Below are 72,089 nucleotides of genomic sequence, written 5' to 3'. Positions count from 1 at the left end.
TAGGCTTTTACTCATATGTGGAACTTAAGAAGCAAAGCAAATGAACAAAGAAAAAAGAGAAAAACCAAAAGACAGACCTTTAACTGGAGGACAAACTGATCACCGGTGGGAGATTGGTGGGTCAGGCGGGGGGGGGGATGGGTGAAATAATTGAAGGGATTAAGGGTACACTTATCATGATGAGCACTGAGTAAAGAATGGAAATTGAATCACCATATTGCACACCTGAAACTAATATAATGCTGTAGATTGATATACTGGAATTAAAAAAAGTTTAAAAAGTTTTAATCTGTTTCTTCCTTTTGCTGGAAGAAGAATAGAGGCACAGTACTTCTATATGGACAAGTTACATGTTCATGCTGGTAACATGTGGAAATACCAAATGTACAGGGTTAATCTGTATTTTAGTGTGGGATATACTGTTTCTTTTACTGATAGCTAAATCTTGTGCTGGATTTCTTCCTCTACCTGTATAAGACCATTGCTGAGTCATTCATTCCTCCAGCTGAGCTGCTACACCAAAACAAATAAGGCCTCAAAGGAATGCTAAGAAATGTGAGAGTCCAAAAGAGTTTATGATCTAATGTAATAGGTAAGAGATGTCTATAAGTAACTATGACATAAGTCATCATGGGTCCCTGGGGCTATGGAAGCACTAAATAACACATTCTACATTTGTGCTCAAGTTCTGAAGGCTGGGCAGAATTTGGTAAGTGGGGAAAAGAAGTATAGTAATGAGTGTATGGGGAGAAGGATTAATATGAGAAAAGCCACAAAGTCACTAAAGCATGGTCCTTGCTTTGGGGACAGGACATTTATATCACCTGGAAAGTAAGGAGTAATAGGGCTTAAAAAGCAACAAAAGTAACTCAGGACAAGAAACCCACCTAAGATGTTTTATCCTTACTCAGTGAGTGATAGGATCAGATACACTGAGGTTTATGGAAGACAAGAATGATGTGGCCACAAAATTGTATGTTCTTGTCTAAAGGATGGTCAAAAACAATGGAGGTCTATGGGTAGAAAGACCATTTAGGACTCTAGTGATATTGTCTAGGGGAGGGGTGATGAGGGTCTTAGTCCTGGGTGGTGGCCACGAGAATGGAAATCCAAGAGTCTGAGAAATCATTTTAACTCTTCCCCCCAAATCTGCTGCTATCCCTTATTTTGTGTGTGTGTGTGTGTGTGTGTGTGTGTGTGTGTGTGTCCTAGATGATCCATCCAACAGGTATTTTATGAAAACACTTGGATTCCTGATATATCAAAGTGATCAAAATCTGGGACAAAAAAGTAATGCTCTATTCTTGTAATGTGTTGATCAATCATACCCCTTTCTCTTCTTTTCTCCTTCAGCTCTCCCTACCAATCATCAATAAAGAAGGAGGGGGAGAAGGAGGAGGAGGAGGAGAAGAAGAAGAAGAAGAAGAAGAAGAAGAAGAAGAAGAAGAAGAAGAAGAAGAAGAAGAAGGAGGAGGAGGAGGAGGAGGAAGAGAAGGAGGTGGAGGAGGAGGAGGAGGAGGAGGAGGAAATGGGATTTCAAGATGAAATATTATAATTGCATGATAGGCAACAGCCATAGGACTTAGACTCAAATTCTAGCTTTTTAATAAATTATATAACCTTAAATAAATGTTATATTGTTTCTGAACCTCATTAGTAAAACGAGAGGCAACCCATTTCAGCAATACCTAGAGGAGATTTTTCAAACTACAGAGCCCCAAGATTTTGATATAGTTTTCTTCCCCACCTCTACAAGCTGAGAATCCCTACAGTAAGGTAACTCCATATTTCCTTCCAGGTCTAAATTCTTATTATTCTAGAATTCTGTTTTGCTCAACTTCTCTACAGGCCATTTCCTCATTCAACACTGTTTATTTCTAGTTATCAGCACCTAGAGACAGAGACCACTTTCTGGGGCTTCTGAAGTCCATCTACCCACTGAGATGAATATAAGCCAGTTATGCTAATGCCTTAACCCATGTTATTCAATAGCCACACACTACTCTTGACTCTAAGAAGAAAACAAGGCGAGTCTAGTCAGCTCCTGTGGCTTTGGCCATCTCTCTCTCTTGGAGTTCAGTTTCTACATTAATTGCCATTGAATTTAGGAGATCAAGTCCCATACCCTTTTGGATTTCTAACCACATGGAATTCCTCTTCATTGTGGAAAAAACTGGGGCCCTGCAGGCCTAATAAAAAATAGCAAGTCAACAAATAATGGCATTTTCATCTTTCCTTTCATTCTTTGAAGATGGCTGGCAGTTTGTGATTCTGCACACAATAAAATTCTACTGTGATTCCATAATAGTCACTGAAAAAGAACATAATTATGCCTTATCATCATGCAATACAGATTTGGACATGTCCCACCAAAACCCCACATTTCTTCTAAAATTCATCTCCAGAGAACGTTAGCTCAAGGCTCATACAGAAAGTTCTAGCAAATTGTCCCTCAAGTGCCAATATCTAACATGTACTCCATGGGTATTATTCAAGGAGAGGTTGATTCCATGAGAAAATTCAATTAAGTGTACAGAGCTTTATCATAGCTACAATAATTTCTCAACCTTTCAGGATCAGTGAAAGGCAACACTCATGTTCTCAATCCTTGCTCATTACTGAAGAAGACATCTTGGGTCAGTTTTACAGCAGACAGAGAGATAGGGTGCCTTGAAGCACAACGTAGGTGGACAGCCTCTGATCCATCTGTTCTGGGAGCTGGGATTTTGTAAATGGCCTAAAATTGCATTTCCTCTGGGCCTGCTGCTGCCCACACGTGCACCATGAACAAAGGGCAATCACTTCATATGCCAGGGTGACAGCAATGAATATTAATCACAAGGGAATGGAACAAACAGTGACTGTGCTCTGTCTCTGATTAGCATACTACACACTGACATCATTCCAGAAGTTCTAGAGAGGAAACACCGCCATAACTTTCTCATCTTTGAGCGGATGCTCTTGGGGTTACTGGAGGAACCCACAGATGCAAAGGATGATGTTTCTGTTGTTCTGAAGATTTTATTGGGTTTGGCTTTTAAAATCAGGTCATTAAAACCATTTTCTTTTTATCCCAGAATAACAGTCTGCACCTTGGGCAGGAACAAGTCTAACATCCTTCTATATGCACCGATGGTGTCTACTTGTGCTGCCCAAGACTTTCCTCCATGCCAGGAGATCCTATTTTGACATTCACTGTAACTTACTTGTTTGCAGATTTGGAATATGGTTTTGTAGATTAGTGTCACTTTCTCCCAAATAGCGGTTTATTAGGAGTTTATTGCTGAACTAGACTGGGCTTCTTTGAGCATGACTGAGCATAGGAGACCGATTCCCTGTGAAGGGTCTTAGTGCTGAGACCTGTGATGGGTTCTTAAATGCATTATGGGGCATAGAGATCATGTTAATGAGCCAAATTCTAGAACTTACAAAGTGTCTTCAGGTAACTGACTTTATAGTGTCTTTAATGGGATGTCACTATAATGGATGGCATTATAATGGGAGGCCTCCTTTAATGGGAGGGCACTATCAAAATAGACCTATATGATTCCAAATGCACTTTGAGCATAAAGGTAAATTTACAGACAATTGTCCAGAGGAATATGCCCAAAATTGAGGGAGCAGAAAATTCTTTGGGAAGGGGAGAGTGAGACTGAGTGCTGGTCAAGGGAAATGGTAGTTCCACCTCTCTTGTTAGAAGATTTTAGAGTGAGAATGTATTATTCATGCATCATTGTCCAAGTTAAAAACAAACAGAATTTGTAACGGTTGCATGAATGGATTTAAAAACTGAGGTATGAGCTGGACTGCCCTCCACACCAGGGAATGACATTCTTCTTTGTGTGCTGGGAGAAGAGCCTGGGTGTCCCTCTCTCCTTCCCTCTCTCTTTGCTTCTGTTCCAGCCCTGAGAGCACTATGGGAAATCCCTGCTCACAGCCCCTACCAAATTCATTATCAAGCTCACAGCCCCTACCAAATTGTTTATGGCCCTAGCTACTCCACTGTAAGCTGGCTGACACTTGCTTCTCTGTTCAAAGAATAAATACAAGTAAATGGAACCTTAGGAGGTTCTTATCACCAACTCTGGATATTTTAAAGCATTTAAACACTTAGGGACATAAATGATAATATTCCTAAGCATTCTATTCTGACTTGGAGAGTGCTTCCCAAAGCCTAAACAAAAATCTATCCCAATAATACCTAAAAGATGTGGTTGACCAGTTGGCAGAACCACTAGACTAGATTATGCATCCTGAATCAAATACACAGTCTATAACACCTTATTATTAATTTATCTCAAACGGCCTGATGTCCATCTAAAGGCAGTGAAAGTTGAATTAAGAACTATAAAAACCACCTGAGTTTCAGCCCCAGTATTTACTTGTGTGACCCAGGGCAAGTTAATGAGCCTCAATATTCTCATGCCAAAGAAGGCATAATAATACTTACCATGCCTATGCTAAGGGGTTATTTGGAGGATCAGCTGTTTTGAGATTGCCCTGAAGGACAAATCAATTGGAAGGGGTATTTATTGTGCATTTTACATTTTCAAAGATGAATGTAACACACCCTTCTTTGAACTTGTCCTCTTAGAAAATATGTCCCCATCCAAGCTTGAATTTTTTTAGATGACCTGATGCTTTGTTTGACATCTTCCTTAATCTAATTTGAATTTTCTTGGTCCTGTCCTGAATACATAAAAGAATATCTAGCTGCATTTTCCAGAATTATCAGTTTCCAGAAAATACTTTCATATTTCTGCAACGAGAGCTCTCTTCTTTCCCTAGGATAATATTTTCCACATATGAGGACCCATATTTTATGGGGTGGTGGTTAGCAGTACAATAAGAACTATATGCTGGGGACCCTGTCACATAGTAGGGAATTCTCTGGATATGCATACAAAAGATTCCAGTGTCTACTTTGTCACTAACCAGCTATGTGACCAGACGACAAATCACCTAACCTCTTTGAACATTGTTTTCTTCACCTAAAGTGGGAAAAAACTTCATAGGCTTGCGGCAAGGGATAAATGAGATCAGATGCATACCAAACGGATTTGGTGGTTTTAAAGAGTTTACAAGTGTGAGCAGGAGCAATGAAAGAAGGAATGCGTTCTGTATGTGTGTTCTGCTTGGCTCGTTATAGCCGACATGATACCTATATACTGTAGTGTTATCCCAAACTGCCTGAAAACAGATGGTGTTTGTGGCGTAGCTTGGAATCTTTGCCCACACACATCTGTCTCCGATCAAGCACCTTCCATGGGTCCCCACTATCCAGACTCAATCTGAAGTTCGATTGCCTACGGTTGTCCGACTCCACTCTCCCCTTCCGTCCGGTGTCCATAGCTCCATTTATAAACCCTGTCCTTCAAAGTAAACTGCCCCCCACCCACCAGATACTCCCTGAAATTTCCTTCCTCACTGTTTATCAGTGAGGCTCTCTCCCGTTTTCATACGTCCTGCCTGGTCTTCAGGACTCAGGCCAAATGTCACTGTCTTCATGATCCTTCTGAATCATGCCTACTGAGGGACACTCTCTCTTCTTTAAAACTCTGCAGAGCTTTGCCATGTTACCATTCCTACCTTTTAGTGTTGTCACCTACGCACACACTTCACCCTCCCAGACTCTCCGAGCATGAGCCATCCTGTTTCAGCCTCTGCGTACCTGTACAGCCTGGCCCAGTACATCACACTTAATAGAAACTCGGCAAATGTGAATGGATGGATGAAGGAAGGCGTGAGCAAGAAAGATGGCGTTCAGTTGACACAGGTCACAGAATATCCAAAGGACACCCCACTATAACCAGGAGACTGGCGATGGATTCCAGATCAACACATGAAGTCAGCAATCTATACAATTCTGAAGGAGAGATGTCTAGCCGTCATTATGTAATTGGGTAGTTAGGGGCTTAAGGGCAAAGATATTTTGCAGGAGCTGAAATTCACTATGATTGGACAGATCTCACTGCCAGGCTCTGCCTTAAGTTCTGGGGTGTCTAACCAGAAGCTTATATAACGTGACATAGCCCTTAAGTCCCTGGATTAATTGGTTGCAAATGTCTGTCAGAGGTTGCAGTTTTTTGAGGAGGATAGGACAAACAGGGGGAGGCAGTGAGGACCGGTACCTGACCCCCTCAGCAGGGTCCCTTCCCTGTCAAAACTAATTGGCAATGTCGGGTTCAGGAAGATCTGGAGACAAGAGGACACCCTCTATGGATTCATTATAATTTTGCAATTCCAGCCCCCCTGGATATTTTCCTGGCTCTCTCAAGCTATCATTAAGGATGTGTCAAATGTGTCATTTTATTGGCTCTAAACAGACACTTCAAAGGGCAAGCATGGGGCGCCTGGGTGGCTCAGTGGGTTGAGCCGCTGCCTCCAGCTCAGGTCATGATCTCAGGGTCCTGGGATTAAGTCCCGCATCAGGCTGTCTGCTCAGCAGGGAACCTGCTTCCCTTTCTCTCTCTCTCTGCCTGCCTCGCCGTCTACTTGTGATCTCTCTCTCTGTCAAATAAATAAATAAAATCTTAAAAAATAGGGCAAGCATGGAAATGAAAGAAAAGTAAGATTGTTCTCTCTGCTTGTACACCATGAGGCATGACAGATTCTCAGTTCATGGTTTAGCTAGCATTTCAGTGGGTGATGCATGAAGTACGAGGCAAAAGGACTCAATTTCTTCTCTTTACTATTTATTTACTCCTTTACTCCTTTTCTAATTTACTACTATTTATTATGCATTTCTGACAGCGGGGAATGATGCTGACTATATGTGCCCAAGATTCCTTGCCCACTTCTAATCATCTTATACTTTAAGAACTTTCCCTTTTGTTACTGCTTCCTGCTTCATCCATGGTGGCCCAGGAATCCCAGGAGCATCTGGTCTCAGGTGAAAAGGAGCTGTGAGGTTTGTGTTCAGGAATGGTGGGAATGGATTTGGATCCCACACTTCTAGCAGAGCAGGATGTTAAGGAAAGAATCCTTATTGTGGCTTCGCAGCCAAGAAATATACTGGGATAGGAATCACATAATCACAGGGTTTCTTATATTTTTATCAATTGAAATATATTTATATTCTGCTCTCTAAAAAAGAGAAGGAATTGATATGGCTTCATTCAGCAAACGCTGTGCCAGGCTTAGATGCTCAGCGGGGGACAGAAGAGAAAAGCACACTTTCTCCAAAGCCACACCCTTTCTTGGTCTGAGGATAAGACTTTGTTTTTGAAATAGATTTGAGAGATGGGACCAGAGCAGCTTGCATTTCCTGATGTTGTGTTAAGTGTTCCTATTTCTCACTTATGAATTTGCTGTATGGGGAGTTGGTCATGCGAGTTTCATCAATTTGAAGCCAATATACTCCTCGGTTGAAACAAGAGGTCACACCAGGTGACTGGCTGGGAGCTCCTTTCTTGGAGAAATGTGTGCCTGTGCACGGATGGCAGCGGCCACCTTCTTCTCCACGAATGCATTTCCATCAGCCCAAAGGAAGCCCTCCTCTAAATTACCCTGCTTAATTGTATTCTTTCTGCACTGAATATAGTAGTGAGTGCGCATGCGCCCAGGCGCCCCTGTCCTTTTGCGTTGACTTTGCGTATGGTACCTGGTATTATTTACTGGGCATTTGCATAGACATTTCACAGGGAAAATGAACGGGTTTCCTGAGAAACCCGCATTTCCTGAGATGCAAGTGGGGTTATGAAAATCCAAATGTTGAGCAAAAGAGTCTGATTTATTCCCTCCTTCTACTTTGCTCTTCTTACCTAGTGTCAAACTTCATTGCCAGCATTGGATATTATTCTTGGATTGGCTTTCCATTAGGTAGATTCTCTACTGCCTGGCAACTCCAGTAGCCCTTCTCTACACAGGTGAGCTTCTGGAACGCTTCCTTTGATAACCCCCCGATAAGGTGGATCATTTTCTCCTCTGCACCTGGTACTTGCTTTTCTTTATTGTGCTTAATGCATTGTTTTGATAGCGATTTAATGCTTTCTTTCTCCTTACTAGATTATAAACCCTTTAAGGGCAAGGACCATGTTTTATACCTCTGTGTTCATGCTGATTAGCACAAAGATGGTTAATGCCTATTTCTTACATTTAACTTGAAAATAAAACTCTAAAGATTATTAGCTTCAAAATATTTAAAGTTTTCCTTCAGTTGCTGCAAAAGATATGTCACAGATATGGCAGGTTCCTTTTTTTTTAAGATCTTATTTATTTATTTGATAGAAGAGCAAGCTAGAGAGAGAGCATGAGAGCACGAGCTGGGGGTAAGAGGCAGAGGGAGAAGAAGTAGACCTCCCCCCAAGCAGGAAGCCCCTTGTGGGGCTTAGTGGAAGTGGGGGGGCCTTGATGCCAGGACCCTGGGATTACAACTTGAGCTGAAGGCAGACTTTTAACCCACTGAGACCCCCAGGTGCCCTGTGGTTGGTTCTTTTTTGAACAAGACTGAATACCTAAGCTTTATTCATACACACTTAGATATTCAAAAAAGCGATCTGTATATAAATGCAGAGTATATGGTATGTACAGAAAATGGCCTCAAAGAAAATACCAAAAATGGTTATCTCTGGGGAATGATGTTACAGATCATTTTTCTACATCTTGCACTATAACATGGTGAATCTGTCTTATTGTTATAATAAAGATAGTAAATATTAATATATGGCAGAAGACATATGTGAGATCTTTTCATTTGTCTCCTCCTACACGTTATGAATGCTAACAACTAAAACACAGCAGCCAGACTCAGTTCATCTGAGTTCACTGTTGTATGAAGGGAAGCTTAGGGTACCACTTCCATACAGAGCTCAGTGCTCCTGGGAAGGGAGAGAGGCAAAGTGGGCTGAATGTGATGCAGCTGGGGCAGTCTGGATCCTCTGACATTGGACACTTGTTCATTTGACACTGGACTCTCTCACACTTCTCTTCTCAACTCTCATTTCTTACAACCCGAATCACAGTGACTGACTCATGTACATCTTCATTGGTTCCTCTGAACCAGGGCCTTCTGACTTTTTTGACTGTGTCTTACAGAAGGAAAGACATTCTTTACTGTGTTCTGGTGTGCACACCTAGCCACTCTACTGCGATGCCACCATGTGGGGTAGTATTGTCACTTCATGAGAGGTACTGGGATCTCTCTATTCTATACTAGTCTAAATAAAAATACACTTCTCCATCTCCTACATTGATTTCATGTCTTGAAACTTGAAAGACATTTTTAAGAGGTTTTGTTTATTTATTTGACAGAGAGAGAGAGAGAGACAGCAGGAGGGGGAACACAAGCAGGAGAGTGGGAGAGGGAGAAGCAAGCTTCCTGCTGAGCAGGGAGCCTGATACGGGACTCGATCCCAGAACCCTGGGTTCAGGATCTGAGCCTGAGGCAGATAGTTAGTGACTGAGCCACCCCGGTACCCCGAAAACCACTGTTTGAAAGTCTAAAGACTCTGAGGTAGACAACCATGCTTTATTCATCTGTCTCTTATAATGGCTTCACACACAGAAGAAAGTCAACTGTTATTACCTATTTTTTTTCCAAGCAAAAAGAATAATCTCAAAAATCACTGCCCAAATGATGTTTTGATTCCCTGCCCCACGTTTCCTATGGTGCTGAGAACAGAGCAGGCACTGGTTCACTTAAAGACCACAGAAATCTATAAAAGATTCACATGTTTATGTCTTCGTTGAAGGAAGGAGTAAGGAAAGGAGAAAAGAGAAAAAAAGGCAGAATCAGCTATGTTTGTCCTCAAACAAAAGTTACAAGAATGAGCTGGCATGGAGACTCCCAAATGACAAGATTTGCTGAGTCTCATGTTGGCCAGCAAGAGCTCCATGTGCTTCATATTTTATCATGACCAGACAAAACATTGCTAACAGGAAAACATGCTTAAATCAAAATAGTGGTTTAAGGTAAACCAGCACTTCTCCCTTGGTCCCCAGCCCAGTCACCTAAATCCATAGCCGACTTGTCCTCTGACATCTCCAGGTATTGAAAACGAGCTAAATAGCCAGGAGCCAAAGCTTGCCCGTATCCTTATCTGCTTTTCCTCTAGCATCGACCTTAAGGATACAGCCTTGTGCATATATTAAACTTTATCCTAAACAGATTTATTTTAAAAACCTTCCCTGATGGAACTTATTCAAGCTGTACTCAACAGGTGTCATTGAGAACTTGCTGTATGTCAGGCATGATGCTAGATCATGGGAGGCAGAAAGGTAAGTGAGAGCTGAGCGGTTCTTGGTCTAGTTGACAAAGGGAGCCAAATCCATAGTAGGTTTTGCTACCATATGTCAAGTGTAACACCCTAGGTCTCATCAAAGAACCATGGATACCAAGAAATGGAGCTCACCCTTCTGCTGAGTGTGAGGGATAGAGTAGGGGGGTGGGGAGGGCTCACAGAGGAGGAGACATTTGAAGACTGGGTAGGAGTCATCAAAAGTAGAAGTTAAGGTAAGGGGCATTCAGGTGAGTGGGGACTATAAGAACTTGACTGCCAGCAGCAGGTTAATTGCAGGATACTCTGGAGATCCCTGAGTGGCTGGTGTTTTCGCTGCCTAAGTTTATGGTGTTGGTGGGGCAGGAATAAGTTGACATCAAGCTGAGAAGGAACTGGAGTACCATGGTAGGGAGTTGGGTATTCATTGAGCATTTAAACACGTACCACTTTGTCTATTCTCTAATTGTTGAGTATGTGCAAAGCCGGTCCTCTCCAGTGTTCGCGATGTGGAGTTATACAGCTGGAGGGGAGCTCAGGTTATTTTATACAAACCACTAATTTTATACATGAAGAAACAGAAGTATAAGTCATTTGGTTAAAAGGGTCTTTTCCCAGGGTTTGGAGAGAATTCAGCTTATTTGCATATAGATAGAAAGCAATCTTCCTGCTGCTGTTGTATAGACTGGCTCTTAGTCAAAAAGAAAAACAACTCACTGTTTATTTTAATTAAGCAGGAAGGAAGTGGGAGCAGGCAGTTGTAGCGATAATCTCAGTATTCAGGGCACAGAGCAATTTGGTGTAAGGGTAGCTTGGGTTTGGACACCGTCCAAGGGAACAGAGCTACAGAGGGACCAGAAGGACTTGGTAATGAGGCAATTTTTTTGCTGAAAGTAATCATAAGCGAGATCCTCTCCTGGATTCCACTAGGACATCTTTTGCCTTCAGTCATGAACAACATTCACAGGACATCTTGGGGATTTGAAATGAAATTCCCCTTAGTATACAAGAATTCCTCTGTTGGTAAAAATGAGTTTTGGGGAGGAGTCAAGATGGCGGAGAAGTAGCAGGCTGAGACTGCTTCAGCTAGCCGGAGATCAGCTAGATAGCTTATCTAAAGATTGCAAACACCTGAAAATCCATCGGCAGACCGAAGAGAAGAAGAACAGCAATTCTGGAAACAGAAAAACAACCACTTTCTGAAAGGTGTTTTCCTTTTTTTTTTTTTAAATTCTTTTCTTTTCTTTTTTCTTTTTTTTTCTTTCTTCCTTTTTGAACTTCTTTTTATCTCCTTTCTCCCCCCTCACGATTTTGGGTCTCTTCTAATTTGGTTAAAGCATTTTTTCCTGGGGTTGTTGCCACCCTTTTAGTATTTTACTTGCCCCTTCATATACTCTTATCTGGACAAAATGACAAGACGGAAAAATTCAACACAAAAAAAAAGAACAAGAGGCAGTACCGAAGGCTAGGGACCTAATCAATACAGACATTGGTAATATGTCAGATCTAGAGTTCAGAATGACAATTCTCAAGGTTCTAGCCGGGCTCGAAAAAGGCATGGAAGATATTAGAGAAACCCTCTCGAGAGATATAAAAGCCCTTTCTGGAGAAATAAAAGAACTAAAATCTAACCAAGTTGAAATAAAAAAAGCTATTAATGAAGTGCAATCAAAAATGGAGGCTCTCACTGCTAGGATAAATGAGGCAGAAGAAAGAATTAGTGATATAGAAGACCAAATGACAGAGAATAAAGAAGCTGAGCAAAAGAGGGACAAACAGCTACTGGACCACGAGGGGAGAATTCGAGAGATAAGTGACACCATAAGACGAAACAACATTAGAATAATTGGGATTCCAGAAGAAGAAGAAAGAGAGAGGGGAGCAGAAGGTATACTGGAGAGAATTATTGGGGAGAATTTCCCCAATATGGCAAAGGGAATGAGCATCAAAATTCAGGAGGTTCAGAAAACGCCCCTCAAAATCAATAGGAATAGGCCCACACCCCGTCACCTAATAGTAAAATTTACAAGTCTCAGTGACAAAGAGAAAATCCTGAAAGCAGCCCGGGAAAAGAAGTCTGTAACATACAATGGTAAAAATATTAGATTGGCAGCTGACTTATCCACAGAGACCTGGCAGGCCAGAAAGAGCTGGCATGATATTTTCAGAGCACTAAACGAGAAAAACATGCAGCCAAGAATACTATATCCAGCTAGGCTATCATTGAAAATAGGAGGAGAGATTAAAAGCTTCCAGGACAAACAAAAACTGAAAGAATTTGCAAATACCAAACCAGCTCTACAGGAAATATTGAAAGGGGTCCTCTAAGCAAAGAGAGAGCCTACAAGTGGTAGATCAGAAAGGAACAGAGACCATATACAGTAACAGTCAACTTACAGGCAATACAATGGCACTAAATTCATATCTCTCAATAGTTACCCTGAATGTTAATGGGCTAAATGCCCCTGTCAAAAGACACAGGGTATCAGAATGGATAAAAAAACAAAACCCATCTATATGTTGCCTCCAAGAAACTCATTTTAAGCCCGAAGACACCTCCAGATTTAAAGTGAGGGGGTGGAAAAGAATTTACCATGCTAATGGACATCAGAAGAAAGCAGGAGTGGCAATCCTTATATCAGATCAATTAGATTTTAAGCCAAAGACTATAATAAGAGATGAGGAAGGACACTATATCATACTCAAAGGGTCTGTCCAACAAGAAGATTTAACAATTTTAAATATCTATGCCCCCAACGTGGGAGCAGCCAACTATATAAACCAATTAATAACAAAATCAAAGAAACACATCAACAATAATACAATAATAGTAGGGGACTTTAACACTCCCCTCACTGAAATGGACAGATCATCCAAGCAAAAGATCAGCAAGGAAATAAAGGCCTTAAACGACACACTGGACCAGATGGACATCACAGATATATTCAGAATATTTCATCCCAAAGCAACAGAATACACATTCTTCTCTAGTGCACATGGAACATTCTCCAGAATAGATCACATCCTCGGTCCTAAATCAGGACTCAACCGGTATCAAAAGATTGGGATCATTCCCTGCATATTTTCAGACCACAATGCTCTAAAGCTAGAACTCAACCACAAAAGGAAGTTTGGAAAGAACCCAAATACATGGAGACTAAACAGCATCCTTCTAAAGAATGAATGGGTCAACCGGGAAATTAAAGAAGAATTGAAAAAAATCATGGAAACAAATGATAATGAAAATACAACGGTTCAAAATCTGTGGGACACAACAAAGGCAGTCCTGAGAGGAAAATATATAGCGGTACAAGCCTTTCTCAAGAAACAAGAAAGGTCTCAGGTACACAACCTAACCCTACACCTAAAGGAGCTGGAGAAAGAACAAGAAAGAAACCCTAAGCCCAGCAGGAGAAGAGAAATCATAAAGATCAGAGCAGAAATCAATGAAATAGAAACCAAAAAAACAATAGAACAAATCAACGAAACTAGGAGCTGGTTCTTTGAAAGAATTAATAAAATTGATAAACCCCTGGCCCGACTTATCAAAAAGAAAAGAGAAAGGACCCAAATAAATAAAATCATGAATGAAAGAGGAGAGATCACAACTAACACCAAAGAAATACAAACTATTATAAGAACATACTATGAGCAACTCTACGCCAATACATTTGACAATCTGGAAGAAATGGATGCATTCCTAGAAACATATAAACTACCACAACTGAACCAGGAAGAAGTAGAAAGCCTGAACAGACCCATAACCAGTAAGGAGATTGAAACAGTCATTAAAAATCTCCAAACAAACAAAAGCCCAGGGCCAGACGGCTTCCCGGGGGAATTCTACCAAACGTTTAAAGAAGAACTAATTCCTATTCTCCTGAAACTGTTCCAAAAAATAGAAATGGAAGGAAAACTTCCAAACTCATTTTATGAGGCCAGCATCACCTTGATCCTAAAACCAGACAAGGATCCCACCAAAAAAGAGAGCTATAGACCGATATCCTTGATGAACACAGATGCGAAAATACTCAACAAAATACTAGCCAATAGAATTCAACAGTACATTAAAAAGATTATTCACCACGACCAAGTGGGATTTATTCCAGGGCTCCAAGGTTGGTTCAACATCCGCAAATCAGTCAATGTGATACAACACATCAATAAAAGAAAGAACAAGAACCATATGATACTCTCAATAGATGCTGAAAAAGCATTTGACAAAGTACAGCATCCCTTCCTGATCAAAACTCTTCAAAGTGTAGGGATAGAGGGCACATACCTCAATATCATCAAAGCCATCTATGAAAAACCCACCGCAAATATCATTCTCAATGGAGAAAAACTGAAAGCTTTTCCACTAAGGTCAGGAACACGGCAGGGATGTCCATTATCACCACTGCTATTCAACATAGTACTAGAGGTCCTAGCCTCAGCAATCAGACAACAAAAGGAAATTAAAGGCATCCAAATCGGCAAAGAAGAAGTCAAATTATCACTCTTCGCAGATGGTATGATACTATATGTGGAAAACCCAAAAGACTCCACTCCAAAACTGCTAGAACTTATACAGGAATTCAGTAAAGTGTCAGGATATAAAATCAATGCACAGAAATCAGTTGCATTTCTCTACACCAACAGCAAGACAGAAGAAAGAGAAATTAAGGAGTCAATCCCATTTACAATTGCACCCAAAACCATAAGATACCTAGGAATAAACCTAACCAAAGAGACACAGAATCTATACTCAGAAAACTATAAAGTACTCATGAAAGAAATTGAGGAAGACACAAAGAAATGGAAAAATGTTCCATGCTCCTGGATTGGAAGAATAAATATTGTGAAAATGTCTATGCTACCTAAAGCAATCTACACATTTAATGCAATTCCTATCAAAGTACCATCCATCTTTTTCAAAGAAATGGAACAAATAATGCTAAAATTTATATGGAACCAGAAAAGACCTCGAATATCCAAAGGGATATTGAAAAAGAAAGCCAACGTTGGTGGCATCACAATTCCGGACTTCAAGCTCTATTACAAAGCTGTCGTCATCAAGACAGCATGGTACTGGCACAAAAACAGACACATAGATCAATGGAACAGAATAGAGAGCCCAGAAATAGACCCTCAACTCTATGGTCAACTAATCTTCGACAAAGCAGGAAAGAATGTCCAATGGCAAAAAGACAGCCTCTTCAATAAATGGTGCTGGGAAAATTGGACAGCCACATGCAGAAAAATGAAATTGGACCATTTCCTTACACCACACACAAAAATAGACTCAAAATGGATGAAGGACCTCAATGTGCGAAAGGAATCCATCAAAATCCTTGAGGAGAACACAGGCAGCAACCTCTTCGACCTCATCCGCAGCAACATCTTCCTAGGAACAATTCCAAAGGCAAGGGAAGCAAGGGCAAAAATGAACTATTGGGATTTCATCAAGATCAAAAGCTTTTGCACTGCAAAGGAAACAGTTAACAAAATCAAAAGACAACTGACAGAATGGGAGAAGATATTTGCAAACGACATATCAGATAAAGGACTAGTGTCCAGAATCTATAAAGAACTTAGCAAACTCAACACCCAAAGAACAAATAATCCAATCAAGAAATGGGCAGAGGACATGAACAGACATTTCTGCAAAGAAGACATCCAGATGGCCAACAGACACATGAAAAAGTGCTCCATATCACTCGGCATCAGGGAAATACAAATCAAAACCACAATGAGATATCACCTCACACCAGTCAGAATGGCTAAAATCAACAAGTCAGGAAATGACAGATGCTGGCGAGGATGTGGAGAAAGGGGAACCCTCCTACACTGTTGGTGGGAATGCAAGCTGGTGCAGCCACTCTGGAAAACAGCATGGAGGTTCCTCAAAATGTTGAAAATAGAACTGCCCTATGACCCAGCAATTGCACTATTGGGTATTTACCCTAAGGATACAAACGTAGTGATCCAAAGGGGCACATGCACCCGAATGTTTATAGCAGCAATGTCCACAATAGCCAAACTATGGAAAGAACCTAGATGTCCATCAACAGATGAATGGATCAAGAAGATGTGGTATATATACACAATGGAATACTATGCAGCCATCAAAAGAAATGAAATCTTGCCATTTGCAACAACATGGATGGAACTAGAGCATATCATGCTTAGCGAAATAAGTCAAGCAGAGAAAGACAACTATCATATGATCTCCCTGATATGAGGAAGTGGTGATGCAACATGGGGGCTTAAGTGGGTAGGAGAAGAATAAATGAAACAAGATGGGATTGGGAGGGAGACAAACCATAAGTGACTTTTAATCTCACAAAACAAACTGAGGGTTGCTGGGGGGAGGGGGTTTGGGAGAAGGGGGTGGGATTATGGACATTGGGGAGGGTATGTGCTTTGGTGAGTGCTGTGAAGTGTGTAAACCTGGTGATTCACAGACCTGTACCCCTGGGGATAGAGTATTATGCCTCCATCAGAAAGGATGAATACCCAACTTTTGTAGCAACATGGACGGGACTGGAAGAGATTATGCTGAGTGAAATAAGTCAAGCAGAGAGAGTCAATTATCATATGGTTTCACTTATTTGTGGAGCATAACAAATAGCATGGAGGACATGGGGACTTAGAGTGGAGAAGGGAGTTGGGGGAAATTGGAAGGGGAGGTGAACCATGAGAGACTATGGACTCTGAAAAACAATCTAAGGGTTTTGAAGGGACGGGGGGTGGGAGGTTGGGGTACCAGGTGGTGGGTATTATAGAGGGCACGGATTGCATGGAGCACGGGGTGTGGTGCAAAAATAATGAATACTGTTATGCTGGAAATAAAAAAAAATAATTAAAAAAAAATGAGTTTTGGGGTGGAGGTGGAATCCCATGTATACACCGGGTCTGAGAGTATCAGCCTCCTCCAACAGGTCCTGTTTCAATCTCCACTGGGTTGTAGTGTGAAGCGTAGTGTTTCGATCTACACTGGGATGTAGTGTGAAGATCATAGGACAATGTGACCCACGAAGAGGATCTGAAAAACCTGGAGGAATTTGAGAGACCGCTCCTCTCATCTGGCTCTTTCCTTCAAGGGCACAACCTTCTGATTTCTGTGGATGGCAAGCTCTGGGTTATAGGGCGCCATCTTTTTTTTTTTTTTTTTTAAGATTTATTTATTTGAGAAAGAGAAAGAGAGAGAGCAAGCAGAGGGAAAGAGAGACAAGCAGACTCCCCGCTAAGTGGCAAGCCCACTGAGGGGCTCGATCCCAGGACCCTGAGATCATGACCCAAGCCAAAATCAAGAGTTGGATACTTAACCAACTGAGCCACCTAGTTGCCACTCTAGGGTTCCATCTTGAGCCTAGACCATACTCATTCCAGTGACGGGAAAAGGCTCGTGTTTTTGCATGAGTGATCAAGAAGTCTATGGAGAAAGATTTCATCCTGAGGGGGGATAGAGTCTAGGTAATGAGCTAGGTCCAAGGAAAAAGCCTTGTTTCCACCAGGAGACACCTAGTCATTAACTCTGGTTCAGGAGAGATGAACCCAAAATCAAAGTCAATACAAAAGCAGAATGTTACTAAGTCTCTGGTTGGGTTGAGCTATGAACCCAGCCTCCATGTCCTCATTGTTAAGGAAGGCTGGGATGCCTTCTTAGCATGTTCAAATAAGTAATGGATGCAGTGAAAGTACCTATATTTCTAAGAATTAATACAAATGCCATGGATTCTGCAAAGACAAAAATTGATTCAAAGTTGAACAAGTAGCCACAGACATCTAGATGTCCTCATGGGCAGTACAGATCCCAACAATCACTTTTAGTCTCAGTTTGACAGGATTATAAACGAAGAGCAAGAATATGACGAAAGGTCACCGGTGGGCAGCTAACATGAGGAGAGGCACCACTTCCTCCAGAAGCCAAGAGATCGGCTTTGCGATGGAGGGACCACAAAGGTTCACACAAGCCAGTTTCTTCTCAAGTGATTTTACCGTAAAGCTTTAAGTGCTGGGTTCTATCCTAGACTGCAAGCGGGGAGGTCTAATTCTTTTCCTCATTTCCATAAAGGTCATGAACAAAAACTGCGCATGACAGCCGAGGCTTTCCGGAAATATATCAAGTATATATCTTTCCGGAAATAAATCAAGTATAAGCATTAAAGAACACAAGTGCTTCTCAATGGAAAAGAAAAAAAAAATATTTCTGCCTGCTTTCACGGTCTTACTGTTTCATTCCTGATAAGATATAAAAATATTGCCTCCAACCTATAGAACCCCTGATCTCATCCTGTGGCACTTGGTAAATTCTATACCCACGATGTACCTGCAAAGAGGACTTTCCCGCCACCTGTTGTCACTCTGGGTCAGGTCACTCCAGACCTCAGGTTTGCTGCTGGAATTTGGACTGTACTTGCAAAGAATGGATATTTGCCAAGCCTACTTTGCAATGATAAACTGTCACCTTCCCTGAGCGCTCTCAATAGGTCTGTCCGTGTCTGTAGTCCTTCTATAGCTGGAGAGGACATTGCAGATAAAGAGTTCCCATTTTTCTGCCCATGTCTGTTGAACGTGCCAGAACAATTACCATCATTCAGCCAGGAGTATAAATATATATTTTAAAGTAATATACAAAGAAAAGTAGTTCCTTCCAGTATTCTAATAGTGTATTCGTTCCCCCAAGTCAGTGGAGAGGTATTTGTAAAACACTTGGTGCCCAAAGGCTCTGTTGGAAGAGCCAGCCTTCGACACCACCTTCATGCTGCCCCCATCCTGGTCTCTCTGCCCGGGTGTGGCCACTTCTGAATTTCACTTCTCAAACAATCTGATCACAGGGGATCCAAGGATTGCAGATGAAGGGAAGACCTTAGGGCACACCTCACTGGAGATATTCCATTTAGAGACGAGAGAACAGAGAGATAGATTGGCTCCTTTCAGAGCCTCACGTGTCTCTGTTCCTGGTCATAACCCCGCTTTGGCAATGCTGCTTTTACCCCTCTGGGGGCACTTGTGGCAGAAAGCAGAGGATGCAGCATGATCCAGCAAAACCATTTAGTACACATGCCCTTAACATACAAAGTCCACATTAAAAAGAAAAATGCTAAGCACAAAGACAATTTTGAAATTCTCCTTGTGAGACGAATAAGAGGATTTTCTGCCTCCTCAGCCAACTGGTACTGAATGTTCAGAAACTGGGATGGAGAAAACAACAAACAAACATCCAGCAGTTTCAGGCATGAGAGCTGTGGAGATGACATGTGGGCAGGGTCCCCTGTGGGGCATCATGTGTCCCCCGCCATCTCCACCCACAGTGATGCCACCTGTGGCCCCATTCTCTTGTCAGTGACTCTCATCCAAGAGAGATGCGTCCCACTGAGACATTTCATTTCTGAATCTTGGGGTATCTTGTGCAATTCCACAGATCCTGCCTCAGGTTACACACACACTGCCACTGAGCGGGGAGCCATAAAGAATGATAAAGATATTTTCCAGCACTTTGCATCCATTCTCTCTCTTAATCCTTACAACAACCTTGAGAAGTAAGTATTTTAATCTCTAGTTGGCAGTTGTAGGAATAGAAACTCAGGATCTCCCCAGATATACAGAGTCAATAAATGAGCGACATGGGATTAATGGAGTTCTTTCTGAGTTGAAAATTTAAGGTGTTTCCAAGAACATGTTTCACAGATGTCGGCGTTAGATCCCAGTTTCAGAGCCTGGGTATCATTTCACCATGAAAGAGAATTCCTTGGTAGAGACACAGAGATTTTTAATATTAAGCATTTCCTAAATTCTTTAAAAGTAAAGGTGGGCACAGTATTTGAGTAGGTAGAAGGACTAATAATTACAAGAAACTCCTATATAGTTTGTCTATGTATTAGGCAAGGCTCTAACTGCTTATCATTAACTGGTCCCATGAGGGAATACTGCTGTTATCTCCATTTCTGTGATGAGCAAACTGAGCACAGAGAGGTCAAATAATTTCCCTGAGATCACACAGCTAGTAAGAGGCAGAGTTGGGTTTGAAATCCCAGGGGTTATGCTACAGAGACCCTGGTTTAGACACTCCATTGTGTGGTCCTCCCTACCCTCTACAACATGCCAACAGACTATGCACATCAAAGGAACAGGATGTGAGAGTCCGTGAGAATGGATGGCCCATGGTCTCAGCCTCACCTGTGCTGGGCTGGTGGCTGAGGGTGAGCCTGAGGCTCTTATCTGGACCCATCTCAGCATTCCCACTGCCCGGATATGATACTTGCTAAGGAGGGGCCGTCTGACCTAGTTCAGAAGAGCAGGGACGTCTGTCTAACATGGCAGAGAGCCCCACGACCTCAGTCCCCGCTGAGCCCGCTCTGACCTTCTGCAAAGTGAGACTTTTGAAGGGAAATTTGGCTCCCATCACTGATATCTTGGAGTTTTAAATGTTAGAAAGCTAGAAAAAGCAACAACAACAACAACACAGAAAATCACATTCGGCTCTTTTTTTTTTTTTTTTTTTTTTTTAAGAAAAGCGTGAAGACCCACCCAACATTACCTCGGTAGATTGTGACAACACAAATACCAAAAATTTAGGAGCTTTAATTCATTGGTTAGTGTTATTACTACATGGAAAAAAAAATGTGACATTTCAGTGTCCTCATCCCCATTCAAGCACAGAGCCTTACCTGCATCAGATGAAATGGCATCAATCTCTGGAAACTTATCTCTTTTAAACTTCTCTCCTGAGTTTGAGATTCGAGATTATATTCTCAATGATTTCATTATAAATTTGGGAAACATAATCTACTCACATTTGCTCCAATATATTCAGGTAAGATCAATGCCCACATTGGAGTAATAAACTTGTGAAAATTATATGGATTTGTTAACAAAAGAATTGATGCCAATTAAACTGCTTAGTTCAGAAAGAATGCCATTTTGGATGGTTTTGTTTTCAGCCTTTCTGAGCCATGCCCTCCTTAGGTGCGGGCATAATACAGAGGAAATACAGTTCGATTTGGCTATCAAGTTCTTGGGTGACTTTATGAGCTCCCAACTGTCCTTTTGGAAGCAGGAAAGTGACATTCTAAGTCCAGCTCAAGGAGATAAATTTTGAACAAACATGAAGTAAGTACATTTCTTCCACACTCCAGAATTTTAACTACCTTAGCAACTTTCAAGCCATTGGAAGCATCAGAAGCATTATAAACAGAATGGGGGTCCAGATGTGCCAACAAACTTGACCTCCAGCTGGGAAGTGTTTCTCTCGAGAGATTTATCTGTAAAGGCTTCTATCAGGGAACTCTGTCATCTTTTAAAATGGCTTTTTTTTAAAATTTTTTATTTGTAAAATGGCTTTTTATTGTGTCCATACCTAAAGATGGAAAATCTGAAAGACCCCAGTATCTCAAAACTAGAAAAATGGGCCTCCCCCAATGTACATGATGTAGAAATCAATTCAGTATCAAAATGACATAAAAGCAACTGGCCCAATAGGACAGAGGTTAAAGAAAAACTTTCTAAGAACAAAGTGAATGAAGAATCAGCATGTAGCCTTACCCCAAGTTGTACTGCATGTTAAAACTATAAGAAACAAACAAAACAGAGGTGCCTGGGTAGCTCCATAGGTTAAGCCTCTGCCTTGGGCTCAGGTCATGATCTCAGGGTCCTGGGATCGAGTCCTGCATTGGGCTCCCTGCTCAGTGAGGAGCCTGCTTCTCCCCCTCCCTCTGCATGCTGCTCACCCTGCTTGGGCTCTCTCTCCCTTTCTGTCAAAATTAAAACAACAACAACAACAACAACAAAAACTCTCTCTCTCCCTATCTCTGTCTCTCAAATAAGTAAATAAAATCATAAAAAAACCCATAAAAATAAAACAAACAAAATAGGACAAAATCCCCCAAACAGAAAACAAATAGTAACATGAGAGTAAGAAAAAAAAAAGGCAAATTGAAAAAGCCCCTTCAGCTGGGAGAGAAGTTCTCTCTTCTGCTTGAGTTGTGTATGAAAAGGGTCTTGACTTAGCACTGTGCTCGCCTGACACTGAATTGAGTTTTATTAAAACAGTTCCTTCAGGTCATCTAAGCTGAAGCCTGGAGGCCAGTCGGGCCTGGGCACCAGAATCTAATGAAAGTACCAGTCAGTGCTCTGGGAATACTCTCTTTACCATCAAATGACAGGAACTTCTGTGCTGACTCAGACTTTGGCCTGACCCCTTCCTTTATCACCAAGACTTATCTCGAAGGACACCCCAGCCCTTTAGGTAAATGGTCTTTCAGTTTATCTGCCCTCCCGATGTGTCAGACATGCCTGAAAACACAGGATTCTCATTTTGAGACCACTTGAAACAGGACTGTGGGGCGCCTGGATGGCTCAGTCAGTTGGGCATCTGTCTTGGGCTCAGGTCATGATCTCAGGGTCCTGGGGATAGAACCGCGTGTCAGGCTCCCTGCTCAGCAGAGAGTCTACTTCTCCTTTTCCCTCTCCCCCAACTCATGTGCACTCTCTCTTGCTTTCAAATAAATAAATAAAATCTTTAAGAAAACATGATTGCAGAATAAGACAATGGAATGTGCTTAGGTGTGTGTTAGGCGTAAGGAAAACTACAGGGTTTTAAAATAACAATTGCACAATATCATGGTAGCTGGGCGGAAAGAAGGCAGAGCCTAAAATGTGGGCTCATCCCCTTTTTTCAAAGCTCTTTTTGTATATTTATTTGATAGAGAGAGGGGGGGGTGGTTGGAGAAGCGGAGGGAGAGGGAGAATGCCCAGCAGGCTCCGCGCTGCTCACCCAGCCCTAGGCAGGTCTTGATCTCAGGACCCTGAGGTCATGACTTGAGCCTAAACAGAGTGGGACACTCAACCCACTGAGCCCCCCAGGTGCCTCAGGGTAGGTTAATTTCTATAACCAAATGGTCATACCCTAAAAAAAGATTCCTTCAGCTTTTGTCTATCTGAAGGATGACTGCTGAGAAAATATTCTCCGTTGGAAGCATCTTAAGCTCTTTGAGTATCTCATCCCACTCTTCCTGGGCTGCGATGTCTCTGCTAAGACCTACACTGATGCCTCTGTGGGGACTCCTTTGTATCAGAGAATTGTTTTCCTCTTGCTGCTTTTAAAATTCTCTTTTGTCTCTAATTTTAGACGTTTTATTATAATGTATCTTGGGGAGGATCATTTTGGATTGAAATTTTGGAGTGACCTCTGAGCTCTGTGAACCTACATATCCATCTCTCTCCCTAGATTTGGGAAATTCTCCACCAGTTTTTCTTTAAATAAACATTCTGTGCCTTCTCTTCTTCTCCTTCCCAGACTGCAGCAGTACAGACGCTGTTTCTATAAATCCCATACAACTTCTTCATTCCTTTTCATTCTTCTCTTTGTTTTTTTAGCTTTTGCTTCTCTGATTGGATAATTTCAATTGACCTGTTTGCAAGCTCATGGCTTCGTTTTTTCATTTAAGTCTTCGTTCAAATTCTCTGTTGAGTTCTCAGTTTAGCCATTGTATTCTTTAGCCCCCCAATTTTTTTTTTATATTTTCTATCTTTGGTTGAACTTTCCATTGTGTTCTAGTATTGTTTTCCTGATTCCATTAAATCGTTACCTCTGTACTTTTAGCCCTCTGAGTAGCTATAGAAGAAACATTTTGAACCCTTTGTCAGGCAATTTCTGGATCTCTATTTCTTTGGGGCCAGTTCCTGGAGGTATGCCTTATGCTTTTGCTAGAGTCATGTTTCACTCATTCTTCGTGATCACCATAGCGTCAAACGGGTGTCTGTATTTGAAGATGCGGTCACATCATTCAGACTTGATGAGCTGATTTTGGTGAGGGAAACCTTTTGTCTGTGGGTGGGAGCATGCTGCGGCCTGCTGTAATACAAGGTCTAATGGCACAGGCTGCCAAGTGTGGGGCTGGGTGTCCATACCAGGTCCAGAGGGGAAGGAGGTCTTTTGACTCAGGCTGCCAAGGACCATTGCATCAACAACTCTGTGGCCCTTTGTGAGTGTGTGGGGGTATGCAGTGGTGGCCAGGGCTGATGGGGTCCTCAGTAGGCCCAGCAGCTGGGAATCAGGGTAGGCAGCCGTGGGGGCTGAAGCTGGTGTTATATACCCACTGGGCTGTTAGTTGGGGGAGTCAAGTATAGACACACTTATAGTGGCGGTTGTAGGGCAAGTGGCAAGGACTGGACACAGCTGTAGACACACTGGCAGCTGCCGGGGGCCTTGGCTGTCAGTGTGTACTCTTGTGCCTGCCATCTCCCACTGGCCATGTGCAAGGTTGTGACGGTCCGTGACCTGAGTCAGGCTGGTAGTGCACAAGTACAGAGTGAGGGACCAGGCAGCTGCTGTGGCAGAGTTGGGGGAGGGTGCAAGAGAGGTGTCTGTGGAGGGGAGTGGAAGGAGGAGGGGAGTGGAGAGGGAAGGGGAGCAGGGACTGGGGCGGGAGAGTGGAGGGCAGCAGAGTTTTGGGAGGCTTGTATCTGGGCTTTACATGGAGCAAACCTAGTGAAATCAGCAGGGGTCTGTGGGGGCTGTGCTGGCCACTGGCATCTTTCTTCCCTTCCCTTTCTTCCCTTCCTCCCTTCCTACTTCTTTCTCCCTTTTTAATTTTTATTTCTTTGAGAAAGGGAGAGAGAGATCATGAGTGGGAAGGAAGGGCAGAAGGAGAGGGGGAAACAGGCTCCCCGCTGAGCTGAGAGCCCGATGTGGGACTCCACCCCAGGACCCTGAGATCATGACCTGAGCTGAAGGCAGACACTTCACCGACTGAGCCCCCCTGGCACCCCTGGCCACTGATTTCTTGAGTGGGAAAATTTGCTGGGTTTGTCCACAGAACAGGTCACTGGGCACCATGGTGGCTCCTGCCTTGTGGCTGTCATTCGTGGCCCCTGTTAACTTCATTGTTCCTAGCTGTCCCTAAGTGTCTCAGCTTTGCCAAATGGGTGGGGTGAAACCAAAGCAGGTCTTTGATGTGGTGTCCTGAAAGGCTGTGGAAGCTCCCCACTTACCACCTCTTCCTTTCTCAGCAAGGGGCACTCTGTCAGCTGGGGAGATCCCTCTTGACACTGGACAACTGGCTCTGGGGCTGGAGGGATGCTGGCAAAATGAGGCTGTCTTCCATTATTCCTGGGTGTGGCTATTGTCAGGGTATATACTACACTGTGACACTGAGATTCCTTAAGAGGACTCTGACAGCTCCCAGAGCTCTTTTATTTGTGGATAGTTATCTAATGGTTGATCTTTGTGGGTGGGGTCGGAGGCTGGCGTGTCCTACGCTTACTGTATGGGTATCTCTCTGCAACTTTATTACCCTTTCTGGGCCTCAGTGTCACTTTTTGTTGTTGTTGTTGTTGCTAAATAGTGAGAGCACAAGGAAGGGGCAGAGGGAGAGAGAGAATCTCAAGCAGATCCAACACCCAAATGCAGGGCTCGATCTCATGACCCTGGGATCACCACGTGAGCCAAAATCAAGGGTCAGACCCTCAACTCTCTGAGCCACCCAAGCATCCCCCATTTTGTACCATGTGAATAGTAATGGCCCTTCTTCCCAGGATGTTGTGCGGGTTAAGTGGGTATGAAGGCAATGCCTGATGCAGAGCAGGAAAAGAGCACATCTCAGCAAGTTTGCTTCTTGTGGGTCATGATAGTCATTGGGCTGGCTAGCTGCTCCTCACCGTGGCCTCCTGCTGGCCGAGTTGATGTTAGACCATAAGCCAGTTTCTCCATCAACCAAGGAAACTTGGAATCATTCAGTGTGGAGAGCCAAGGTCATACCCCCTGCAGACGGATCCACGTCTGATTCCTGACTCCATCCCTTCCAGCTCTGTGATCTTTATGGAGCCCCTTAGCTCTCCCTGGCTCAGTAAACTATGACATCACCATGATAAATGGGAAAATGTATACAAATGGAATAAGCCCATGTAGGTGCTTAAGGCATCGAACTTTCTTTCCCTGTTTCTTTCCTTCTAATAGGGTCCTGTGAAAGAGACCCCAGCTGGGTGGCTTAAGTTTTCACATTTTACTTCTAACCCAAGATGAATCCAGCCCAATGTTGGTTAGAGCTGAAATCACAGACTTCTGACATCACAGAGTTCAACTTCCTGACTTTTGTTCCCAAATGATATAATATGCATTCTGTATATTTGCGGTGAAACTTCAAAACACTATACAGCACATAGAATGAGATGTACATTGTACTTTTCTTCCTGAAGTTAATTCTCAATAATAGCTTGATGTGTAACCTTCAAGATGCTTTTTAAATGTTTGCATATATGTGTAATTATACATTCACAGACAAATGCATGTAACTTTATATATGTGAATAAATAAATTTATTTATATAAATTGTGTTTATCTCCATACTTCTATATAGCTTTGAAATTTTCTGTCAGGGGCACCTGGGTGGCACAGTAGGTTTAGTGAACCACTCTTGGTTTCAGCTCAGGTCATGATCTCAGGGTCATGGGATCAAGCCCCATGTGGGGCTTGGAGCCTGCTTCAGATTCTCCCTCTCTTCCCCTCCCTCTGCTCCCCCCCCAAAAGGAAAACAAAGAAAAGAAAAAGCAAAGGAACTTTGTCATATAAAAGGGCCTTTTCATTTCAATCTTTTAAATTTGTTTCTTTCGATTTCACTACTGCAAATAGTCACATTGTAGGTATCAAGATATAATGATGTACCAACCATTCTTTATAGAAGACTAACATCCTTCTGCTTGTAATATTTATTTATTACAAACAATACCATACCTTCATATCTACATATAGTGTACACATATGAGAGTATTTTTATGGGGTAGATTTAAGGTGGGGAATACTAGCTCAAAGGTTATTCAGTTTCTACATTTTCAGAGCTACTGCTAAATTTCCCCCAAAGGACTGACCCAGGGCAAGTTCTGCTAATAGGGTGTGAGAATGATTATTCCTCCCCATCCTCCTTCACCAGTTCCAAGTTCCATAAATCTTGTTAATTTTGCCAATCTGATGGGATCAATATGATACCGTAATTTTTGTTTGTGTTCTACTGAGTTATGACTGACTTGAACAATTTTCCTGTGCTCTGGCTCTTTGATTTTTCTTTATGAATTGCTCTTCCAAAATATTAGCCTATTTTCTCTGCCTTTTGAAAATGGTTTGTTGGGTTTCTCATTTTTTTATGAATATTGACCTTTCGTTTGTTACATGTATTATAAATTTTTTTTTCTTTTTCCTCTTTTATAAAATATTGATTATGTTGCCTTTCTTTAGCTCCTTTTTCATTTTACAGAAATGTTAACATGTTACAGAGTTAAGACTCTTGAGGGTTTTATTTTGGGTTTCCAGGTTTCCTGATTTTTTTCCCCCAAGATAAATTTTCTTTACTCCAAGGTTACATAAATATATTTTGTATATTTACAAATATTTTCCCATTTAGAACTCCAGACCATTTGAAATCTATTTTTTTAAGGGGCATCTGGGCTGCACAGTCGGTTAAATGTCTGCCTTCAGCTCAGGTCATGATCTTGGGCTCCCTGGTTCTTGGGAAGCCTGTTTTTCCCTTTGCCTTCACCCTACTCTTGTGCTCTTTCTCTCTCTCTCAAATAAATAAATAAATAAAATCTTTAAAAAAATTATTTTTCAATACGGGTGGGTATTGAACCTTGATTTTTAAAATATAAGCATTTATTTAATTTTACAACTAGAACTTATCCTTTAGTCTTTTCTGATTCCACTGCGGTGAATGACACCTTTACTTTTTCATCTTCTGTTATAAGTTCCAGAAGCCCCAGAAAGCTTACATGATTTTCCTAGAGAATCGCTTCTCCACTAGGAACAATGTTGTTTCCTGGGAACTTTCCGACCTTACCTGGAGACGTTTTTCGGTTGTCACTACTGGGGGAGGTGCTACTGACACCTAGTGGTAGAGGCCGGGAATGCCGCTAAACATGCCGCAAGGCAGGAGGTAGTCCCCTGCAAAGAATTTCCCCATTCGCATCATTGCAGCATATGAATATAGGTCTGAGAAAACAAGTTCTACTTAGAAAAGGTATATGAACATGATTTACAATCAGTTTTTAAAGTTGCTGGCTTTTGGGGGCGCCTGGGTGTCTCAGTCGGATAAGCATCTGCCCTGGACTCAGGCCATGATCTCAGGGTCCTGGGATTGAGCCCCACATGGGGCTCCCTGCTCAGTGGGGAGCCTGCTTCTCCCTTTCCCTTTGCTCCTCCCCCGTTTGTGCTCTTTCTCTCTTTCTTTCTTAAATAAATAAATAAAAATCTTTTAAAAATTGCTGGCTTTTTGTAACTGTTGATAAATCCCCCAAAAGTAGTTTTGCTTATGAGCTAATAATTACCATGATGTAGTGCCTGTTTTCCAGGTGAGAAAGAATGTGACTCTTGGCACTGACATTTTATGAGATGTTCCTTATGCTCCACCACTGAAGCATTTTATTCTCACCCGCTCTAGAACATATCTTTTGTTCCCTTGGATGACACACACATAAACTAATACGTGCTCTTTCCAAAGTACTGGCTTTGATCAGACCAGGCGGAGCTGATGTTTTCCCAGCTGACTTTACCTCCCATATTTGTTGAAATTAGACTGAGAATCATCTAATAGCTGATGCTGACTTCAGTTTCCACCCTAGACTGGCTGAAGCAGTATCTCCAGGTTTGGGATCCAGGGATTTATATTTTTATCACCCTCCAGATGGTTCTGGGGGTGAGCTGGGTTTGGGGGGGGTCACTGCTGGGCTGCACTCACAGACCACCAGCCCTCAGGGAGAGAATCACCCATTGCTGTGGGGCAAATTTTTCCAGAGTAATTCTGACCTCAGAAGGGAATTTAATCCCGAGGGTAAACTACGACTGGAGCTTTTAGGATTAAAGTTTTCCTTGTGTTCACCAGCATCGAAAAATATAGTAAAAAGATGATTCATAATAACCACGGCCTCTCTGAGATTTTAAAATATATCAGGGAAAACCATGGGGTTTGAAGAAACAAACATGTGGGTTACTTTTTATGGCTGTTAATGATAGCTTGTGTTGGTTCCATTTGCTTTTATCTCAAAGGGGATTTAAACATTAATTATCATAAATCTGGGTTGCATTTAATAAACAAATATAGCTAAGCCTAGAGAGTAAGATCACATGGATTTGGTGTGAGCGATGCCAAGAAAGTGCTGGGAGTCACCTAATGCCGCCCATGGAGGGGGTTCTCAAATAGACTGATAAAAGGACAGAGAAGTTTTGCTTCCAGGGTCTCCCAATCCGAGATAAAAGAGGTCTGAGAATAGCCCGAAAGGGCTTGAACTTCCAAGATGGCTTCAATGAGACCATTGAACTTGGCAGTTAGAAAGCAACAGCAGGGGTGCCTGGGTGGCTCAGTGGGTTAAAGCCTCTGCCTTCGGCTCAGGTCATGATCTCAGGGTCCTGGGATCAAGCCCCACATCAGGCTCTCTGCTCAGTGGGGAGCCTTCTTCCCTCTCTCTCTCTGCCTGCCTTTCTGCCTACTTGTGATCTCTGTCTGTCAAATAAATAAATAAAATCTTTAAAAAAAAAGAAAGCAACAGCAGATGGTTTTCTTGAATACTTTAGACTTTAGCATTCCCAATTCTTTTAGCTTTTAAGGGATCCATTATATGTAATATTAAGATAGTTTCCTGGAGAGCATGTCAAGGAAGGAAGAGAAATTTGAAGTGAATAATTGACAAAAATGCAGTATATGTTTGCAAATCATGAAGATATTTGTCATGAAATAATTAGTTAAAAAAATAAATCTGAGCCCTAGCTAAACATAGTTCCCCGCTGTCTGGGTGTAGAGGCAGGGGAGCATTTTGGTGAAATAAAGTGAAGGGTAGGGGCTACCTGGGTGGCTTAGAGGGTTAAGAGTCTGCCTTTGGATCAGGTCATGATCTCCAGGTCCTGGGATTCAGCCCCATGTTGGGCTCCCAGCTCAGCAGGGAGTCTGCTTCTCCCTCTCCCTTGTGCTCGTCTGTCGCTCTCTATCAAATGAATAAATAAAATCTAAAAAAAAAAAAAAGGAAAGTGAGGGGCAGAATCCAGAGTATGTCTGAGGACCCTGTAAACCCCAGGAGCCTGGTAATTGATGTCCATCAATTGATATCCATCTGGCATCCTGGTGATAAAGTCTGGCTGATAATTGCATAGTGTTGCAAAGGAGGGGTATTTTTTCCCATGCATATTACCCACAGGGAAAATTAGGGGACCCAAGTAGCTCTGATCTGAGCACTGACTTCTCTCCTTCTGAAGCCACATCCAGAGTGCATGCATTCTGGGGTAAGGGGTCTGGGCTAGTGATTGCAGGTTTATGGTTTTTGGAGAACACCAATAAGGAAAAAGGAGGGTCTTAGGACTTTCACATCTGATATAAGTCAGCAGGCAAATAAGTGTGAGTATTGAACTTAAAGTACCTAAAACTTGTGAACACATTTATACAGGTAAATAGAGATAGTAGTCATCAGAGGTAGGATTCAACCACTTGAGAATGCAGATAAGTAATTTAGGAGCTATCCAAATCAGTGCCTTTGTCCTCAGCTGTATTTTTTCCTCCTAATTAGGAAAAATCTCTACTTTGTTTTGCCATAAGGCCTGAAGTTCCACTGATAAAAAGGAACTTGGTTAATGAGGCATTCTAGGGAAGTGGCGGGAGCACTGGAGTGGGAGTCAGGGTTCTGGGGCCCCTGGAAAAGCTAGTTTTGTGACCCCGAGGAATTCACTTCCCCCATATAGACCCTGGAATCTATACAATTTCGTTGAAACCAGATCAGTAGTTCTTTTTTTTTTTTTTTGCCATAACAGTATTCATTAATGTTTCACCACACCCAGTGCTCCATGCAATCCGTGGCCTCTATAATACCCACCACCTGGTACCCCAACCTCCCACCCACCCGCCAATCCAAACCCCTCAGATTGTTTTTGAGAGTCCATAGTCTCTCATGGTTCACCTCCCTTTCCAATTTCCCCCAACTCCCTTCTCCTCTCTAACTCCCCATGTCCTCCATGCTATTTGTTATGCTCCACAAATAAGTGAAACCATATGATAATTGACTCTCTCTGCTTGACTTATTTCTCTCAGCAGATCATAGTTCTCAAAGTATTTTGTTAAGTCTGGGTTCTGTAGAAGGGCTTCGAGAAGTCTGCCAAGGGAGGCATTCAATTTTGTTTTCGAACATAATTTTACTCATTTAAATAACTTTGCTTCCCAGATAATCGCAAATGTCTATTTGCATATCAAAGTTCACATAAATAGCCATATATTCATTAAGTTATGCTAGAATGTCCTATGCTATCTTATACAATTGAAGAGAATTGACTTTGTTTGAAACTGCTTAATGGTTTAACGACAATTATGACTTTAAGTACTTTTGTGTGCAGATGTTATCATATCACTTACCTCAACATAAAGCCAAGACTGAGTCCCTGGAGTACTGTGGCTTATAAAAACTCCTAATTCTGAGGATTATCAAGGTAATTTTATCTTTACCTCTTCATAATGGCAGAAGGTCATAAAAGTGAATTTTATCTGATAAACTTAGACTAAGCATCTACTATTCATTGATTTTACACTTGTCAGAGCCTTAGGTCCTATTTTTTGGTTTGAAAAGATTTTTTTTTTTGTCCTATAACGGTTTTAACATCAAGGGGGAGATGGTTGTATAATCTCTCCTTTGACGTTTAAAAATTTTTTATTTTAAAATATACTTTATTTCTTGTTTTTTTACTTTTTTTGAGGGGGGAAGGAAAGGAGCAGAGGGAGCAAGAGAATCACCAGCAGACTCCATGCCCATTGCGGAACCTGATGTGGGGCTCGATCTCCAACCCTGAGATCCTGACCTGAACCAAAATCAAGAGTCAGACACTTCACCAATGGAGCCAGCCAGGCGCCCCCAAGTTGATGTTTTAAAAGTGATCACATTTATAGGAATACACATATTGAGGCTGATGAAAACCTAGAAGATCATCTAATTTATTTTATAGATAAAAAGGCCCAGAAGAATGAAACAATTTGCTGAAATATTTAATATCAGTCTCCACATGATGAGGGCCAAGGCAGGCAAGGAGCACTGAAGAATGCAAAGTGAGAGGAGGAGGAGAGAGGAAGTAAGGTAGAGACAGCTCCCTCTGTCACTTCACTGGGATTCAGGGGACATCCTAGCCACATCCACTGGGATGCTTTAAGAGATTTAAATAGGAAGTGTCTCTGGATTCAAAAGTTGGTTCTTCTTCCTATGAATTCTTGCTTGGGGATTCTGCCCATGTCCAGAACATAGCAGCCTACCTCGCCCTGGTGCTAATGTTAACATAGATCATTTCTAGAAGATTCTCCCCAAGGGTTCCTGCCTTGAAACATTGATTTGATTGTCTATAATATGCCTGGTATAGCTCATCAACAGGGACTATGAAGCCTCTCCTTCCTCACATCAATAAACACCAAACAAATAAAACAAACATCAACAACAACATATCCAGAAACTCTACAGTCTTAAAACAAGTTCCTTAAAAATATAGAAAAAAAATTATTCATGCTTTTTCAAACCCACAATGTACCTACTGAATGATAGAACAACTGAGGAACATGAAAGACTAGAAGTATCATTGAGTCTCTTTAAAAAAATTTTTTCCAAAGGGGTGCTTGGGTGGCTTAGTGGATTAAGCCTCTGCCTTTGACTCAGGTCATGATCTCAGGGTCATGGGACTGAGTCCCACATCGGGCTCTCTGCTCAGCAGGGAGTCCGCTTCCTCCTCTCTCTGCCAGCCTCTCTGCCTACTTGTGATCTCTCTCTCTCTGTCAAATAAATAAATAAAATCTTAAAAAAAATTTTTTTTCCTAAGGCCATTTTTTTTATTTTTATTTATTTATTTTAATATATTTTTTAAAGATTTTATTTATTTGAGAGAGAGAGAAAGAGTGAGAGAGAGCATGAGAGGGGAGAAGGTCAGAGGGAGAAGCAGACTCCCCCTAGAGCTGGGAGCCCGATGCGGGACTCGATCCCAGTACTTCAGGATCATGACCTGAGCTAAAGGCAGTCGCTTAACCAACTGAGCCACCCAGGCACCCGTAAGGCCATTTTTTTTTTTAAAGGGTAAGCATGGGGATGTGTGGGTTCAGTTATGGAACCTGGAAATCCCAACTGAAACCTCAAGGAAACCTAGCAAGGAATCCCATCTAACAGAAGCATCAGGAATGGTGGAATCTGACAGCCCTGGTTTCAAATCCCAGCACTGCTCTCACCACCTGTGCACTCTTGGGCCATATTCTGATTTTCCCTTTTCTTACTTATATATAAATAATAACACCTTCCTTTCAGCATTATAGTAAAACCTAAAACCCATTTGTGAATGTGTATGTGCACGCACACACACACACACACACACGTATGAGGTGCACAGCAATGTGCCTGGCATCTAGAAGCTTCCTTAATATGTCATTGCTATTTATTGCCATTCTTATCACGAGATTGAATACCAATTTTTAGGCTTGATGCAGAGAAAACCCAAAAGAAATCAGATTACTTGGACATTTTCTGCCTTACATTTCAGTTAAAGTACATAAGGAGCCTGGAGCAGGCAATCCTGACCGACCTCTGACCATAGTCTCTAGCAGTTCAGGTTTGCGAGGCTAGGTGTGGGCAGAGTTGCCTGATCCCCACCCCATGCTGGGCGGCTCTGGTCGCCTCTGGGTTTGCCAGGACAGCACTTGACAAAGAGGGTATCTGGAAGTTCTGCCTCTAACAACCTGCATAGACAGCTGAGGCAGAAATTGACTTTGTGGCTTTACAATCTGATCATCTGTGTTGATTATAATGCACAGGTCTCTTTCCATCTGAGGGCATACCCTGCGACTTTTATGATAAAGGCCAAGACTTTGGAAAGACTTGGAAGGAGCTTCTCAATGAGCCACAATGAGGGCTGTCCACCTGCTACACCTTTCTGCAACCAGAAAGCACTGACCCGAGAAGTATTTATAAATTCATCTAAATATCGTAGGAAAAACAAAAACAAAAACCCTCACCTATTTTTTTGTCCTCTTTAGGAATTACTCCATTTCCAGAGCATCTCTTTCTGAGCTTTTTCTTTCTCCAACACAAGGTCAAGAAGAAGGCAAATATGTTCTCTCGTTTAACACATAAAATAGGAAGAAAGACTTTTCTCACTCTTTTCCCCAAAAAAGGTCACTACTTATTTCCCTTTCTTTTATTCACTCAAACTTGCAATTAATTCCAGAGTTAAATACATTTTTAAAAGATTGTATTTATTTGAGAGAGAGAGAGCACAAGCGGGGAGAGGGAAGGACAGAAGACCAAACAGACTCCATTCCCAGCTTGGAGCCAGACCTGAGGTTCCAGCTCACAACTCTGAGATCATGCCTTGAGCCAAAACCAAGAGTTGGATGCTCAACTGACTAAGCTTCCCAGGTGCCCCCACAATGAGATATTCTTCATTCAGAAATTTATTTCTAGGACCCATTGGTGACAAACAGAAATAGCATTAAGTGACCAGGTGAGGGAAATGGTTACAGAAAATCTAGTTCAATCTCACAGCAGAGTACTACTCAGTCATTACAGATCTATTGTAGCAAGATAGTAACATGTTTACAATATGTTTCAATGGGGAATATAAAGGCTACTAAATAATATTTACTGAATAGAAGTAAGACCAGAAAGAAATCTTTCAAAATGTGAACCAAGTAGCTTTTGGCGGTGAGAATTTTGGTTATGTATTATTTTCTTTGTTAGGATGGTAAGGATTTTGGTTATTTATTATTTTCTTTGTTAGTGTCTATTTTCTAAAATGTCTATAATAAACAGATTTTACTTTAACAAAATAAATTTTGTTTGTTTGTTTGTTTTTAATTTAAGAGACTATTCCCAAGCCTATTTTAATCCAGAGAAAGGCAGTGCAGTTTGGGAGCAGAAAGAACCACAGGGATGGCCTATCTCAGAGCAGGGTTCATTTGCTTAAGGAGGGCTGATTCCAGAATGTTGTCTTCCTTGAGGACTGAAGCAGGAGAGGAAGCCAGACACTAGTCACACACAGCTTCCCCTGTCACCTAACAACCAGCTTCACTGCCTCAGGCCCCAGTTCTTCCGCAGCTGCTTTAATCTATGGCTACCTTTTCCCCTGTCGAACCAATGGAGCTCCTTAGGCACTGTTTCCCCAAGTGTGGGCTAGACTCCCCTGGGACTATGGGAGATTTTAGTGGCTGCAGGCTACTAAATCATTCAGAGGAGTTAAATGACACAGAATCACAGGATGGGAAGGTCAGTTCTTATTGCCACTGTAACAGACGACCACAAAAGTTATGGTTTAAAGTCACATACATTTATTCTCTTACGGTTTTGAAAACCAAGATCAAGGTCAGGGAGTGGAGATCAAGGTGCTCATTGGGCTGCATTCTTTATGAAGACTTCTGGAGAGAATCTGCTTTCTTATGGTTCCCAGTTTCGAGGGGCTGCCTGCATTTATCGACTCCAAGTACATCACACTATTTCCGGGTGTTTCAAGCTGTATTTCTTTTCTCTGACTTTGACCTTCTTGCCTCCTTGTCATAAGAACCCTTGTGCTTCCATTGGGTCCACCCAGATAACCCAGAATAAAAATTCTCACCTCCAGTTTCCTAACGTAATGACGGGTACAAAGTCTCTTTTGCCAAAGAAGGTAACACGTTTGCAGGCTTCTGGGATTAGGACTTGGACATCTTTGGGGGGCCATTATGCATCCTATAATGTCTCCCTATCAAATTTCTTTCAACCTTCTGGGACATAGTGTTGGCTCAGTCAGGAGAGCATGCAGCTCTAGGTCTCAGAGTTGTTAAGTCCAAGCCCCGCATTGGGTGTTGGCATTATTTAAAAATAAAACCTTAAGAAAATGTCTTTTCTTTCAACCTTCTGAATGTCACAAGGTGAGAGTCTAACTTTGGCTTATGTCTTTGTTTCTAGCCATTGCTCATCTCCCTGGCAAAGAGCGCATTTAACAAGAAAATAAGTTTTTAAACTCTAGTGCCCTGACAAGCCATGGCATCTGTTTTGTCACCAGTTATGTTTTGTGCTGTTATTATGTTTCTGGTGACTTTCAAGTTTTGGCAAATTATACCTCTCCTTCCATTTATAGTAGCTGCAGGAAGTTTCTTTCTTTCTTTCTTTCTTTCTTTCTTTCTTTCTTTCTTTCTTTCTTTACTTCTTTCTTTATTTCCTTAGCTATACCCATTCAGCAATCTCTCACCAAAATGACTAGGAGGAGGAATGCCCAACAGAAGAAAAGTACAGAGGATGGACCTTCTGCAACAGAGCTAATGGCTATCAACATAGACAATATGTATTTTGATTTTATTTATTGATTTGAGAGAGACAGAGAAAGAGCACAAGCAGGGGCAGTGGGAGAGGGAGAAGCAGGATTCCTGCTGAGCAGGAAGTCCCATGTGGGACTCGATCCCAGGACCCCGGGTTCATAACCTGAACTGAAGAAGATGCTTAACTGACTGAGCCACCCAGGCACACCAACAGGAAGTTTCTTTAAAAAAAATTACAAGAATTGATTCTGAGACTTTTGAATAAGCAGTATTATGGATGGCATGCAGATATAGCAAACATTGTGAATGAGAAATGGGAATGACAAAAGCTTGAGAAGTATTGCCTTGGGTAGAACACCACCCTACTTAAAATTAAGGAAGGGTTTGGACATTCAGGCATGACTCTGCTCTGTATGAGGCCTCCCTTGAGGAATGTGATAGAACTTCCTTTCTGCTTCCAGGCTTCTGGCTGGCTTAGACCATGGAGCCCACAACTCTTGATCTCAGGATAAGTTCGAGCCCCACCTTCAGTGTGAGGATTACTTAAAAATAAAAACCTTAAAAAAAAAACACAATCTCCATTCTGCATCTTTGACAATATGTTCCCTACATTCTCTATAGAGGATGGGTCAACAAGATTGGGAGATAGACCTTCTTCTTCATTCAAGAAGAATGCCAATCAGCAATGGGGTATGGTTTATTGGGCATGGGTTATGGTCAAATCTCCTTGCAAATATTGCTGAGAGCTGAAGGTAAGTTCCTGTGCTCATGTGGTTCTCTCTCTGGTGGCTGATGACAGATGAAGACAATTTAGACAGGAAAGAGCTATGTCTGTAGATAAAGGAACCAGAAGGTGCTTTAGAGTTCAAATAGTCCTATCCTTTCAGCTTGGAGGTAGAGGGGAGAGGGTAAGGATGGAGGAGATGGCAATGGAAGGGTCAAGGAACTTTTTATGGTGAAGACAGTTTTCCCTCAGGGACTTTACCAGGGATTTTCCCAAGAAGATTTTGGGGTGGGAACTTCATCATTTTTTCCCTGCTGGCAACCCCAGTACCATGAGCATCTCCTGAGTACTGACCACTTGCCAGATTGTCTCAGTGATAGGTGATACAAAGCTAGACTTTAATTTTCTCTCTGTTAAAATCACATGTCTTAGATTATTGGTCTTCTCTTAATAAAAGATGATAAAATGGTTTTTGTTTACCTTTTATGTAATCTGCCTCAGAAGCAAATATTCTGTGTCTTTTTAAATACTTCCTATACTTCATGTTGTCTTTATCAGATCTTTGATTACTTAGAATAACTGAGGTTTTTTCCATATGAAAAGAGCTAAGCTGTTTTTTGTTTGTTTGTTTGCAACTATAACTTCTTCCTATATTGCCTTTTGAAACCTTAAACTGTTGGAAATAAGGGTATGTAATACACCACTGCCTAAAATTCCATTTAAAGAACCCACAATATTAAACAATGTTTATAATATTTGCATTTTTCTAATTTTCTATCATACTCATGTACTTTTAGTAATATAAATCATATTATCTTACTAGAATATTGAAACCTATGTAGTTTCCATATATCCCTGTGGCAAATCTCGCTGCATAGGTAGTTAACAGTTTTTCCTTTCTTCCATTTCAGCCCTGATTTTTTGGCCTCTGTCTTCTGTGTTTGGAGCTTTGTCGCCCTATATGGCTAATGAGAGTCCAGGTCCTGAGTCCAGGACCAGGTGTTTTTACTTATAGCAGAGTTTCCAGAGATCTTTCTTTGGGGAGGGGTATGGTGGCAGGGCATGGAGGTCATTTGCTAGCGTTTCTCATTTTTTTAAAAAAATATGGAATGCTTCATGAATTTGTGAGGCATTCTCCCCGCAAGGGGTCACGCTAATCTTCTACTGTCCCAACTCTAGTGTATGTGCTGCCCAAGTAAGCACTTAAAATGCTTATTTTGATGAAACTGAAGGGCACATAGTATTCCAAAAATACTCAGCTCAGTTGAGTATTTTTTTCCCCCAGCTCAGTTGACGGGTTTGGTTAAGGAAGCAATTTGCACACAGGTTAAAAATGACAAAAACAAAACAACAAAAACTAACAAATAAACAGAAACAGAAAGAGACCTATAAATACAGGGTATGAGCCGAGAGGTTGTCAGAGGGAAGGGGTGATAAAATGGGCAAAAGGCATGAAGCAGAGTGGGAGACACAGGCTTCTAGTGATGGAATGAACAGGTCCTGACAATAAGAGACACAGCTCGGGGTACAGAGGGCCTACAATACCCCTGGATGTTAACAGATGGAAGCTATGCTTGTGAGCATAACATAAGGCACAAGCATAAGGCTAGGCTTTGAGTTACTATGTTGATACCTGACACTGATGTAGAATTATGTGTCAACTAGGTTTAGATCAAGAAAATTTTTCAGTGGTGGGGCTCCTGGGTGGCTCAGTGGGTTAAAGCCTCTGCCTTTGGCTCAGGTCATGGTTCCAGGGTCTTGGGATCGAGCCCCGCATTGGGCTCTTTGCTCAGCAGGGAGCCTGCTTCCTCCTCTCTCTCTCTCTGCCTCCCTCTCTGCCTACTTGTAATCTCTGTCAAATAAAATAAATAAAATTTTTAGAAAAAAAAAGAAAAATTTTCAGTGACAAACAAAGGTAGGAGTTACTGAAAAGCAAAGTATTGGTGCCTTTATACTTCACCAAAAGTTTTAATGATGGCACAGTATTATTGTCATGTTTCTTTTCATTTGGACTGTCTCTGTGGGGCTGCGATGATGCTGATGGAGATGTTGAGATCAGAGACCCTCTCACATCGTGGTACTGGCTGGGGGACTATTTCATAACCACCAAGGTGTGAGTACCAGGAATCTGTTTTCACTGGACCCCAAAGCACTTCTTAACTTCCAAAATGGAAACTATAGTGGGGCCACACCCTGGATATTTCTCAGCATTAAAAAGGAGCAAATGCGATACACTTTAACAGTTAACAGTTTGGATGGCTCTGAAGCGAGTGAAACAAGCCACTATCAAAAGGTCACATACCACAAGATTCCATTTACACAAAGTTATGGAGATGTAGAACAGATTAGAGGTTGTTCAGATTAAGTTCAAGGAGGGCTGGGGAGTGGTGGGTGTGGTTGTTAACTATGCTGGGAAAGCTGGAGGGAAATTTTTGTGGTGATGGGCCATTCTGTATCTTAATTGTGGTTGTCTTACACAATCTACACCCATGATAACACGGATCTCTCTCTCTCACACACACACATGCACACACGGGGGAGCATAGCAAGGTCTGAATAAGGTCTGTGGATTATACCAAGGTCAACTTCATGGTTTTGAGAGCACACTCTAGTCATGTAAGGTATTACCTTTGGGGGAAACAATGAAAAGTATGTGGGACATTTCTGTACTATTTTTGCAATTTCACAGCCATCTATATTATTTCAAAATAAAGATTTTAAAAAGTTAAAATATTTTTAAGATTTTAAGAAACACCTAGCTCCTTTTCTCAAGCTACTTTGATTAGGGAGATAGACTAAAGAGATAATTCAGGAGATGATAAAAAGTGATTTAGCAGAAGTATTCATTTGGGGGCGTGAAGTTCAAGGAAATCTTTTCAGAAATGGTTTTGTTTGAGCCAGACCTTGGAAGGTGTGGATGAGCTTTGCATAGAAGGACTACCGGGGAAGTGGTCAAAGGCCCTAGGTGATCAGATAACTTCCTTGTTCTTTGATTAATGAGTCTTGAAAACCATTATTTCAGTCCAGTTTCACCTCTCTGAAACTAATTATGCCTCCTCAAAGAAACTCACCAAAGACTTTACATGTGACATGGAGTTGTACTAGAAATTAATGTTATTATTTTCCTTGTTCTATACAAAATATTAATGGGATATTCAGGCTTGAGAAAGTATAGTTCCCCAGAGAGTCTGTTATGGGGTTGTGAATTTCCTGCTTTGTGTAAATGCAAGGGTAAGAAAAAAAAAAAGGAGAAACGTCAAATTTTTGATAACTTTATATTACAAAGTCTATAACCAAATTCAGCATCAGTGGATTGCTAGATTCTATGCTTCCTCGGAAGCGATTCTGGAATTTCAGACAAAGTGATGAAAAATGTGTTATAATTGACCTGACTAGCTATCTTCTACTCATCTAAGTTTTTTATGCAGCCTATTGAGATCTAACTGACACAAAACATTGTGTAAGTTTAAGATACACAATGTGATGACTTGATACACTTAGGTGTTGTGAAGTATTTGCCACAAATAAGATTAGCACATCCTTCATCTCACACAATTATTCTTCTGTTGTTATGGTGAGAACACTAAATCTCTCATAGCAACCTTTAAACACATAATACAAGATTGTTAACTATAGTCGCCATGCTGGAATAGAGCCCTAGAACTTGCCATCTGAGCTAAAAGTTTGTGCCCTTTGCAACATCTCTTCATTTTCCCCTCAGCAAACCCCCCACCCTGCAACCACCATTCTACTCTGTTTCTTATGAAAATAACTAGATGATGCAATGCATTTCTTTCTCTGACTTCTCTCACTTAACATAATGCCCTGAAGGTCCATCTGTGTTGTCCTAAATGGCAGGATTTCCTTCTTTATGGCTGAGTATTATTTTACTCTGTGTGTGTGTGTGTGTGTGTGTGTGTGTGTGTGTGTGTGTACTATTCATCCATTCATCTGTCAATGGACCCTTAGTTTGTTTCTATATTTTGACTGTTGTGAATACATTTAAAAAAATTGTTTATTTACTTGACAGAGAGATCACAAGTAGGCATAGAGGCAGGCAGAGAGAGAGAGGGAAGCATGATCCTTGCTGAGCAGAGAGCCTGATGTGGGTCTCAATCCCAGGATCCTGAGATCATGACCCAAGCCGAAGCCAGAGGCTTAACCAACTGAGCCACCCAGGCACCCCTGTTGTGTATAATTTGACATTGAACATGGAAGTACATATATCTTCTTGAGACAGTGATTTTCATTACTTTGGATATATACCCAAAAGTAGGATTGCTGGGTCATAGGGCATTTCTGTTTTCTCATCTCATTTTTATGGTTAGAGTTTATAAAAAATACAACAACCTCCCTACCTCCCAAAACTCCAAGGCACTTTCTCATATCTTGCCTTAATTTTCCAAGTAATTGTGGTCTAGGGTAGTACAAACATGATTTTCTCTATGGTGTCACAATGACATTTATATACCATTTGGACACATTTATACAGATACATACTATTAGACATCTGGGATTAAAATCAAGATTCCTTCACTTGTGCAATCTGAGGAAAATCTGGCTTTTATATCGCATTTTTCTCTATGTCTCATGTGACCATAGTTCTATTCTATAAGCTTATAAGTTTTAAATGAGGGATTTCCTATAAAACTCCTAGCAAAAAATGAACTATTATTCAGACCTATCATAGTCAATGTATTTGCTACCATATGCAGAGCAAAAAAGCTAAAAAAAATTAGTGGTATTAGTAAAAAGTGTTCTTTCCTTCTGTACTTCATAGCTTATTGATTTAAAGCAGAAAAACTTAGGGTATTTTAAAACACACTTTTTCTTGAAATGTAATGCACAAATCAGAGAAAGTGCACACATTGCAAAGGTATAGATTGATAATTTTTTAAAAGACTTTTTCATTTGTCCAAAAGAGAGAGCACACATGAGAAGGAGGAGCCACCAAGGGAGAAGTAGGCTCAGCAGGGAGCCTGATGTAGGACTCAGTCCCAGGACCCTGGGATCATGACCTGAACCCAAGGCAGATGCTTAACCAACTGAGTCACCCAGGTGCCCCGTCTGTATGATATTCTTTACAGCAATGTGGGTAATTACAAAAGATCCTAATCCATCTGAATCTCTGTGGATTATGAATTTACACATAGTCTATAATAATATTCTAAGTGAACTGATTGATAGAGAAAGATCTCCAAGATATATTAAGTGATCAAAGTCAAATGTGAAGAAGTAGGTATAGTATGGTACATTTAGGTGAAAAAACCCAATGTGTTCTATGAATCTATTTAAGAATGTTCACTACCATCCCTAGAAAGTCTTCAAAAACACTGTAAGAAAGAGTTGTCTTTTGAAGGGGAGACTGTGGGGCCTGGAGCCAAGGCAGGGAGAGGGACATACATTTTATTATATTCCCTATTTTCATCTTTTGAGTTTTGTGCCTGTCTATGGTAGGATGGATTCTTTCCCACTTCTGTACTCCCATATCACAGCATTCTGGGTACATGTTCTTTGTCCTGTAGTTTGAGCCTCCATCCCCATAGGCGAGGCTGACTACCCCACCCCACTGGGGACAGACCTGGCTTTGTGACTGGAGGCAGGGAAAAGTGTAGGAGCAGCCGGGCAGCCAGCAGAGTTGTAAACACGCTGCTGTGATTTAGCTAGTCCTCTCTTGCTCTTGGGATCTACCCTGGGAAGAACAGAGTCCCATTAGCTGCTCGTTCCAGAATGAACTGGCATGTGCATCAGACCAGGACCCATCCCACAGGGTTGAGCGGGGTTATGGTGATCCCAGTGCGAGGCAGAGCCACCCCAGTCAAACCACAGGGCTGTGAGCATGAAAAAGGAATGTTCGCTGTTGGGAGCCAGTGGGCTCCTCATGACTGTTTGCTGCACAGTGTTACTATAGCAATAGCCGAGTTAGATAAATCCTCTTAGGAGCTCTCTCAACTGAACTCCATGTAAGTAGTTTCCTATAGGAACCAGTGCCTCTTTTCTCTCTTGTAGGTATCTTAACTGATGCCCAGTGCCTCTGAAATAGGCCTAACAAATAGGCTCATCTATTTCGGTCACATCTTCCCCCTCCTTCCAGTTGAACTGTAAGCTTACTAAGAGTTAGATGTTTGTTCTCAGACTTACTTATGCCTCTTCTATTTGTTATAATTGTTATATTATTTAATACATTTTGGTTAATTTGGCTAAATGTGACTTTGAAAGGCTGTATTGTTTGTATGAAAACCACATTTTTACTGGGCGTTATACACAACTAATAAATTATTGAACACTACATCTTAAACTGATGATATACTATATGTTGGCTACTTGAATTTAAATTAAAAAAAATAAAAAAGAAAACTACATTTCATTCTTCAGAAGAGTTCCATAAAACTCACTTAAAACTGATAAACTTGGATAGTATAATCTTGGTAAATAAAAGTTATATAAATATGGATGGATTTGCACTTCAAATGGCTTCCCAAGTGTATTAAAATTGTTATTCTTTTGAAAGACATTAAAATTAATGTTAAAAATGATGAGGTATGAATTATTTATTAAAGAATGATTATGTGGTATTTGACATCCAAAAGACCCTGGTCCAACATTCAAATATTGGGGGGCTAACATACATTACTTTTTAAAAATTAACTGTGGGAGGTATGTTCATTCCTTGAGGGATGTAAACAGTTGTCCATTAGTGACATCTTCACAGAGGCTAAAGAACTTTTCCAAGTTTCCACTGCTCAGGAATCTAGAAACGGACACAAAACTTCATGCTGCTCTTGGAACTCTGTACTAAATCCTTGAATCAATGTCTGGCATCATTTAGAGAATAAAATAGAGCAAGACTTGGAATATTCCTAGTGCCCCGCGCAACATGGGCTTTCTGGAAGCCACTTTAAATGTCATTTGGGTACAAGCAATAGTATAAATCCCACTTTGACCACGAAGACACTGCTGGTGATCAGTTTAACTTATCTTTAGGGCAAGACATGAGAGATTTACTTCTTATGTGTTGTATCTTCAGAATAATCAGTAATTCAGCATATCCTACCTAGTCCTTCATGGGAATACTTCCATTTTGTTAGTCTTTTCCAGTGTGATGTCCTCTTTCCTACTGGCTGTGGGCCGGAGCTTATTTTCATGGCCTGTTTACAGATGGCCATCATGTCTCTGGCCCTAACGGTGATTACAGGTAGGTCATAAGATCACTGCCTCCCCAAATATATTCCCAAATGGCTGCCTTTGCAAAGTCTCTCCTTTTAAGAAATTGACTTTAATGAGGAAAGAAAAAGGCCTCTTTGAACTACTCTCCCATGGGCATATTTCACAGAGGTGAAAAATGGGGCCTCCCCTGACTGAGGGGGGAAGGTTGGAGATTTCTCAGCTGGTGAGCAACACAGTTGAAATAACTCCTAGCGGGGATGGTGGGTAAGGGAAATCCTTAGCAACACAAATGAGTGGAAGGACGCCAGAGGAGGCCTCCCTGCTGATCAGTCTCTTTCCCAAAGCCTCCCCTGGGCTGGCAAGCAACTTTTAACAAAAAGGAATTCCTTGCCATCAGGAATATGACTTCATCAAGGCTATGATTTTACTATATACTCGCTGGGGAGCATCCAGGCCCCAGATGAAATCGAAGTGGTTCCAGTCAGGCAAGAGGTCGAAGTACTGGACATTCCTGATTTGGGGGATTACCCTGACCACATCCCAGAACATCACAAGGCCATCATGGCCCCCAGCCCACATAGCAGTAGGCACCTTCATGGCAGTCAAGTCATAGAGCGGGGGACGGCTCTATGGAAGAGAGAGAAAGAGCATTTGTGAGTGAAATCTCCTCACGGCAACTGCTGGGTTCAGCTACTGGGCTCAGCATTGACTACAAGTGCAGCTCTGTCAGGCACTGAGGGAAGTAGAAAGAACACCTGCAATGGTCTGCATCTTCAAGGAGCATGAAGGAAGGACGTAAGATAGGTCAACAGACATTTGCCTACAAAGTAGGGTATGTTAAATGCCACTAAACACTCCCCAAATACAATGGCAGTGAAGGTGAAGAAGACACAACTTCTGCCTGGGGGCTTCTGAGGAAGAGGAATCATCTGAAATGACTCTGGAGGGACCGTTGGATTCTGTCACATAAGGATGAGGGTGAGAGGGCTTCCTAGAGGTAGCAAGAACACGTACACCACGGTCAGGATGGCAAGCTGTCCAGAGAACCGCAGGACGGAACTGTGTGAGAGAATGCAGGAGGATAGAAGATTGGAGACAGATAGTCAAGGGCCAGCCTCAGGTATTTTGACATCTTTCAGAAGTTTGGGAGGATGAGGTAGGGTCATTTCTCAGAGTTCTGTCTGAGGGTAACTGTAAGGACCATCGGTCTGAGATGCCTTGAGGAAGGAATAGGCTGGAGGTAGATTCTGGAACAATCTAGACATGCAGCAGGGATGGTCCAGAGAAGGGATAATTGAAGCTATAGATTAGGACTACATTCTCCAATGGAGAAAGGGAGAGAGGAGGAAGGCTGATCATTTGTGAATGGGGGCGATAGAAAGCAGCCAGTGGCGACGGAGGATGAGGGAAATAATCAGAAAGAGAAGGGAAAACTCAAGATCACCACATTATGGAAGTCTGGGTTGGGGGAGTGAATGGCAAAGGTGCCTTGGGAGCTCACAGAACATGCATTGGAGCAGGCCACTGGATTGTGGCAATCAAAAGTCACAAGTGACTTTAAATACAGTAGCTGTAATAGAAAGATGAAGACCCAAACTCCAGCTCTGGGGTTCAGGAGTGAATGGAAGAGGGAAAGAAATGGAGAAACTCAGTCCTTTCAAATATTTAAAAAAATGTTTATTAAATTGAGAGGGTTGGAATGATGAGTGATAGAATCCGTAGGTTGATGAAAGGCTTTTTTGTTTGTTTTTCATAAAGATCAGCAATTCATTTAAGAGTGTAATGAGAGGGGCACCTGGGTGGCTCAGTGGGTTAAGCCCTTGCCTTTGGCTCAGGTCATGATCTCAGGGTCCTTGGATCGAGCCCCACATGGGGCTCTCTGCTCAGCAGGGAGACTGCTTACCCATCTCTCTGCCTGCCGCTCTGCCAACTTGTGATCTCTGTCTGTCAAATAATTTAATAAAATCTTAAAAAAAGAGTGTAATGGGAACCAGGAAGAAGAGGCTATAAGAAGAGATGGGGCCAAGGGCACAGGCCCACAAACTTGGGAAATAAGTGGGTCTTCATTTTCTGAAAGAGGAAGGAAGAAGAGAATGGGACAGCGACATTTTAAGATGCATAAGAATGAATTTAAGAAATTTTATTCATGCAACAAGTAGGTGTTAAGGGCCCAGGAAGTGCCAGGGCCTCTCCCAGGTGAGAAAACATCTGGTGAACAAAACAGAAGAAAATCTCTACCCTTGTGGAGCTTACATGGGTGAATCTCCCTATTCTCGATAAAATGCGACAGTCTCAAAGATTGGGCTGGGAACTTAAGAAGATGACAAAGTGATGAGGCTAGAATAGAATAAAAATTAACTTCAAGTGACCTAAAATCATACTCAAAGAAACAGGCTCAGCCTGGACTCAGAACCAGCGAACGATGGAGAAATTCTAAGGACACTGACCCTCCCACACACTTAAGTCAGTACATTGTATCCTTCAATCTTAAAATTTTATTTGTCAATTTTGCCTCAATAAAGCTGAAAAAGAAAGAGCTTGACTAACAATGGTCTTAAGTGTATGGGTGACATTTTTATTTTATTTTCTTGTAAATGGAAACAATTTAATTTAAGCCTCTGCCTTAAAATCCCTCTGTCCTGGGATCGAGCCCCCCCAACATCAGACTCTGCTCAGCGGGGAGCCTGCTTCCCGCTCTCTCTCTGCCTACTTGTGATCTCTGTCTGTCAAATAAACAAATAAAAATCTTTTTAAAAAATAATGGAAGAAAAAAGAATTATGTCAAATCCAAATTGAGAGTCTCCTTAATTCCTTCACATTCTCCCCATTCAGTCTGCCTTTCTTCCTCTTTCTGAAGGTAATTCTTTTCACATTTGTTGTGGCTGTTTTTTTATTTTTTTTTAATTTTGTTTTGTTTTTGTTTTTCTTTTTTTCTTGGCCTTATTCTAAGCATTTGCAAATATATTTATCTGTGAATATATATTCTGAGGGGCAGGGGAAAACATCTGGGCATAGTGGTAACTTCTATATCTAAATTATGGCGTGGTTACCCAAATGAGTGTGTTTGCCAAAACTCACTGAATTGGAAAATTTGTGAATTTCATTGTATGTAAGTTACACCTTAATCAAGCTTAAAAAATAATAAAAATATACATAGCTCTCTTAAGTTGTCCTTAGGGTTAGTAGAATCATTTGTCCCACAATTCAATCCATTCACTAATGGAGAAATCGGTTGGTCTGATTGACTCTTTCAATGCTTAGAAACAATGTAATTGGTCTATATTTGCACAAATAAATTGCCTTCAATACATCAGTCTGGGAAAACATTGGGAAAATTTAATTTAATGTGTCTGGGTTATATGGAGAAGCCCAGCACCTGAATTTGAGAAAAGAAATGGTGGCAACAGGATTTATCACAGGAACAGAGAGCCTAGATGGGTCTACAAAGTTTAGTGTGAAATATCAGATGGAAAAAAGTGGCTAAAGGGTGTCTGAGCGGCTTGGTTGGTTAAGCAACTGCCTTCGGATTAGGTCATGATCCCAGGGTCAGTGGGATCAAGTCCCACATCGGGGTCCTCCTACTCTGCAGAGACCCTGTTTCTTTTTCTCCCTCTGCCTGCTGCTTCCCCTGTTTGTGTTCTCTCTCTCCGTTAAGGAAATAGATGAAATCTTTTAATAAACAACAACAACAACAAAAAGTGGCTAATGGCTCAACTCATCATGGGTGGATAATATTCTTATAATTTTCATGTGGGATCCTATATTTTTTTCTGTTGGTATCAAGAACTGGGTATTCATTTTCCCTGTATACTTTTATAGATTTTTTTTAAAAAATTTTCATTATTATACAGTCAACGAAAAATATGTTAAAAACCACCTCCATGGCATTGGCTAGGTCTTGCATAACTGTACATGAAAAAGCAAGATTAAAAATTGTGTGAAAGCGGCAACATTGAGAAGACTGGGATAAATGCAGTAAAATATTGATACATCTTGTGTTTTGTGAGTGGAGGGATTATACATTATATTAATTCCTTCGGACATGCCTCTTTTATTTCTAGCCTATTTATTTTTAGATGTTCTGCAATGAACGCATATTTAAATTAGTCACTTTTTAAAAAGCTCTGTCAGTGGGAATGCCAACAATCGTCAGGTTGGATTCTTTTCACCCTCCAATAATTTCTTATTATAATGTCTCAAAACCACCCTTCTGGGGCCATTCCAAACAGCTCACCTGATTGTAGTGATGCATGTTCTCTGCTTCACTTCCCCAGTCATAAGCTCTGAATTCATCAGATCTGTAAAGCTGAAATACATGTTTTTTGGAAAAAATCATCAGAGTAAGAATCACAATTGTTAACAGTAAATCTTAGAAAATCACTGTGCCCTGGGAAGAAAATAAGACTCCTGGGTCATTAGAAGGATAGAAATACATTTTTACCTCTAGAAGCACAAGGCCAGCAGAAAGGGAAGCAATGACTGCCCTTGGTTTGAAGGGACAGCTAAGGGAAAATCAGGACTCCTCAGGGGGAAGTCAAAGCTCAGGTAGTTCTCTGTCCAGGAAGGTTCGATCCCATGAGGCTTTCCCTGGTTACCTCCCGCTTCAGCTCAGGGTCTTTTTTCCAAGCTCCCATCTAAGACTGGGTTCATTTTTGTCACATACTTGGTCTGTACCATAACTTGCCCTTTTCCTTACAATCTGGGAAAATCAAACCAGAGATGGTGATGGAGACAAAGTAGAAGCCAGTTTCAAAACTTCTAGGGGTTAGACCTGCTAACTCTCTCCTTTCAGATGTGCTGAAATAAGATCGAAGAGTCCTTCCATGGCAAAGACACTACCTATTTTATATGCAGGATGCTCTGCATTGATGATCCAGTGGGAACATGTGACATATACATGCCATTCGACTCTGGAGGGAAAGAAAACATATTATAGCAGAAATCACCCAGGGAAAGGAACGATACCTCACAGAAGCGGAGAACGAGTGTTCTAAGAGTAGCAAACCAAGATGGGGTTTGGGAAATGACGAGGCTGAATCACATACGTAAAGAAGAGCTCATGTCAGGCACCTGACTATGAGTAAAAGCATGGGTTGCTTTAGCGCAATCCTGCACTAGCTCCAGGGTAATTTGCGAGCGGGGTTTCGGGGCGTGGAGGGGTGCTGTGCACATGTGCGTAGGTGTGCATGGTCCCTGATCAGCACATCCCACCACCTGAGCATCGGAACTTAACTCTGTTAATTATAAGCTTTGTGACTTTGGACAACTTGTGGGTTTCTGTATTTTCACCTATTAAATGAAGATACAAAAATCATACTGTGCCAGGCTTTTTTGAGGCTAAAATAAAATATTGCAGAAGAAAAGCTAAATATAATCACTTCAAATGCACTGTGCTTTCATCTTTGTAAACATTATAGAGATGAAAATTATGGAGATATACTAGTAATGGGAATCCTATGTCTTAGAACTCTGCAGAAGGAAAGTAATCTATTGAAAATATTTATTGTTGAATAAGCAAACTTTGAACAATGGTCCTTCTCTTATTTTGGTTTGGTTCAAGTTCGCCTCTTGAATAGGAGTAGGATGGGCTGGTGAGAAGGGTCATTTGGGGACTGGCTTCACTGTATCAGCCTTGCTGGCCATCATATGCAATGTGACAGAACTAGCCATCCAACCACAGTACCCCGCAGATGTACACTCTTCCTCCTTGAATTCTCCATAACAGGAAACAAAGAGTTGATGAAGCAGCCTTGCCCATCTTTTGAGGGAGAAGAGTTCTCTCTGTTCCATTTTGTCTTGTGATTTCCAAGTTAAGTGGGGAGTTTTAACTGAGGCCAAAGTCACCCATCAAAGGAAGGCACAGAGGAAATAAGCTGTATACTTATATGGACTTCTCTTCTTTTCTGTGATTTTTTTTTAATGCAGGGTATCATTTCTAAAATCACATTAACTATAGTAATGGTGGCTGATAGGGAATGTGCAAAACTCATGATGGACATCTGTTTTTCTAATATGACCATGGATGGAAGGATGAACCCACATACTCTCCCCCCCCCCAGTTTTCATAATCATGCACCATTGAATACTCAATCTAGGCATAGCAAATCTCTGCCTTTACAGTTTAGAGAACCACATTTGTTTATGCAGCGTTATAGATCCACCAAAGTGAGTCTAAAAAAGCTAGAATCTCTTAAAGCATCAAATGGGCCCATAATCATTGTACATACCATATTCATATTTTTCTTGTCATATCCAGCCTCTAAGGACATAAGTTCACTACATATCACCCATAATATTTTATTGTTGAAGATTTTGAGAGTGGATTCCTTTCCTGTCTTTAGAAATACACCTTTGGTACCAAAAATACTCTGTGAAAATAAACAATAATTATCCTTTCAAGAACTGATTTCTGGCTTCTTGACATTCCCTTCATCCCAGGAATAAGGATTCTTAGTGATCCATTTCCATTTGTATTTGGTGTTTCTGCTAAGGAGACTAAGTCACTTGGGAAAAGGAACTACTTATGAATCCATCTCTATCCAGGGAAGATCAACAAATATCATTTAAAAAGAGATTGCAGTCAGTCTCTTCAACTCCAAATTCACTTCTCCATGGTGGAGCTCCCCTATCCCGTCCAATCAGTGATTGCCTGTGTTTCTCATTTCTCATTAACTGGCAAGAGAGCCAGAACATTTTCTCCTTAAGGCTAGACATTGCCTTGACTAGGAAGGAAAAGCAGGGTTTTCCCTACTATGCATGGGCACACTGCCTTTTTAGCAGTGTCCCAGTGGAGCCAGCTCTTGGACTGGAAAGTAGACCATGGTGTTCGTACTGAGGGAAGGGGACCACTGTATAGAAAATACTTGAAATCACGGGATGCAGTACAGTTAAAACGTGTAGGGTTTGAGGGTGCCTGGGTGGCTCAGTGGGTTAAGCTGCTGCCTTCGGCTCAGGTCATGATCTCAGGGTCCTGGGATCGAGTCCCGCATCGGGCTCTCTGCTCGGCAGGGAGCCTGCTTCCTCCTCTCTCTCTCTCTGCCTGCCTCTCTGCCTACTTGTGATCTCTCTCTGTCAAATAAATAAAAATTAAAAAAAAATTAAAAAAAAAAAAACGTGTAGGGTTTGAGAGAGTAAGCTTGGGAGCGGGGCACCCAGTTGGAAAGACTGGAGTTTCTGGCCACAGACATGAAGTGGTGGGAGGGATCAGGGAATGGCACTGAAAGGGGCAAGAAATCTGACAGTCAATTATAGGAAACTGAGAAAAGCCTCAGACCCTACCTATGCCCACAAAGCCATATATTATAAAAATGACATAGAGACAGTTGCTTTTTTCTCACAGTGCAGAGATGTCATCCCTTCCAGGGCTTTACTGGGTGCTGACCGACCTCTAGAATGTTCCCTGATTTCTCTTAGTCCCCTGTGGTCCTGGTAAGGACCAGCCATCTCTATCCGCTCTGACTTTTCAGCAACAGCATAGCAAGCATTTCAAGCCCCACGAAGATGAGGGTGGAGAGCAGCACTGCATGGGCAAGGATGTGGTCTATCTGTGTATTTTGGTTCCCTGAGATGCCTTTCTGGGCCCCCCACTGTGTGTAAGCGCACGCGTGTGCACGCGCGCGCGTGTGTGTGTGTGTGCACGCACATGCTTGCTTTTTTTTTTTTTTCCCTCCCTGAAAGTCTTATTGAAACACTAAAACCATCTTGGCCAGAAAAAGAACTGACTTTGTATTAATTGGCTGAACAATTGATACAAAGATTGAAACTTGTATACTGGTCTAACACTTCCTGTAGAAGATCTCTGGAAGTATATGGAGGTGAGTTGTTCCGTGCTCACACTGACCAGCAGTGTGAGTCGGAGCCTGGGTTGCTAAATGTCTTGTGAAGAGTGGGTCCTTCCCACATAACAAAAATTGCTCTGCCCCAAATGCAGAAGATGCCCACTGAAAAATTCATGCCCTACATGCAAGTCAGAGCAATGCTGATCAGATATTTTCTGTTTTCTTTGCAGATCAGATGTAAGAGCACATATACATCCTGCCCACTTTCTAGACCTTATTCAAGCCATTCCTTCTCCATCTGGTTCCTCCACATGCCCAAGCACCCTCACTGGGGGTGGGAGGGGGTGTTCAGATGGACCTAATTTGAATCTGTGTCCTTAAAATTGGAAGCTTTAGTGGAAGATCACTAACAAATTCACAATATTCATATAATGATTCCTCTAAATTTTTATTTGGAGCTGGATTTTTTATTTTCTCTGAAAAGTTCTAGGAAATCATTAGGAAGTACATTTTCAAAGAGAAGGATCTTGGACTTCTAAACATTTTCTATATAGTACTTACATTAAATTGCTAGTCCATAAATACTAAATTGCATGTTAAATAGATAAACCCAGCTGATATATGCTTTTGTGTATCAACTAAAAAAAAAAAAAGTGACCATAGGGATGCCTGAGTGCCTCAGTTGGTTGATGTCTGCTTTGGCTCAGGTCCTGATCCTGGAGTCCCAGGATTAAGCCCCGCATTGGGCTTCCTGCTCAGCCAGGAGTCTTCTTCTCCCTCTCTCTCTGCCCCGCCCCTTCTCATGGTTCTCTCTCTCTCTAATAAATAAATAAAATCTTTAAAAAAAAAGTGATCGTATTATTTTCAATTCATTTAAATGTAAGTATAACCTCACTCTTTTACTATTTTTTAAAATCCCAAATGGGTTGTGAGGAAGATGTGATCAACATGTACTTATTTTTCAGGGATATTTCATGTCATTAGGCCTTACTAGTTTCATGCAGAAGGGACCTAGAAACTTACTCTTTGGAAATATGTTAGATTTGGGGCACATGGAAATTCTATCACCATTACAAAAGTGCTGTTGTAACCAGAAATGGAGGAAAGATTTGCTTGACACACAGTTTCTGAAATTCAAGAAAGGTGAACGCCTGCGAGGCCTTGACCCTTGTAAAACATTGACATTTGTAAACATATCTATTGTAGTGCCAAGGGAGTGCCTGATGAAATACATCTTCTGCTGACTGGTTTTAGTTACAATTAAGCCTACTATTGCTGGGAGATCTTATTTGGCCATTTCATCAAAACTGCAAAATGAAACAGGGGCTTGTAAGTACTTGCCACCAAGTTGAACACTCAGAGCACACGCTCACCTATTTTTCATGCCCAGAATGCTGGTGGGCACTTCATTCTTTATCCAATTACACGTGGGCTAGTGTAGCTTCCGTTTGCTGCATTTCTGTGTGTTACTGTCTAATAGCAGGACTGATTTCAGCCTTGTGTGTATGGCCTGAAGGCCTGTCCTCCCCTTCCTCCTCCCATCCCCTCCCCCTTCCCCTGCTCTGCCCGCTTCTTCTTCAAAAAGCCACAGGGCCCTTCCAGACCTTCAGGCTACAGAACACTCAGCTTTGGAAGCAGAACTGGAGGCAGATCATGACTCTGGCTGAGAAACTCTTGATACATTACTTAAACGCTCTGAGCTTCAGTTTGCTCATCTGTGAAATGATCATCATGCCCATTTGGGAGCAGGCCTGCTCAAGGGACTGGATGACAGGCAAGGCATGACTCAGGTGCACCTGCTGTTGATGTTTCTTCCCGTATCAGAGACATGTTCCGTATCTACCAAAATGCCACAGCACCAGTTCAGCTGGCATTCATGCAGGAGAACAAAAAATACTCAGTGGCTCCAGGTAGCCTATGAGCTCGAGGGTTGCTTATCAAAAGGACATGTAAGGAAATCTGTAGGCTGACATTCCCAAGTATAAGAAAATTCTTGTGATGTCTTACAGCAAACAAGTTCCAAGCTCCCTGCCAAGGGGCAGTGATGCAAAATATTTCCTGATGCTTGTTCCTGCCCAAAGGCTCTGACCCTAACAATCTATTCTACCCTTCCTTGATTCCCCACCTGCCAGCGGGTGCTGAATATTTCATTAGCATGGTAGGAAATCACACTCTGTTCTAGCAGTAGGCTTGCAAACCAACAGGGAGCTTAGCCACGAACAGGGAAATATCTTGCAAGAATCAGCCTGTCCTCTGGTGACAGCAGAAATACTTTCAGTAAAACAAGGAGGTAGCATATGAGGAGATTGTTCTCTATGGCCCATTATCAAGGTTTTAAAAACCTCATATTGGGGTTCTCTTGAAAATTGTATCTACTACAGTTACAATCAGAATTTCTCTAAATAAAATACAGTACTGGCACACACCATCTCTGTCCAAGAGAAAAGACCTGGATTAGTTGCACTAGAATGAATAGACGTTTCATGAGGACAGGCATTTTTCTCACTCTTGAGTGCTCAGAGCCTATAACTGTACATACAGGAGACACTCAGCAAACATTGATTGAATGAGTGTGTGCCCTGGTCACAGGAATTCCCTGAGCTGTCTCTTGGGACATATTTATATAGTATAGTATTGGATAAAATTGGATGTTAAAAAACCATTGCGTTAAAATGATGTAACTAACTTGTGGGCCAATCAGTGGAAATCTAAATTCCTGCTGTTTCTTTGCTTTGAGATATTAATAGAAACTACAAGGAGCTATGTGCCTTCCAATGATATGGATTAGTATTAATATCACCCACCCTATTATAGTCAAAGAAATTGTCTCCAACTTTCCACATGATTTTTCTTAGATGAGGCTTACCTAAAGGCCCAGAATTTTTCTTTAGTGACTGACAGTGTTCTGTGTCTTCTTGACCTAGTGTTCCCCCAACTGTTTCCCATCCAGACATCATAACCTGTATCTGCTAGTAGGAATCCAAGGCTGCCATTGGCATAATTCTCCAACCAAGAGGCATTGTCTGCAAATAAGGCATGTTGCAAATACACGACTGGCCAGGATCCTGGAAGGAGGAAGGGAGAAGAGAGAGAGGGGAGAGAAAATAACTTATGATAAAGAGAACATCTCAGGAACATGATAGAAACCCCTCCCACATACACACCCCACACCAGAAGAAGCAAAACCCAAAACCAGCATTCACCTTTCCCCTTGTCATTCATTGGTGTAGAAGGAGAGAGTCATGTGTAAGTTTCTCAAGCATGTTTATTATTCTCAAGCATGTGCTGTGCTGACGGATGAACATGCAGGAGCTTGTTATGGCCTCATTATACCTCTACCAAGTAGCTACTACTTTAAGGATCCTCATTTTACAGCTGCAGAAACTGAGCTTTAAGGTAGTGAAGTACCTTTCCCAAGGGGCCACCTGGTTAACAAGATGCAGAACCAGGACACAAGCCCAGTTCTTTTTCACACCGCAGTGGGTGCTTGTAAACTGTGCTCCCAGCTCTAGGAATTCACATTTGCATATCTCAGGGGTCTTTCAAAGACAGGAAAATGATCATGTCTGATGGAATCCCTTGCCTCTTCCAGGGAGGAGGAGGATGGGAGCATAAATGGACAGTGACTGATTTCCTCTCCAAGCTTCTAGCCAAATCCCCAGCCTCTGCCCACCAGAGAGCATTTGAAAACCCCAAATATAATAGAGTCAGCTTAACATCCCTCTGATGACTGTCAAATTCTTGAGGGAGAGGGTATTCAGGGAGATGAGGTGAACCAGCGCAGAAGGTTCCAAAAGGCGCCATAATTTAGTGCGTTAAGAGCACAGGCTATGGAGCTGGCTGGGTTTGAGTCCTGATTCCATCACTCGCTGTGTGTGTGTGACTTTGAGCCTGTTACACAGCCTGCTCAGGTTCATCACCTGTAAAATGGTAACTATTTATAGTACTGACCTCTTAGGGATGCTGAGAGGTTTCTCAGATATAAATTAATGTAAAGTTTTTAGAATAATACACTTAACCCATGGTTCTTAACTCCAAACCTTCTCCAAATTCTTCCTCCTTGGAAAGGAGAAAAATGCCCTCCTTTTAGGGTTCCAAGCCCCCTCCCTCTAAGCCTGGTGTTGCCAGATTAAAAAAAAAAAGAAAGAAAGAAAGAAAACAAAGATTAACAGGAAGACTCAGGATGGCGTTGATCTGAATTTCAGATACAGGATGAATAATTTTTGGTCAAATACAATCTAAAGAGGAACTTGTCCAAGAAACTGATTTGTTAATGATCACAGAGTCAACTTCGACTTCTGCCATTTTTCTCTTACCCTCACCTTTGTCCCACTCTCAACTTTCATTCTGAATCTCTAGAATTATGCCTTTCTTTCTTGGAGGACAGAAGTCAAATGGCGATTTTAGCCACCTCTGAATATGAATGGCAGGACAGACAAGTGCAGTGATGGGGTACAGTATTTGCCCTCCTGTCTTCCCAGATACTCTGCTCCTTCTTCTCTGTTCCTCACTCATCCTGAGCTTTGCAGTGACTTGTCCCTACTTAAAGAGTAATTTCCTCTGCTTTTGCGTGGCTGACTCTTCATGCTAGAATTTAGGCCATATCAACACCATGCTCCTTCCTCCCACAAAACTTGTGTCCCTCTGATCAAAATATAGGAAGAATGTTCCAATTTTCCTACCTGGAAAATGTTTCAGAAGCATCAGGGTCATCTAATTTGATTTTTTAGTCCTGCCGAAGGGGGCCTATTGATTCTAAAGTGGGCAGGAGAGACTTCATGCAACCCAGCCAACCTCTTTGCGAGTGAGGAAATCCCTTTCCTGGGATTCAGCAATTTTTCGCATGAGAAATGAGTCATGAACGAAAGAAATGTTGGTCCCGCCTTTGCATTCACACCCTCAGCAAACGAGCCTGTTTGCTGTCAACAAGATCTGTCTTGCCCGTCATATTTTTAGGTTCTTCGCTGTCTTCAGAAAATTGGAAAAGAAGGAGACTCCCTTTAACTGTTTAAAGACTAATCTAAGAATTGAACCAAGTTTGATAAACCAGTCATTCTCTCAGTAGAAAGCCAGTCCTAAGGTGTAGTGATATGCTGTCGCCTTCGCAGGATAAACGCATCTCGTACCTGGGCTCCGGGCATCTCTTCGTCCATGGGGATTTCTGTTGACACTGAGGATGTACTTGTCCTGAGTGGTGACTTCATACTCTTCACTGGGGTAGCCATTATAGGTGATGATCTCACTCTGCCCGGTGAAAACACAGACATTAGCTCTACATCTTCTCCAAAGGGTTTTGGAAGGAACTAGAACAAAGTATCTTGTGTGTACTTATTGGGGTGAATTATCTGAAATCTGTAGCCCCAGGTAACTGCAAAATCGATTTACTATGTAAAGTCTTGATTTAAAAAAATTAGCAGAATATTAAAAAATGTCTGCTATTGGCAAATTTGGGGGTGGGTAGTTGGGTAGAGATGGTACTAGGTATTGACCCATTTTTCTAACAGAACTATGTTCTCCAGCTAATTCTCGAGACCCCTTTTGATTGCGGAGAAGGTGGTCATATATAATATCCAAGGGGCTTAGAATAGAAATTTTTAATATTTTAAAAATATAAATTCAAACAAGAACGTTGCCTATAAATTCTTTTTTGCTTTACATTACTGGAAAGTGCTATTTACTCAGCCAAAAGGGAAGTTCTCCCTAGCTTGACTCTCAGAGAAACCTTACATATCACCTATGTTTTATCTGTTCCCTTATTTGAGACTTTCTGCTCTCACAAGACCATGCATCTGCCTTATGTGATGTCCTTTGGGACTTGCCATGACTTACAATATTCATCCACACTTCAGGATTCACTTCATTTTCCAAATTAAAGAATCTACCAGCATTTAAAGTTCCACAGATCAAACAACAGGTTGTTGTTAAAACCAGCCACATCGTGGGAATGCCTGACATAAGACATTTAATAATCACAGATTAATTTTATACATCAACATTGCTTAAGAAATGGAAATAGTGCCCTACTGAAAATTGGACGGACATCCTAGGGACACTGAGAAACTGTGGAAGGGAGCAAACAAACATAGTGAGCTAATTCTGAGCGTGGGAATCCATTCTTTGCATGGAAAGTGCTTTGACCCAATCCATTTCTTGCAAGACATTTCATTAAGCACCAAGACTTATTGTTTTGGTTGTACTTTAATCAAAGGTTTTGAATCATGTTAAGTCTTTGCTTACCTGAAAATTGCCAGGATACCTGAAGACTCAGAGGACAGGTGTCCAAGCCACAGCAAAGGGAAAAGGGGCGTTATCCTCTACTCTGACCAGCCTCCCACAAAACAAACAAGAACAGTGAGCAGAGAGGAGGAAGATGGGCTGCCAGGGATGGGATTATTTCTCTTGTGGATACCCAAAGGGGAAGGTTGCACATTTAAATGTGTGATCTCTTCCTTGGCAGGGCTTAAATTACGTCTTCCAAGGCAGAACAACCTCATGGCAGTCCAGACTGACCCTCCTATGACACCCTCCCCACCCCCACTGTGACCTGACTTTGAGGTCCAGCCTCACCACAGACAAGATTTCTGACCTTGGGCAAGTTATTTTGCAGCTTTGTCTCTTGGTTTCCTTGTGGGTGAAATTAGAATAATAATGTAGCCTACCCTGCAGGGTTTACAGGAAGGATTAAATGACCTACAAAGCAAGAAACAGGTCAGTCCTTTCACTATATGAGCCAGAAAGTAACATCAGAGATCTGTAACAAATTAATGACCGACTTCTAGAAATTTAGAGCTTTACTTTTGAAGATTTTAAATAGCTTCCCATGCATTTGCTGTCGGGTTGAAGACGATTTTATATCGTCAAATGTTGTATTATTTAAAACATTGTTAAAACTAGCAACAGCTAATATCTACTGAGTGCTAAAGCTTGTGCAGAGAATGTTTCTAAATGCCTGGGGTGTGTTATTTAAATCTCAAAGAAACTCCATCAAGTGGGTCCTATCATCCTCACTTTATGGATAAAAAACCCCAAGGCTTAGAGAGATTTCAGATCTGCCCATGTCACAGAACCCACAGGTGCCAGAACTGGGTGGAGAAGGCAGGCAGCCTCCCAGCAGTGCCCTTGGATCTGACCATCACCCCAACCCGCCTCCCAGTTGTGATAGATCTTGACCTTGCCTAGCTCAATGAGTGCCCTCTGCTCCAGAAAACTCCTCACCGACTAAGAACCTCTAAACTTCTGGCTATGACATCAGGTTGAAGAACAAGATGTAGCTGCAGTGACAGCAGCTAGAGAGAGCAGAGACCGGAAGCCAATGGCAATGAGGAAACCCCAGGCCGTGGCACCTCCCAGAGTGTCTTCCTGATGCACCAAATGCCCTGATGTGCCTGCAGATTGGGAAATAGTGGTCTGCGGAGTGCCAAGTGACCAGTATGACTGAATCCTTTATGTTTCCTTGGAGTGGCAGCTGCTGTCGGGAGGGTTAAGCTATCTTTTCCAAGCCTGGCATGAAATGGGGTAGTCGGACGGACTTGGGATCCTAACGGACAGAACCAGGCATAGAAGCAAAATCTACCTCCTCAACACCAGACCATTTCTGTGGGAGTCAGACGAAGCAAGTCTAGAAAACCACTGATGTCAACCATGTGGTGTGACGGGGGGGGTGACTGACTGTGGGCTAAATGGTGAGGATGAGGCCACCCTGACTCCAGGCTCCCAAGGCCGGTAGGACCTGGAACTAGCAGAGCATCAGGGGAAACTGACACATACATCCAAGGGAGGCAGTGACCCTTGTGGGCACTGAACCACAGACCAGTTCACCTTGAATTAAAGCAAAGCAGAAGCAAGTGCGCCTGGGGGGCTCGGTGGGCCTAGTGTCCTACTCTTGACTTTGCCTCAGGTCATGATCTCAGGGACTTGGTATCAGCCCCACATCGGGCTCCTTGTTCAGTAGGGAGCCTGATTCCCCTTCTCCCTTTACCCCTCCCCCTGTTCTCACTCTCTCCCTCTCTAAAATAAATAAGTAAATAAAATCTTAAAAACAAAAAATAAAACAATAAACAAAGTAGAAGCAGAGGCCAGAGGAGAATGACAACAACTTAGCTCCACCCTCTTCCCCAAACACTAGTGGAGGCACACAAACAGGGTTTCTGTTTCACCCTGTATTCAGTAACCCTCTAGGGCCCCAGGAATGACTGAAGCTCTCTGGGACAAGAAGTGGGGAGACAGTGAAGTCCTACCTAGCAGAGGCAGTAGTTTTTGTTCTCTGTGTCTGGACTCATTCTGCACCTCTTTCAAAAACAAAGCTATTACTTCCATTTGTCCAAATCCTCAGATCTGTTCCACTGGAATGGGGAATTCATGCCAGTTAATTCATGAATTCATGAATTCATGATTGTTGGAAGAGGTGGGAGGATTATCGGTTATTCTGCCCCCCCACCCTCCCACTTTTTAAAAGATTTTATTTATTTGAGAGAGAGACAGAGACAGCACAAGCAGGGCACAGGGAAAGGGACAAGTAGACTCCGGGCTGAGCAGGGAGCCTGATGTGGGGCTGGATCCCAAGACCCTGGGATCATGACCTGAGCTTAACCCACTGAACCCCCCAGGCGCCCAGATTATTCCCCCTTTGAGGCAAGACTCCACTGTTCCTGATAAAGACGCCCCAGTGAAAGGGGTGAGGACCTGTTGGGAAATGCACATGGCTTCTGACTTCCAGAATCACTTCAAACAGAACTTAGCAAACTCTCTGGGGAGTTCTGAGAGGCACAATGTTATTAGTATTAATGTAGATTTGTGGCCATGTTCAGTGTGGGAGCAGCAGGAATGGAGCTAAATGTCTCCAGCCTTGACAGGCTGCAGACCAGGGCAAATTTCAGAATTCTAACTTGTGGCCCTACCTCGTGGCCCTCTCAGATCCCCTCTTGAACACTTTCAACATGTTGAAATGAGCTAAAATGAAACACATTGCAACTTCTTCATTGGCCCTGTGAAATACAAAACTATAGCTCCTACTTTCTAAAAGCTCAAAATTTCCCTGCTTCACTCCCCCCCCCACCAATTAGATGATATTAAAGCTGGAACATGATCTTGGGCAAAATGTAGATTAAAGATCAGTCTTTTTTAAAAAAATTTATTTATTTATTTATTTATTAAATTTATTTTTATTTACAGCATAACAGTATTCATTATTTTTTCACCACACCCAGTGCTCCATGCAATCCACACCCTCTATAAGACCCACCACCTGGTACCCCAACTCCTACCCCCAACCCCCGCTCCTTCAAAACCCTCAGATTGTTTTTCAGAGTCCATAGTCTGTCATGGCTTACCTCCCCTTCTATTTTCCCTCAACTCCCTTCTCCTCTCTAACTCCCCATGTCCTCCATGCTATTTGTTATGCTCCACAAATAAGTGAAACCATATGATAGTTGACTCTCTCTGCTTGACTTCTTTCATTCAGCATAATTTCTTCCAGTCCCGTCCATGTTGCTACAAAAATTGGGTATTTGTCCTTTCTGATGGAGGTATAATACTCCATAGTGTATATGGACCACATCTTCCTTATCCATTTGTCCGTTAAAGGGCATCTTGGTTCTTTCCACAGTTTGGCGACCGTGGCCATTGCTCCTATAAACATTGGGGTACAGATGGCCCTTCTTTTTACGACATCTGTATCTTTGGGCTAAATACCCAGGAGTGCAATGGCAGGGTCATAGGGAAGTTCTATTTTTAATTTCTTGAGGAATCTCCACACTGTTCTTCAAAGAGGCTGCACCAACTTGCATTCCCACAAACAGTGGAAGAGGGTTCCCCTTTCTCCACATCCCCTCCAATACATTTTGTTTCCTGTCTTGTTAATTTTGGCCATTCTAAATGGTGTAAGGTGATATCTCAATGTAGTTTTAATTTGAATTTCCCTGATGGCTAGTGATGATGAACATTTTTTCATGTGTCTGATAGCCATTTCTATGTCTTTATTGGAGAATTGTCTGTCCATATCTTCTGCCCATTTTTTGATATGATTGTCTATTTTGTGTGTGTTGAGTTTGAGGAGTTCATTATAGATCCTGGATATCAGCCTGTTGTCTGTACTGTCATTTGCAAATATCTTCTCCCATTCCATGGGTTGCCTCTTTGTTTTCGTGACTATTTCCTTGGCTGTGCAGAAGTTTTTGATTTTGATGAAGTCCCAGTAGTTTATTTTGGCTTTTATTTCTTTTTCCTTTGGAGACATATCTTGAAAGAAGTTGCTGTGGCTGATATTGAAGAGATTACTGCCTACGTTCTCCTCTAGGATTCTGATGGATTCCTGTCTCATGTTGAGGTCTTTTATCCATTTTGAGTTTATCTTTGTGTAAGGTGTAAGAGAATGGTCAAGTTTCATTCTTCTACATATAGCTGTCCAGTTTTCCCAGCACCATTTATTGAAGAGACTGTATTTCTTCCAGTGTACATTTTTTCCTGTTTTGTCGAAGATTAATTGACCATAGAGTTGAGGGTCCATATCTGGGCTCTCTACTCTGTTCCACTGGTCTATGTGTCTGTTTTTATGGCAGTACCATGCTGTCTTGGTGATCACAGCTTTGTAGTAAAGCTTGAAATCAGGTAATGTGATGCCCCCCGTTTTATTTTTGGTTTTCAACATTTCCTTAGCGATTCTGGGTCTCTTCTGATTCCATACAAATTTTAGGATTATTTGCTCCAGCTCTTTGAAGAATACTGGTGAAATTTGATCAGAATGGCATTAAAAATATAGATTGCTCTAGGCAGTATAGACATTTTAACTATGTTTATTCTTCCAATCCAAGAGCATAGAATGGTCTTCCATCTTTTTGTGTCTTCTTCAATTTCTTTCATGAGTGTTCTGTAGTTCCTCGATTACAGATCCATTACCTCTTTGGTTACGTTTATTCCCAAGTATCTTATGGTTCTTGGTGCTATAGTAAATGGAATCGATTCTCTAATTTCCCTTTCTGTATTTTCATTGTTAGTGTATAAAAAAGCCACTGATTTCTGCACATTGACTTTGTATCCTGCCACATTGCTGAATTGCTGTATGAGTTCTAGTAGTTTGGGGGTGGAGTCTTTTCCATATAAAGAATCATGTCATCTGCGAATAGAGAGAGTTTGACTTCTTCATTACCAATTTGGGTACCTTTTATTTCCCTTTGTTGTCTGATTGCTGTTGCTAGGATTTCTAATACTATATTGAACAAGAGTGGTGAGAGTGGGCCTCCTTGTCGTGTTTCTGATCTCAACGGGAAGGACGCAAGCTTTTTCCCATTGAGGATGATATTTGCTGTGGGTCTTTCATAGATAGATTTGATGAAGCTCAAGAATGTTCCCTCTATCCCTATACTTTGAAGCGTTTTAATCAGGAATGGATGCTGGATTCTGTCAAATGCTTTTTCTGCATCAATTGAGAAGACCACGTGGTTCTTCTCTCTTCTCTTATTAATTTGTTCTATCACATCGATTGATTTGCGAATGTTGAACCATCCTTGTAGCCCAGGGATGAATCCCACCTGGTCATGGTGGATAATCTTTTTAATGTGCTGTTGGATCCTGTTTGCTAGGATCTTGTTGAGAATCTTAGCGTCCATATTCATCAGTGATATTGGTCTGAAATTCTCCTTTTTGGTAGGGTCTTGCCTGGTTTGGGGATCAGGGAAATGCTGGGTTTTCCAGCAAGAGTCAAGAGAAAGAGTCAGGAAGTTTTCCTTCTGCTTTAATTTTTTGAATCAGCTTCAGGAGAATAGGTGTTATTTCTTCTTTGAAAGTTTGGTAGAATTCCCCAGGGAATCCGTCAGGTCCTGGGCTCTTGTTTTTTGGGAGGTTTTTGATCACCGCTTCAATCTCGTTACTAGATATTGATCTATTCAGGTTGTCAATTTCTTCCTCATTCAATTTTGGGAGTTTATAGTTTTCCAGGAATGCATCCATTTCATCTAGGTTGCTTAGCTTATTGGCATATAACTGTTGATAATAACTTCTGATGATTGTTTCTACTTCCTTGGTGTTACTTGTGATCTCTCCCTTTTCATTCATAATTTTATGAATTTGGGCTTTCTCTCTTTTCTTTTGGATTAGTGTGGCCAATGGTTTATCAGTCTTATGGATTCTTTCAAAAAACCAGATTCTAGTTTTATTGATACAGTCTCTTGTATCTCTGGTTTCTAACCCAGTGACCTCTGTTCTAATCTTGATTATTTCCCTTCTTACGTATGGTGTTGGCTTGATTTGTTGTTGGTTCTCCAGCTCTTTAAGGTGTAGAGACAGTTGGTACATTCTGGATTATCTATTTTTTTGAGGGAGGCTTGGATGGCTATGTATTTCCCCCTTAGGACCGCCTTTGCTGTATCCGGTAGGTTTTGGACCGAAGTGTCTTCATTATCATTGGTGTCTATGAATTGTTTAAATTCTTCTTTGATCTCCTGGTTGATCCAAGCATTTTTAAGCAAGGTGGTGTTTCTGAAACCTTGGTCCAAAGATCATATTGCAGTCTGAGCCAATTTTTTAAATGATGGATCCTCATTCAAATATCAAGGTATCTAAAAACATGTGCTTGAACATAGAACATGGATCTTTGAACTTGGTATCTATTGGTGACAATGATTATTCTTTTCCTTCTGATGTTCTAATTCAAAATACTTTTGCTATTATATCTTATCTTTTTTTGTTTGTTTGTTTGCTTCTTTCTCCCCCAAGATTGATTTTTTTTTTGTAACACATAACTTTGTGTCAAAGGGGAAATCATTTTCCCTTGAAAGCAAGTCAAGGTTAAAAATAGAAAGGAATGAGAATTTTCAAAAAACAAATAATTAAGCCTTACCCCCTTTAGACAAATTTTCCCCTGGAATAAAAGACTTTGCATGAACAGAAACACAAAATCTGTTGCTTGTTCACCAGATAATTTATCTAATTCATTATGCATCCTAAAATTCAAACAGAGCTTTAAGTACGCAGGCGCACACACACACACAATGATTGATTAGCCCACCTTGGCCTTAGAAAAGGCACTTTAAATTACATTTAACTATTTTATTTCTTTACCCATAAAGCAGAGTTGGCCATGCTCATGACATGTCTAAGAAACAATGCTGTTTCTGAAGTTACCTATCAGAATGGAGCATGCTCTCTTTAATGCTGGCTGCTGTTGGTGAATCTCCCAGTCAGATCCAGTAGTCTGTACCCACCTTCAATCACTGGATGGCTATAGAATAGAGAGGCAGAAGAGAGAAAAGGCAAATGAAAAGATCTAGCATAAATATCTGAAATTTTAAAGGTTTTTGAAAAGAGGTCATAAAAAGCTAATTGAATGGACGCTCATCCTGATCGGAAATGCGCTAAGGAAAGATCACGTCCATTTAAAGAGAAGTTGTTACCAAAAGTGCAGGTGTTTGCCTTTGATGACTTCCATGTCCTGGAGTGGCCGGATCAGGACCACATTCATGACAAATATCAAAGCTTCAAGGGAATGAAGAGGAGGAGCCATATCATCTGCTGGGAGGAGATTTATAGCATCTAATCCTCCAAGTCTGTTTACCTGCCTGCCTGCCTACTTAATGTGCAGAATTTATGTATGGTATTCCCTACAGCTCGTTTTGTATTTGATTCCTGTAGGGGGTATGTTCAAGTGGGAATTTGTTTTGTTTTGTTTTGTTTTTTGTTTGTTTTTTTAACATGCACAGACATGCACAGACACACACACACAAGACACTTGGCCAGGAATCTAGTCGTATCTAGTTTTAGACACCATCTCATCAATTTGTGGGTAAATGAAAGGCCGTTGGAAAGAGCAACAAGATAACACTGACTATTTTGATACATGCTCCTGTTTCTTTTCTGAATTAATTTTCTGCTGTGTTAAATTGCTGTTAAATCACCTTCAAATCCCTCAACACCCCTGAAAAATGGGCCAATGGCTTTGATTTCATCCCTCTCCTAATCATCACTGTCAACCTCTAACGTATTTGCTGAGTGAGTGAATAAATAAACGGATGAATCCAGAAGTCCAGAAAACATTGCTTAATTACTGAGGCATAATATTATTATTCATAAAAATAGTGAAATCTTAACTATTTATTATTTACTTTATATCAGGTGTTTTACCTCGTTACTCTATAGATTCTACTGGATTTCTTTGCTTTTAAGTATGCTTTGAAGGACATTTTTCTTAACTTCATTATATAGTAGATTTAATAAGAGAGTAAACTCATAGGAAAAGTCAATCTTGTTTTTGATTTTGTACTAAATGGGTATAATTCCACCGTTAGTCATAGATTACATTGCATATTGATACAATAAAAATTACTACTGGAGAGTCATTTTTCTGTTATTATTAATATACCCTTAAGTCTATTATGGCATAATCAGATATCTTTCCCACAACCTCTCTTCCTTAATTTCTCCATACATTAAGAAAAACACAACTCATCAATGTAGAACCGTTCAAGTTTTTTTCTACAAATAACCAGATTTCTTAGGAGATAACCCTTTTCTGTATGCCAGCATTGTCCAATAGAAACGTGATGTGAACTACACATATCATTTAAATTTTCTTCTAACCACATTTTTTTTAAAGAATAAGGAAACTGGTGAAATTAATTTTTATATTATACTTCCTTTAAACCAATAGAACCCCAATATTATCATTTCAATATGTAATCAATATTATTAACAAGAGACTTTCTTTTATTATTATGATTTTTGCACTAAGTCTTTGAAACCTGGTGACTATGTGACACTCACAGCACATCCCCGTTAGAACTAACACATTGTAAAAACATTAGAGCCACATCAGACTAGTGACTGTGTATTGGAGGGGACAGCGCTGTCCTATCAGTCTTGTGCTTGCTCTTTTCTCCAACCAGATACCTTATTTCTTCACTGGAACTCTACCCAGATACATAGCTTTGTGTCATATGTCTGACCTGAATTAGATATCTGCCTACGGCACTGTTCACTCTCTGATTCATCGAACGTATCTTCTCAAGTACTCAGCCTCTGCTCTCCCCAGCTGAGCCTCAAGTCTTCCTGTCCAGCCAAACATCTTGATCACCAATATTTAGTTATAATACTTCATCAAATGAACCTTGATCACCAGTCTTCTCCAGCTCAGTAAATCTAGATAGAGAGCTTGTTACATTGACTCTATGCCAATAACAAATGCTGAACTGTTAGTTAAAAGGTTTTCTTTTCTTTCTTTTTTTTTTTTTAAAGGATTTCATATTTCCACTGGGTGGCTCAGTCAGTTAAGTGCCCCACTCTTGATTTTGAATCAGGTCATTGACACAAGGTCCTGGGATGGAGAGCCCCACATTGGGCTCTGTGCTCAGCAGGGAGTCTGCCTCTCCCTCTGCCCCTTCCCCTGCTCATGCTTTCTCTCAAATAAATAAATAAATATTTTAAAATGTCACTAAAATAGTTTTGCCATCATTTAAATTCATTTACAGGATTGACAGCTTCCTAGATCCACTTCTTCTGAGTGTTGGCTGAATAAACAGTAGTTATATATATGTGTGATTAGTCTAGCTTTTTTTCAGAGGTCTTTACCTTGAGACCAGGGGTATCAGCACAGTTTCACTGATTATCCCTAAAAGGTAATGGAGTCCTTAATGTAGAACTGAGAAAGTATTTGTCCATGCCTAGATCTGTGGTTCCAAGTAGACCTGTGGTATCCAAAGCAACCTTACCTTCAGCAGGAGTGCTAGAACTTTCTAGTAATGCCTTCTCCATGTTGCAGCTACTGTCATCCCTTTAAATCACACATCTGAGTCTGTGTTGAGCACTCTTGTAATTAAAACTCTTAAATGGCTTTGCATTCAAAGTTCTGTGACTGTCTAGGAAAGCCCACAGCCTCCCTCTGGAGCTCATCTTGCCCCACTCTCTCCTGGCTCCCCTTGCCTCTTTAATTGTCTCCAGCAAGCCTAGCTCTTTGCCACCTGAGCCAGTTCCCTGCCTGCAATATCTAGAACACTTGACAGATCTGAGATGAAATTTTGTTTGCTCAGAGACTTCCTTCCCTGTACACCTAGATGAAAGTGTCCTTCTTGCTGGTAGATGTATCAATATTATAATTAAAGATTTAATTATGTGAGTAAACAGCTGTCAGATATCTGCTTTTCTCATGAGTCTATAAGTTTCACTTGGACAGGAACAGTGTCTACCTTATTGCTCTTTGCATTCTGAATGCCCAGTTAGGTTGTAATAGGTACTCACAGCCTCATAACATAAAGATGAAGAACTTGGTAAAGTCAAGATCCCGAATTTTAGAGAACTGATATTGTGGGGGAAAGTTGTCCAATATTTACAAAATTCAATTCCTTCATCTGGAAAGAAAGGATGAGGAAATTACCATTTTATGAGATTATTATGAAGATTAGACCTAATAGATGTAAATAACAGACATAAAGTGATAAGACTGTTATTTACATGTGGGAAGGACTCAATGTTCTTAAAGGATGTGTAGATGGTGGTTTTTGCCAAAGCATATACTTCCTTTGTGTTTGTTCCCTTGGACACCAGGTAACATTCACATACTAGGACTTAGGTGTTTTATTACAGGGAAAGAATAAACTAATTTGGCCAGAAAATTGATACAGTTCTTTTGACAGCTATACTTTCCAATGCAAATTATAAACACATGTATTGATTTATGTTTTGCACTTTCTGGTAATTTTAGTTATGTGGCTCAGTTTTACGTAAGCGCCATCACTTCTGGGACACTGCCAGGAACAGAGTCGCCATATGCCAGGCTGATACGCCGTCATCACTGAAGAGGGTCTTCCCTGTGAAGCCTTCTTTTGTCCTGCCAGCTAAACTTCCCCATTCAATACCGTCCCCCTCGTATCTATAGCTCCTTTATATATGATAAGAAATTCTTGAGAAAGGAGTCTTGGTCCAAATATATTAATCATATATCTTGAAAGTACTCCAATTCCTACAGGACCTAAACCAGTGCTAGAGGACAGAGAGGACACTCCTAGCCATTCAGCAACTATTTATTGATGACTGATTTTGTACAATCATAATGAGAAACATCCACAGTCATTAGGCTGTTGGACTCCCACCCAAGTTCATTTGGAGACCAGATTAATCTCTATATTCCCTGTCCCTTCCTCTTTCAGTACATCCACCCAAGACTTCCTTTATGATTCAGGCCATTCCTTTTCTCCTCTGGGCTGTCTTCTCTACTCTCAGCCTTCTGTGATCTTTCCTTTCTTTGAGGTTCAGTAACTCTTTGGGCTTAGTGTCTGTTATGACAAGCTATCAGCTTCTACGTACATGTGATTTTATTTCCACTCCTTGAAAGCATGCAGAAGTGCTTTGGGGAGCTAGAGTGACCACCTGGTTATTTGTTATTTGGGTGCCTTAGTTAATTGTTTCTGGTACTAATCTTCTTCATTTGTAAAGTGGGTATACTAATATCTAAGTCATAAACTATCCAAAGGATTAAGGGAGATAATGTGCATCTTGTTCATTATGTCACACAGCAGAGACGCTATGAGAATATTCATTCTCATCCCCATGCCACACTCAGTACCTCTTCCCCTTCTCTCCCTATAGCACTGGAGTGTAGAGTGTCAGACAAAATATCAGGGATGATTTAATTGACTGTGTGAATAAATGGAGAATAATTGATTGACAAATACTATGATGCTGGCAATATGGTACTGTGATTCAGTACTATCTCTTGAACTGATAAACAGCGTTGGGTTTATCCTCTCTATCCCTGCAAAAATGACTCCATCGCCTGAGGAACTTATTAGCTTTTCAAACATTCCATCTTCTTTTCTGTAAAATAGAGGAACCATGGAGTCCATCTTCAGGGTCAGTGTGAGAATGCAATGAGAGAACCATCTAGAAATCACTGAACAGCATGCTTGACAAGTGTTAGGTATCTCAAAGAAATAAGTAGAGATGACTTCTAGTAATGTTACTCAGATAAGTATGTCCAAGGAAACAGGTCTTGTGATTAAATAAGACTTCACATGTGCCATTTAACGTCTTGGTATACCTAATTCCTATGTGAAACAAGAATTCTATTTTTCCATATGGGATATAGATCATGACTGGAAATCTGAAACCATAATGTACCCAGCACTTTATAAATAATAATATCTACCCACCCCTTTCTATGGAACTGGCATTGTGCTAAATTCTTCTGCTTTATTACCTCACAACTCAATATAGAGGCACTTAACAATATTTCCATTTTAAAGGTAGGAAAAATGTGGATTAGGGTGATTAACTAACTTGTCTATTATATAAAGGTAACAGTGGACTAGGAACCAAACCGAAAGACTTCAGGGTCTGTGATGAAGTGCTGTCCTCTACAAATTCACTTCACAAACAGTTTCAGTCTTCATGATGGCTGCATATAGCTGAGGCAGGAATGAGGGTCTCCATTTCATTAAAAAAAAAAGGAAGTAGCTAGAATCCATGAGAAATGACTTTTCTAGGGTCACACAGCTAATAAATAGTGATGTTAGCTCTGAACTTCCAGTGTCTAACGTGACCATGAGGATTGTTTCCATAGCAGTTCCATGTTCCTGCTCAGTCAAGAGAAGAGGTGATCATGCATGAGAAAACACTTAAAAATTTATTTTCTTTTATTATTTCTTTATTATTGAAGTCTAACTGCCTTGCAATGTTATATTAGTTTCAGGGGTACAACACACTGTTTCAATAATCATTTATATTCCTCAATGTTGGCCATGATCAGTCTGTTTTGAAAAGAGCATGAGTTGTCATAGAGAGAAGGGTTTGCTCTTTTGTGTGTGTGTAATGATGATCTTTATAACTGTTCAAGGGTCCCCATGATACCCTTGAAGGAAGGGCTGAGAACTGGTGGTTCATTTCTCTAAACAGAATGCATCCCTCTGATGCCATGCTGGTGGGTGGGATAGCAGATGCCACCAGGCCTGGAAGAGGAGCCTAGAAGATGGAAACCCAAAGATGGGAAAATGTGCAGCCTCAGATAAGAAAGCTCGGGTGAAGAAGGAGGAAAGGTGTGTTATTGCAGAGAACGGCAACCTCTCAGATTTTCCAGTTCTCCTTACCACAGAGGGAGCAGGGCTCTGTTGAAGGTTGGGTAATTCTCCAGTGGGGCAGGGCAAGGCTTCCCTGACAGGAATTGGGTTGAATGGGGTCAAGGGGATGACTCCTGGCTGTGACCCTGATGTGTTGTGGCTGTGAGAGACCACCATAGCACACCTGTCAACAGATCCATCAGAGGAATAACAATGCAGCTGCTGAACCTGGCTCTCCTCTCTGCTGGGCTGGGTTTGAATCAGAACTGGGGTGTCCTGTTTCACCTACTGGAGGACCTGCCTGCTCCAGTCTGACCCGACCCACTTCACCCCTGCCCCTGGGGCTGGCTAGGAAGCTCCCTTTCTGCAGTTCTTGTGACACAGATTTTGTTTTACTTGCTCTGTTTCCTAAAATCAGTATGAAATTCTGTCCTGGCCAGGCACCCACATACCAAACAAGAGCCTCCCTGACCAGAGGGTCTCGCCTGCGCTTCCTTATCTGTTCTTTATGGACACACCACAAGGAAGTGATGAGAGTTGGAATCCAGATTCAGAGAACTTTTAAGACCCAGACTTGCCCCTGATTGGCCCGAGGTAGTATGCAAGGCTTCTGGGCCTCTGTGGTCTTTGAAATAGCCTAATCCCTTTATCACCGAGATTTGGGCAGGGATAAGTGGCTAAGGCCATGCCTTTGGTAAATCCCCTAGAAGTCAGTAAGTGGGAAAGACTGTTAGCTATTTTTATTACTACCCTCATTGGGTTGAAATTCCCTAGCATCTTTTAACCTCGGTATAAGTCATAAGATGAGAACCACATTTTCCTTGTTTAATGTCCTATTATCTCCAGCCTCTGACACATAGGAGGTGCAGAGTAAATTATTATTATTGTTTTTAAAGATTTTATTTATTTAT

General features: G+C 41.4%; 1 pseudogene; it reads right to left on the bottom strand.

Annotated features, from left to right (window-relative positions):
* Positions 1 to 44,759: 44,759 nt before the first annotated feature.
* LOC116573578 lies at positions 44,760 to 65,318 on the bottom strand (annotated as a pseudogene).
* Positions 65,319 to 72,089: the final 6,771 nt, after the last annotated feature.

The sequence above is a fragment of the Mustela erminea genome, chromosome 14, assembly GCF_009829155.1.
Source record: "Mustela erminea isolate mMusErm1 chromosome 14, mMusErm1.Pri, whole genome shotgun sequence".
Lineage (NCBI taxonomy): Eukaryota > Metazoa > Chordata > Mammalia > Carnivora > Mustelidae > Mustela > Mustela erminea.
Note: the sequence above shows the minus strand (reverse complement) of the source record. Positions and strands in the feature narration are given on the sequence as shown.